The sequence below is a fragment of the Liolophura sinensis genome, chromosome 6 (genome assembly GCF_032854445.1).
Source record: "Liolophura sinensis isolate JHLJ2023 chromosome 6, CUHK_Ljap_v2, whole genome shotgun sequence".
In the NCBI taxonomy this organism is placed as follows: Eukaryota; Metazoa; Mollusca; class Polyplacophora; order Chitonida; family Chitonidae; genus Liolophura; species Liolophura sinensis.
In genome coordinates, this window is record NC_088300.1 from 22,712,671 (window position 1) to 22,774,854 (window position 62,184).

Consider the following 62,184-nt stretch of genomic DNA (forward strand, 5'->3'; position numbering starts at 1 on the left):
TTTGGCAAAATTATCGAACCCCTCAAATTTACCCTGAAACACTTCCGACATGCAAAAAGACCTGAAAAGATTATTTAAGACGTATATATGTAATAAAATGCACGTCTACACTCACAACGGTCGGCTGGAAGGGTTGTAGGAATTTATCTTTGTGGTCCTCAGCGATTTCCGAGATCAAGCCATCGTGCCAGCTGATGTCGTTTTCACGTAGAGTTTGTCGTTCAGATGATGAGATTTCGCTAACATCACCCTCTCTTGTTGTCTGTAAAAGGACAACCATATAATTATATTTGAAGCTTTTTTGAAACTTAATTTCATTATGTCCAAGATTATGTCCACATTAATCGAGACCAAGTTCCAAATAACCATGCATGGATGAATAATAGCATAGCCTACTATAGGCATTCGTCGGAAAGGAATCTACCCATACAAAAACAAAGCCAACTCGTTTTTCCTTTAATTCTATACCCGTGGATCTATAGGCCTATAATACTAATATCGGCTATCCGTCTTACGGATTTCATGACTCCAAGAAACCTTATATTGTAGGCTGTATACCTATAGTTAAGCAATACAAATTCTGTCAGATGAGTTGGGTAAACAAATAGACTCTTTATACGTCATCTACTATAAACACTTACTAGTTCATCTGGATTGCAGCCCATATCATCCCAGCTGCTTTCGTCAAAGTGAATCCAGTTGTCGTAATCTGATGAGCTGTGCCAGTCGTTGTTTGGGGCCTTCTGAGAATCATTCTTCTCTAGAGAAAATCCACATGGGCTTTCTGATGCCATCTTTGTCTCATGTCCCATATGAAATGCTATGAAACGTGACGTAACAATCGACTTCGGATGGTAGCAACCTACGTAAGTTATGGTAACGTCACAGAGGATGACAAATCCAAAATGACATCATATGAAGTTCGACTGTCGTCATCATGGAACAGCCAACATGGGCCCGGCGAATGACCAGGGGCCGGTTGCACAAAAGCCATTTCTGACTGAAGTCAAAAATTCCAAACGGGTGTATAGGTTTTGGTACTGAAAGTTGAAATTTGGACACATTTGTCGTAAGATAATATTGATGACGTGGACAAAATTTTGATTTCTATGGCTGAAAAATAAGCTTTAAGATCTTATTTCACAATTTTGACAAGTCAGAAATGGCTTCGTGGAATCGACCCCAGGCCCATGGGGTTGCGAAGCAGCCACTTTAAAATTTTTATTTCTTATGTAACAGGGTCAAAATATTGCTTGACAACGTAAATTCTTGTAAAACGAATTTCAGCTAAAATAACAGAAATTAATATACCAAGTTTAATGATTGAAATTTTGACTTAAGTCTAAGATGTCTTCATGAAAGCGGAGCCAGATACCGGTGGACGTTTGAGGAATCTTTGGAAATCTTTACATCCGAGTTGGGTATTCAGTATGCATAATGACTGGGGCTAAGCTTTTATTTCTCCGTGGTATGTCGGGGATGAAAAGAATAGGAGTCTAGCCCACTGTACTATCCCCTGTACAAGCGCGGCATTTGACTCACAACATATATGCCACGGCAACTAAAAAACAGGTGTCTCCGACTGACGGTTTTCGTCGTTCTACTTACATGTTAACCACACGCCTATGACGGCGATCAGGTTTATGGGTGGAGGAAACTGGACAGTTAGTTGTTGGCCGAGCCGCCACACACGGCCAGGTATACCTAACAAGGTATACATAATAAACAACCTGACGTAAAGCTGCATCCGAGACCCCTAGGGAGCTTGATTCCGAAGGGCAGTGTACACCGCTCAGTCAGCAACAGCCATTGTAGGTTCAAAAATGGCCCTCTACTGTAATTCTTCAACCTTTTGTCATATTTGCAAGGTGTTTATTCAAGCATATTCTGAAGGCATTATTCTGTGTAGACTGATAACATTATACTTTTTGTGAAGCCCTGAAATAGGTCAATGAAACCAAAGTCTAAAAAATCAAAATGTTATAAATGTGAATAAATTGCAATGAATGTTACTGAAACTGAAAGAGGATTTTGGGCAATCACTTTTTTTACGATGGACAACTTATTAAGTCCTCGTCTTTTTAAACAGACTGTGGTTCGGATTAAGAATTTTTACCTTTTATTCGACACATGCTTAATTGTCAATGGTAACAAGTTTCTTTTAAGTGGGTATTGTCAAAAGCGAAAAGTGAACAGGTTTTGATGAAACGCAAAACTGATCGTTACATTCAATACAAATCACAGGCAATTATCTATATGAATAAATCCGTGACTAAGGTAAATGACAAAAGTTTTGTCCGAACACAGGTAATTTTACAGGAGGAAACATAACATCCTGAGAACAGCTCTCTACGATTAATGGAACTTTCAGAGTCAGGAAAAATAGGCAACTTGATCATTGGTATGTCATTTTCCGTATATAAAACACCATCATTCTGGAACTTCTGATGACCTTCCGTCTTAGGTTACGGCGACATACTGATCTTCAACAGATTGGAAAATGAGACAAACCTACACTCATTCCAAATCTTTGGACAATATTACAAGTCAAGATTAATAGCAAATGAGATAAAGTAATAAAATGCTGTATTGCAAAAGATCGAAACTAACCAAAAGAAACTTGAGATAAATACCTTCGATATATAAATACCTCAGACCTTTATTTGTAGGATTCTATGATCAATGTATTCTCCATATCTACAAAGTCTTCCCTACAGATATACATTATATGGAACAGACGCAATATAGGTCAAAGAGTATGTACATTCCCTAACAGAACACATTCCCACAGCAGTCATCCACCAATTGTAACCAGGTTTAACAAAGTGGCACCAATAGATATGGCTTCAGATGGACATTACAGGAGAACTGTCCTAAACAAACGGGAAAAACGAAATGCATATGATGAAGATATATATTAATTTATATACAAACGATCACAAGATCTTCAGGTTTTTGCTTCCACACCTTCAGTATTTTTCTGAATACCAATGGACAATCACTGAAACACTACTAAGTATAAAAAAAATCCAAATAAATAAAACAAAGTAATAAATAACATTTCTTTTTACTTCTACAGACAAGGTACATATCAAGAACTGGACGGAGCAGAAAAAATAGCACGATTCAAAATGATTTAGCCCAGCTGTAGCAGATCGTAGACGCCGAGTCACCTAAATATGTCATTAATCAGTTGTAGTTTCTAGTTCTTAAATGAATTATTTATAGGGATGTATCGGTTCTATCTGCTTTTCTTGTTTTTCTTTTGTCTGTTCCTTAAAGCGAGACATTCATGAGTTATTCGGTGTTCCTGTAGTGCCACTGATAAGTTTTATATAATACACAAGTAATGTAACTCTGAAAAACAATGACAAAAAGGCATTTCATTTTGCCATCATCAAAAGGGAGATAATGCCCAAACTATATGTGAAAATGAGTCACAATGAATGGATGCCTTTATTAGACTCAACATGTACTGTTACTGTTACATGTACTGTTACACAGGACAATGACAATATAACTCTCAGCAATATGGGCAAAATCATCCATCCAATAGAACGCATATTTAATCAGTGACCACATTACAGTGACCATCATATCCCTTGCTCGTAATATTTCTTCCCTTTAGACATAGCCATTACCATGTGTAGGTACAACGTAAGAAAGTAGATCAGGTGCTGCTGAAGACATAAAGAGTGATCTGAAAACCTCTACTCTACATGTTGCTACAGGTATATCACAGCAACTCGCAGAGGTCAGCAGACATTTTCTCAATACACTGTCATGGACTGTATTTGTGTGCTGAAGAAGAGCACAATTGCTCAATATATCAGTCAAGTCTTTGTCGTCGCGCAGGCTTTTGTTCTCTTTTTATATAAAATGTTTCAATAAAAACAGGGTTTGCAAAATTCTCCATCAACCATCTGTCTCTCATGCTGACAAATTAGACAGGATGTATTACAAGACACTCAGCCAAACCACGGACACGAATGAAAGAAGCTGAACAATGTGAAGAGGAGAAAAACAATTTCCTGTAATTCACTGCTTAATCAATACACTGGTGGTACTCTAGTTCAATAAGCGGTGGTATATCCCTGCTGAGTTTCTCTGTTCCGTCTCTCACAAAGAGCTTGGTAACGCATCAGTTCCTGAAAGAGTACATAATACGATCCACATTGCTATCATTTATGTTGCTTTGTTCAATCTATGGACAGACATCCCCTTTGCTAGTTGTAGTGTAAACCAGAGAAAAAAAATAACAGAAAAGTCTACATATTTTGCATTTTGATTTGTTGCCCAGAAATACAAACTACTAAATAAAATACCAAACTGCTCTCCTTCTTCATATTTTTATATAAACAATAGCATCAACCATATTTCACATTCACTTAATCCTTAAAAGACATAGCCACTGGTGACAATAAACTGCAAAGTTTTTTTACAAGACCATAAAATGTGAAATGGTTTGAAAGGCTTTGGGGACTTCCTGCAGCTTATGTTTGACTTCAGTCATAAGCTGAAAGCTCATTTTTGGAACCTAGCAGTTAGAAGCATGAAGACCAAACAAGAGATATGTTACCACAAAACCATTAAAACTGCAACTTACAATGTCAATAACTAAGCACTGCAATGAAATCTTATATAAGGGTTTTGTGGAACTGGGCCTGAAAATGGCTTCGTGGAATTGGGCCTGAAAATGGTTTTGTAGAATTGGACCCTAAAATGGGTTTGTGGAATTGGGCCTGAAAATGGCTTTGTGGAATTGGGCCTGAAAATGGCTTTGTGGAATTGGGCTTGAACATGGCTTTATGGAATTGGGCTTGAACATGGCTTTGTGGAATTGGGCTTGAAAATGGCTTTGTGGAATTGGGCCCTACAATGGTTTTGTGGAATTGGGCCTGAAAATGGCTTTGTGGAACTTGGCCTGAAACGGCTTTGTGGAATTGGCCATGAAAATGTCTTTGTGGAATTGGGCCTGAAAATGGCTTTGTGGAATTGGGCTTGAACGTGGCTTTGTGGAATTGGGCCCTAAAATGGCGTTGTGGAATTGGGCCTGAAAATGGCTTTGTGGAACTGGGCCTGAAAACAGCTTTTTGGAATTGGCCATGAAAATGGGTTTGTGGAATTGGGCCTGAAAATGGCTTCGTGGAATTGGGCCTGAAAATGGCTTTGTGGAATTGGCCATGAAAATGGGTTTGTGTAATTGGGCCCTAAAATGGCGTTGATCAATTGCGCCTGAAAATGGGTTTGTGGAATTGGCCACGAAAATGGGTTTGTGGAATTGGGCCCGGAAATTGCTTTGTGGACCTCATGAACATTAAAAAAAAGAAATGGTGGGAGGTATTGAACCCTGAACAAACGGTAAATACACACCTCATCCTTCTGAGCCCTGAGTGTATCAATGGCAGCTTCAGCATAGTGGGGGTCCTTGGCAGGGTCTTCTACAATTGCTGGATTGTTGATATTCTACAAACAAATGCCTTTATACATGTACATGTATTTCTTCCATTAAAACTTACAAGGTCTACAATTTTTCACTATCTGGCTGATCATAGAGGCCACCTCATCTTTTGGCCATAATAAGTATTACACAGCTTGGCAATAAAATAATTATATGACATATTCTTTCCACTTGAGATAAAAGTGTCCATATTTCCTGTTTCACAAGGGTGGTGAATATTCAATACACTAGGTTTAACATACTTCAAAAACAAACTATAAAGGGCACTAAGCTTAACAAAGTAACTCACATGTTGGTCAGTTTCAGGTTTAAATATCATGTTTAAATATTTGGTCATGATTAATGCTTATTTCTGGCAGCTGATGACCCCTAGTGACACCTAAGACCAATGCAAATACATGTATCCTGCCATGTTCCCCACCCCTAACTGCCTCCATGGATAACTTTCCACCTTCAGGGTCCAACATTTGGCTGCCTATTATGGAGAATCAAGTAGATATATACACACTGAGCTTTAAACTGACCTCCTGAGGGAAGTAACTGGTATAGGCATGTTTCCAGAGTTCCACTGGGGACCTGAAATACACCAGCAACAAACAAACATTGTCATTAAATACCTCGTTATGAACACTGTTTCCAACAGATTTATTTATTTATTCTGATTGATTGGATTGATGATTGATGAGTTCTGCCTGAAATTACCCAGCTCTTGACCAAAGAGCTTGCAAGTTAAAATAAATATACTTATTTCTTCATTAGGTGATTTTGCATGCGAACCTTTGGGAGCTGTATTTGAACACAAGATCCCATTGGTGAAGAGCTAATGGTCTACCCTAAAATCTTGAGTAATGAAGAATCAAATACTTCATTTACTACAATTGCCTATGACCTGTAAAGTTTCTCCCAAACACAAGAGATAGGGTTTTCAACTAAATTAGATGATTAATTGGCGTCAATAAATATATGGTTTGACAAGAAAACCCAAATTTCAACTTCAGCTTATGATAATCCAAAACAAAAATAACCTCTTGTTTTGTAAAAACACAGATGACACAGCGAAGAAATGATAGGAGATTAAAATGGAATGTCAATAGCATATGTGTGTATTACCTGGCACTGATTTTTCCAATATCTCCATCAGCTAGAGGTGGTGTACCTAATGTCAAACACATACAAAAACATGAAGGCTATACCAAATAGTCCAAAAACATTTTCAAAAGTATTGCAGAATTTAAATAAACTTGAGAATTTATTTTTTTATTTGATTGGAGTTTTATGATGTACTCAAGAATATACAACTTATATGACAGCTGCCAGCAAGATGATGGGAGGACACTGGGCATGACTATATAAAGGTTACTGGCAGACCATCCCGCAAAGGAGAGGAGAGGAAGTCAGTATGAGTTCACATGGATTGCATGGGTGAGACGCTCCTGGGTTGGTGAGGTTGAGAAAGAAGACAAAATAAAATTTCATGATTTAACTGATGTGTATAACACTCAAGAATTTTTCACTTTTATGAGGGCAGCCATGTTTTTGGATGAAGGAAACTGGACTGCCCTCTCAAAATCACCAAGCCTCGAAACATCACAGCTGACGTATAGAGTGAGCTGAAAAATTTTCATCACCAGTAACTTTTGTAGTGAACAGCTGGTGACAGTATGTATGTGTGCTTGGAGTTAATGTGGTGCTTAACAATTCAGATGGTAAGTGAGTCTAAATTCTAGGAGACATACCAATAAGCTGTAGCGAGTCCTGACCAGCAGGCACCAGAAGTGGCTTGTTATGATCTGTCTGAAGGGTTTTGCTGAAATAAAAACACAACTCATCCTAGAACCACACATCAAATCTTAAGGTTTATACCACTGATATTTTCTACATTTAAAACGTTTCTTTTGTGTCATTTGTAAGTAGCAGGTTTCAAATTCAGCACCTAAGTCTATCACACATCTCCATGTGAACAGCACTAATCTCATGGATTAGATAATCAGTTGAGAAGTAGGAGCAAATAGCAGTCCAAAAAAAAGTCACATGTTATTCTATGCAAAACTAAGCCAGAATTAAAAGTAGTGAGTCAAGGTGGGAGAGTTACCTGGCACTGGTCCCAAACAGGTGATGGCTGATGAGGGCACGTGATCGGGTGACCAGCTGTTCCTGTTTTACACTGAAACACTGACAGATAAGGGCACACTCTCAATACAGCTTATGTTGGGCAGACTAGACACCAGGCAGTACTTCTGTTAACTTGTTTTGGACAGCAATACGTTTGCACACAAAAAATTACACCCATTAAACATTGCCATACCCTCACTTACATGTACGCCAATGCATTAAAAATAGTGGACATAATTTGCACTAGTTTACACCATCTGTAGTGTCTCATTCGGGGTGACAAGTACCATGATCAAAGTCATCTTTGGTGGATGATTTTCATTACTGTGTTTACCTGTCCATGTTAAAAAGCCCAGATTTGACCCGCTATGATGCAAGGCGAGGGCGTCACAAAACAAAGGAATCTCACTCACCATACTGTTGTAACGTTCAAAGTCAACGTCCTGTATTGCCAATACAAGTGTTGGATTTGCAGCTTTAGCTGAGTTAAAAGACATGTTTCCCCCTGCAAAGTTGCCTTAATTATATATAACTGGAATAGTTGTATACAATATGCATCAATGCTAGTTTCTAGTGCTCTACAGATCTCATTAAAGGTGATGTCACCTTCAAAATTTCAGTAATGTGTCACTGTTGCGGATATCAGTATCACCTACCTGTAAGCTTGCCCCGTGGGTGTGAGCCATGAAGCGTAGAGCTTTACAGATCACTTTTCTCTTCTCTGATTCAAATTCCTAAAAAGGTAAAATGGCATGTCAGCATCTGCACAATGAACTACATATAACCACACAGATAACAGATTTTTCATTTAAATGTCACTACATGTACTATAACTGTTACTACATTTATGTTCATGTCTAAATGTGGTTTCAAATTAACCGCTTTCAAGCCTTTATGCGTGACAAATTTTCTTGCATGTAAAAGAGATGTATGTATCTCAAAACATATACATTTGCTAGAATGGCAAATTTATTATTAACTGACTAAGGTGTGAAACACCAATCAAATAAATAAATAAATTAACTATTATTAAATATTCCAGTTCTAGAAAAGTAAAGGGTGTTCAGGATTAGTGCACTGAAATGATTTATTTATTTAACTGATAAGTGTTTTAAGCTGAACTCTAGAAAAATACAGGCAAAACCTGGGGGAAACCCACGACCATCGGCAGGTTGCTCACAGACCTTCCCATGTACAGTATGAGGGGATGAGCACTGAAGTGACCACAAGTGCTTTTCATGATATATCAAACCAAAAGTAATGTGTTGAAATACACGGTTTTATACGAATGAAGTCTCTTGACAGACGAACACATCTGCGACACATTACTTTTCAGTGGTTTACTTAAAAGGGGTGCCTTTTCCTGCACCATTGTGACTCAGGTACAAGCTGAATTGAACACTGCTCTTCAATTTTTTACAAAAACTCTTACTGTATAGATAATAACTGAGATTCACAAAAGTGAAAGTTGTTATCTTCAACTTACCTGAAACATATCATACTTGCCTCCTACAATGACCAGTGGGATCAAGAATGGATCCATCAAGCTCTTGTCCTGCAACAGAATTAATCTGATGTTAAGTACATTATTCCTTGAAACTTCATCCACTCCAGACTATAAAGAGAGACTTTAGTAAAATATACAAAAACAAACACTTCACAAATATTAATGTTGAAACTGGTAAAACTTTGTAGGCCTACATGTGCTTCAGTGACTTATTTATTCAAGGGAAGAAAAAGCACTGCAACACTAATTATTCAGATCAAACTGAAAACTTTTCTTACAGGATTATCTGCCCCTAGTTTGTGCCAGCACTTTTGTTTTAAAACATCCTTGATATCTGGTTTTGTTGATTTCATCTCTTGGATCACAGCATCAATTCTAGCCTTGGCGGCTTTCAATAAACTCTCCAGTGTGAACCAAAGCTCATTAGGTTTAGACAAATCCAACATTATCACCAGCGTTGTGTGTCTGCAAATAAAGACAACATCATCATATACAATACACGAATCAGATTACTCACTTTCAATCATCAGGTCAAACACGATCAGATTTAGTGAAATCAGTGAATCAGTCATGGAGACTTTCTTTTCTGGGAGTTAAATATGGCAAACTGGTACTCTAACATACATGTGATCTTCAAAGCATTAAATGAGCTCAATTATAAATTATTATGATATCTGAAGATACAAATCCACTGCATTTCACCTCATAAAATTTCATCACAACAATTCAACAAGCACAACATTATGCTAATAATGAAACAGGGACATCATTCTGACATCATGGTAATTCTGAAAACATCATACACATACTGGCATTTATATATGTATTTTCACAGACACCGTTCACGGCGACCATAATGACAAAATAATTACAACCGGTAATGCGACGATTCTATGATACTCATTATTGACATAACAGAATACTTTAACCAAACCTTAATGATCCAAGAAAACATATCAGCTCTGAGTTTATAAGATTATCTGTCTTTGTGGACTGAACTGTTTCTCTACCCTTATGTGGACTGAGCTTTTTCTTTGAATTTAACATCAAATCAATTAAAATCGCATAAAGTACTATTTTAATAAGTCTGTGATTGGTAGTATTGTGTTATACGCATACTTGTAGAACATAATAAACGCTTGCTCTGAAATATTGACTAATTAATGCATGAGGTGTTAAATATTTTGTGTCATTATTGCTGGTATGCAAAAGTGTCCAGTATTTCAGACAAGAAAAGAACAAGTCTACATATGAACTGTTTTATGCGGAATAAGTGCCACATACAAGTACAACTTACAAGAGATTATCAGCATTCAGTGGGATATCCATTAGTTTAGTCAGCCACGTCCCACCTCCTAACTCCCAGATGTGACCTACATCTTTGGCCTGAAATTCAATGACATATAAAGACTGAAAATATTGAAACTACATTGCCTTTCTCATTTCACCTTCACTTACAAGGACGAAAATATTCTGTTTTATTTCTTGAACAAAAAAAAAAAAAAAAAAAGAAAGAATAATGACAATGGCATGTATTACATGTAATATATTGAATCAAAACATTAAGCTTTGTGTGTACATATTAAAAGTATAAAAGCAAGAAAATGTATCAATAAATGAAACTGACCAAACTGATGATATTATTTAATCAGCAGTTAGGGACAGGCTCATAGATCAGACATCTTCATTTACTTGTTTTCATCATTAAATGCTGTATTCTATAATTTATCACTCACATAAACTTTGGTTCATGTGTGCATATCAATGTTTAACATTTAAAATCATTATTAAATCTTCAATGGTTGGTCAAGTCTATGAGTATATTGTGATTTTGATGAGCAGTATTATACATTAAGCTCAATTAAAAATGTCTATAAATAATGTACATCTACTATAATGGCATCAGCAGCCAAAGCTAATGTCGCATGTAATATTATTGATGGCAATTAGTGCTGACCATGTACATGGAAAAAAAATATAATTACATCTAGGACTGTCTATGACAACACTAATTTGCTTCTACAACTACAACCATGACTACATAGAAAACTCACCGCATTCAAACCCTGTAGTCAAGTTTGCATGGTAACAAATAAAATACAACATGTTACCAACCTTCATTAAAGAAATGTATACCGTAAAGCCAACCTCTACCGACTTCTGGTAACATGCTCCTATCATTGCACAATGATAACATAAAGCCAATCTCTACGGACTTTTGGTAGCAAGCTCCTATCATTGCATAATGATACCGTAATGCCAATCTCTACAGACTTTCGGTAACAAGCTCCTATCATTGCACAATGATACCGTAATGCCAATCTCTACAGGCTTCTGGTAATACCCTCTCATAGTTGCACAATGATACCGTAATACCAATCTCTATAGGCTCCTGGTAACACCCTCCCATCATTGTATAATGATACCGTAATGCCAATCTCTACACACTTCTGGTGACACCCTCCCATTGTTGCATAATGATACCATAATGCCAATCTCTACAGGCTTCTGGTGACACCCTCCCATTGTTGTATAATGATACCGTAATGCCAATCTCTACAGACTTCTGGTAACACCTTCCCATCGTTGCACAATGATACCGTAATGCCAATCTCTACAGACTTTCGGTAACACGCTCCTATCATTGCATAATGATACTGTAATGCCAATCTCTACAGACTTCTGGTAACACGCTCCCGTCACTGCACAATGATACCGTCATGCCAATCTCAACAGACTTCTGGTAACACGCTCCTATCATTGCACAATGATACTGTAATGCCAACCTCTACAGACTTCTGGTAACATGCTCCTATCATTGCATAATGATACCGTAACGCCAATCTCTGCAGACTTTCGGTAACACGCTCCTATCATTACATGATGATACCATAATGCCTATTTCTAGGGACTGATATAGATAAAGCATGGATTTTATTTATCTATATATCTTTACGTGCACAGTATTGATCATACATTTTACTCACATGTGAAGTCACTCTCACCAAAGTTTGCAAATCCATATTCGAATGCAGTTTTTTAATACTTCTTTTGAAAAAGGCCTTGTCAATGTTCCAACATTATAATGTAACATGACTTATTACTGGTAATACTTGAAAAGTTATCAGAAACTGATTTACAAAGCTTGTGAATTTTGGCCCAGAGCTACAATAAACAAACTCAAGTAACTAAATAAAGTTATCTTAATATAACATACCAAACGAACCATACCACAAATGATATCTTACAATATTATGGCCTTTTGATCTCCTGCCAAATGTATACTCCAGGGCCACTGTTGGCTTGGGTGCCTCATCTCTGAAAGATATAGGGTGCAGACAGGTCACAACAAATTAATACATTTTAACATACAATATTTTGAAGTGAATGACTTAAATGACATAGACTGCTAACAGCAAACTGAAGTAAGCATAGAAGATGACATAGCAGATTTAATATACCAGTATTTGGGAAGGATTTACATGTACTTTCAGTTGTAAATCATAGAGAGACAAAACTTAATAAATGACTTCAAAGAATTACACGTACATGTAGCTATCATCCCACGTTATAACATTTCAAATAACATGAAATTCTAAGACTATACACACCTGTCCAAGAACCGAAGAATCAAAGAAGTTTTACCCTACAAACCAGAAACATGTAGCTGTAAAAACTTACCACGTTTTACCAAAATCTAAATTTATATTTTCTAAATTCAGTAAAATGGCAATCTGTTATCTAAGAACATATCATCTATACAGCCTTCTGAGCAAACGATAAATTATATAAAAAAAAAAAAAAAAAAATTCTGGTTCAATTTCAGTTCAACAACACTATTTGACCAAAGATATATTACTATGTGTTCATCTGCAACCTGTCAGCCTCAAAGCAGGTGTTGTATTATGGCCAAATATATCAAAGGTCATAACTCCACTGTAAAATCCAACATATTAACTTCATTTATTTTTTTATGCTGCACCCAAGAATATTACTTCACATGTATGACAGAAATTACATTTACAGGAGGCATCTGGAGGAAACCATGACACCTCACCAAGTATCTGACAAATTTCCTGATGCAGAGCCTCAGCTGGGCGACTCAGAGATGGATACAAGCCTGGTACCTTATTAGTTTAGATACTGTATTCTTCACTCAGGGAGGCCTAGGCTTAAAACAAGGAGTCATTGAGAGATTCCCACAGCTAAAAAAGTTTAAAATATGAAATGAGCAGTGTTTACACACTTACAGCATTCTTACTTCCCACAATAACCACAGACGAATCTTCTGATCCTGGACCTTCTCTTTCTGAGAAAAATAAATGATAGCAAAGCATAAAAAACATGCATTTATCAGTTAACAATGTGTTGATACTTTTAATGATATGAATGTATGAAAGATTAAAAATAATTTGACAACTACTCATTATTAAAAATACCCTTATTTTAAATCTGGCAGACCTTCCTACGTATGGCTGGTTGAATAAACATCTTGCAAACATGGAAAAAAGGTTGAAGAATTACAATAGCTGCATATCACCTCCAAATAAGAAGGTTTCCCATGAAGGTGTCTCAGTGTCTTTGAAACAATGCAATGCATGTATTCTGACAAAATTAGGGTCTAATTGCATCTGTCTAAATTATTGAACTAAAATAAGAGTACCTTTTTCATTGCTGTCCTGTACTGCAATATCCCACAAACTTTTCTCTCTGCTGCAAAATAAACGAACACATAGGACTATATAAGTACATGCAAGTGCATTTATTTTTTTCCAACATATTTTAAGTGCCAGTAGACAGTACGGCTGTCGTCGTATACACCATTTACAACGCGATTTCAGAACGTAGTAAGTTACATCGGGAATAAAAATAAACTAAGATCCATATCTAGTATCTATCCGTCGAGCAGACAACGAGATCTGAGGAAAGTTGATAGCTCAATAAAAATTTTTCTTCCTATGAACTTCTGCTCTTGTTTACAACTCACCTCTTCGACATATCCTCTCTATTCAGCTACGTTGCTTATTTTATAATAATACGATAATCAATTCATAAGCATTACTCGGTAAAATTTGAGAGCAAATTTTTGTTGTCATGCTGCCATGATACAAATATGTCGTTTCACCGCGCTGGACGATTTAGTCGTAATTTGATTGGCTGTGTAGGTGCAGTGCGTCAATATCAGCCAATAAGAGCCCTTTACGGTCAGAGGTGCAGACTATCTAGCTCAATAACTTCGCTTCCGGGTGAAACTTGACAGGTCATTTTTCTAGGAGGATGGAAGCTTTTCAGCAATATTTGATGTCAGAAGGCTACGACAAGCTCAGTTTGGCCCACACATTAAGCGAAATAGATTCTAAAAATGACCCAGAGGAAGAGCCGTTTAAATCAAAGTATAAAGCTCGAGAAATTCTGATTGAAATCAAAGACAAACTGAAAGAATTGTTGGAAGAACAGAACAAATCCGAACTGTATCGCGTGTTTTCTGCGGTTCTAGATTTGAAATTGGGCATTAATTATGTGGAGACAGAAGAAACTCATTCGGGAGAAGAGTCATTAAACAAGTGTATCGACGAACTGGAGAAATACAAATGTGGGAAAATGGGATGTAATGTTTTCCAGACTGCTCTAAATCACCTCGGCATTTTGAGTTGTGACCAGGGGGATTACCCTAAAGCTCTTGACCGTCTGGAGCAGGCAGAGCGTTTATACCACGAATTTAAGCGAGATGTGGGCGGCACACCGTGGGCAGTAGAGGAGTTTCTAAAACCTCCATCAGATGATAAAGAGTCGTTAGAGCCTACCAGGCATTCAAACTTTGAAAACACTTATACTTTGAGCTTGTATTATATGGCACAAATTTTTGCAAAAACTGGGAAAACTGAAAAATCTGCACTGTATTGTCAAGTGACACTTCAAAGACAGCTTGAGTATCAACAATATGATCCAGTTGATTGGGCTTTAAATGCTGCGACTCTGTCACAGTACTACATCACTGCCGAGGATTTCCCTAAGGCGCGTCACTGTCTAGCAAGCGCTAGCAGAATTTTCGAAGAAGTGAAAAGCCATGGTGAGGACGGTCAAGAGACCCTTGCCCAAAGAAAAGCAGACATAGATCGTTGTTGGATAAAATACGGCCTGAATCTTATGGAAGTTTCACGAGATAAACTTTACAAAGAAGTTGAAAATATGGATTTGGAAGACAAGGAGACGAAAAAATTGAATGGAAGTCACAACGAAGACAACCAGCAAAGTGAAGATGGAAGAGTAGGAGAGTCAAGCTCTCAAAGTGAAGAGTGTTCTGATGACATGAAGCATAAAATGTCCGCAAGATTTAATCTGGAGTTAACGTCTCTTGAAGATCAAATAACGTGTCAATACTTGCAAGTATTTTCTGATGCACGTGAGGTGTTCCTCATGGTACAAAAGTGGATTAGCTCAGCTAAGGAGTTTTATAGCTTGGACAACCACTGTTCGGACTATATTGAACTTGTCCAGGACCACAGTAGAGCTTTCAAACTCCTTGCGTTTTATGAAATGGATATGGACAGGCAATGCAAAATGCATAAGCGAAGAATCGACATGCTGACAGCAACGCTAAATGAGCTAAACCCGCAGTTCTATCTGCTAGTTTGCAGACAACTTATGTACGAAATTGCCGAAACATACAGCACTATGCTAGACTTGAAATTAGCCATTGTGGAAACAACGGGAGGTACACCAAATCCTCACATGGTCAAAAAAATGAACTCTTTAGCTCAGCAGAGTATCAGTCAGTACCAAGCCTACGTGGAATCTTTGAAAGGCGGCAAACCTGAGCTCCCAGACAAATTTGATGATATGGATGTACGTCCTGCTCTGGTGGCCATGTTTTGTATGGGTCGTCTTTATTCTAAGATCCTTACCCCTCAGCTGCCGGAAAGGATTGCAAACATGCAGAAAAGTCTGGACTGTTACAAGTTTCTTGTAGATTACTGCAAGAAAAATCCTGATGCGGAGGCCATAGTGAAAAGTGAAGTGAGCATCTGTGCGGAAATGGTTGAACTAATTCCACTTAAAATGGCACAGGCCCAGCTTAGTGGTGGAAGCTAACTTAATGCTGAAAAGTTCCAGGAGTTGATTTCACGAAGTGGAAACTTAGGCTGAAGTCAAAATTTTTGAAGTGCATGTAGTTGACCTAATGCTGACACAATTTTAATATTTCTTGCCCAAATTCTGAATGCATTATATTGAACTTCAGAAGACAGAAAGACAAAAATCGCTTTGTGGAATCAGGGAATTTCCAGGAATGTGCAATATGTGAACTTTTGACGAAGTAATGCAGTGGAGCTGAAACACTATTGTCAGCTTAAGTTCTGTGCTTTTTAAGCATGTCTCATTGGAATTTTCTTCATGGAAACTTGTGCTGTCTGTATAATTGTTTGTTAGAGCTTTGCATTGAAGTGAACAGTTGGCTTATTACATTGTGCTTGAAGTATTTATTAAAAATAGATTTGCTCAAGTATGTAGGTCTCATTCATAGGTCTTGCATATGTGGTCTCCAAGCAGCCCAACAGCCTGGGCATGGTTCTCCAATCATGCATGAATGATGATATATCTATTTTGTGAAGGTGAGATCTGGAAAACTTTCTGTAAAAGAAAATTCTCATACTTATTTCAGTGGTCTTTGGCTGTGACAAGCAGCTGTATTAAGTGATTACCAGTCGGCCAAGTCATCTGAAGCATAGATATCACAGCCAGCATCGGTAAACCATCTTTTCAACTTTGAACTTTAAATTGAGCAAGTCAACCCAACCTTTGCCATGTTTCAAATCTGATCTTCCACCACGTCCCAGCAAGCTACACGCTGGCTGACTTGAGGCCACAAAATTATTGAAGCCAATCATTTTGGTGGCCTAAAATGGTTAGAGCCTCCTGAAACCTGATATCAAATCCAGGTCGGGTCATACCAAAGATATTAAAAATGGCATTTGTTGCTACCTGGCTTGGGACTAAGCACTGAAAAGTTAGAGCAATGGAACAGGACTGGTTGGCCCAGTGTCAGTATAGTGTGACAGGGTGGAGTGTCATCTCTTGTATCTTTGACATGACACCTCAGTGTCTGCTTGGACTCACCCACCCACAAGAAGACACAGTATATGTGTACATATCTAATGACTTGTCGCATAAGAACGATGCCAAGCAAACATACAAATATTAAAGCCAGAAGTATACCAAAGCCCCTGCATGATTGTACATGTTTTGCATAGCAATGAAAGCAGTTGCTGTAGATTTTACTGGTAGGCCTACACATCATCAAACTGATCAGCAAGAAGACAATATCAACATGTAAACAGTATATATTACTGTATTTTTATTATGATCGCAAACATGACACGGACAGTATCATTTCTTTATTAATGGATGTTCAGCAAAACATAATGATTATGAATTCTATTCAGTAATACTGCCAAGACTTACCTGCAGTGTTTTCATATATACATGTTACTCATGTACTAGTTAGTATACAGCTACAAACCTAGACTATGCCCTCTTATATACACCTCTCTAAGTATGATACTTTTTGTATTTGTTAAATATTTAATTAGATTAATAATAAATTCAGAATAAAGAAGACTTATAGATTCAAGCATATGATGAGCCTTATACATGAAAAATAAGCCATCACTTGCATCCTTACACTTAAAAAAAAATGAAAGCAGTATTATACTAATTTGGCTTTCCATTACTATACAGTGCCTTGATGAGTATGTTCCCATGTATCTGTCACAGGCTATCAGTGGTCAGCTATCAGTGGTCAGCTATCACAATGTGCACCACTTCTACATGTAGGTCTACTTGCCTGATTCAATTTCCATGTCTAATGGATAAGACCTATACTGTTCAAAGTCCTGTTTATAGCTAACTCCACTTAGTCATAAATGATGTTTAAAACCTTACTCACGAATGTTCATGGAAGTGGGAAAAGCAAACCTTCAATTCACAGTCGAACTAGAGCTCTTTGGCCAAACAATTTCTATAAAAGAGAGAGAAAGGGTTTAAGTAGCACAAAACGCTCTCATCAGGGTCTCACCTGTCACCCATGTTATCTTTGCAACATACCTGAGGTAGGATTATGTCAATTTTTGGACAGAAAAGTCGATTGTGTAAATTTTGACCAGATCATGGCATTTTCAAATACAAATTTTAAATCTAAAAACACAGAATGCTGAAAACCTTTGAAACTTACGTTCTCGTAAGTCTTACATGTGAATAGGCCTCTAAAACTAACAAAGTAATGGACAGTCTCTGAATATTATCAATTTTGATTTTTGAAATCAAACATGACATAGATGGCTTTTAAGCATATTTGTCACAAACATGAAAGATTATTTTATAAATAACCACTGCAGATATATGGATACATGCATCACCATGTATGCACATATTTTAAATATTAAACTGAGATAAACTTACATGTAAATTTACATGTGTAAAATCACAAGACATTTTATTACATGAAAAAATAAAACCAACATTTTCATCCAAAAAAACTCCCCCTTTCAACAAAATACGAAAATATTTGATCTGATATGCAATTTTTAAATGGGGAAGAAAATCATTCAATACTTTTGTCAAAAACAATCTGTGAAATAAATTACATATGTAAAGTACATCACAGTCCAAACTGGGCAAAAACCATGCCCGATTATGGACAGTTTACACATGAAAATATGATCAACTTTTAACATGGGATTCAATGTCCTGGTAATATAAACATTTGCATATGAATGTTGCCATTAACCCTAAACTTAATATATACATCTGCAGTTAAGGAATGACAAAGACATCTTTCTCCCTATGGATTATGGAAAATGACCTCAAAGTTTGCCCATGACCAAGTTGTAGATTGTGTCTGATTGCATTAAGAGTTCCACTGATCTTAGAATGGTGATTTGAGGTTTGTTTGGAAATCGGAAGTTAGGATAATTTCTCATTGGAAAAGTGTAAATTTCAGCACCAAAAGTAATATTTTTTGACATCAATATGTTTCTAAAAATGTGCCTTGCTCAGCGAATTTTAGGTCATTCACCAGAGTTTTCCTGCACACATATACATGTTTATAAGCTCACTCAGAACTGCAATGTGTACAGTGCTTTGTGGACTGATTTGTACCACCTGATGCCTGTTTTATTGACTGTACAATGTACAAACATAACTCACAGGTACTGTAGCGTTACTACAAATCGTACAGCACGCTTTGTGCAAATACAAACATAACTGACGGGAACAACAGGGCATGAACACTGAATATAACACTAACTATATAAAATGTACCGGTAGCTAGGCTATTAATTAATAGTCCCGGTAACACAAGGGTTTTATAATCCCAACCCATGGGCAAATTTGACATACGTGTAAAACCTGAAACAAAGACTTGTTAACCTTGGGTTAATTTGATAGCGGCCTGCATACAGCAACATTTATTTCTAGGCAGAAACTTCACTCATTCTTGACATTTCAGTATAACGATATATTTACAGGGAGGTACAGTAGATTTAGGCCTACAAATTATTGTCTTCACAGGATAAAAAACATTATTATTACTGTAAAATATGTGAATCAAACTAATCATTATTAATGTAATAATCAGTCCATTAAATCATACCTAAAAAATTAGATACTTCACTGTTTTTATGAACATCTGTTTACTGTTCTTCTGGTTGTGATAAGAAAAGCTTTACTAGTAGGCATATACACACTTTGCTACAGCTGTTTATGATGTTACAGTATGTACAACTACTTAAAAGAAATCTCTTGTAAAACATAAATTTAATTTGAATAAAAGTTTATTTTCGATGATAAAGAAAAAGAGGATCTTGCTAAATAAATATTTCAAAAACCTATAGCATTTGAGAATAGGCAAAAATCCTAAATAACTTTACAAATGCACCACTCTGTAACATCTGCTGTTGTAAACATAAAATGACATCACTCTGTTACAATTGTTAAATGTCCAATCACATGCAAGGGCCAATCATGCTCATTGTACCAGGCAGACAATAACGACGCCAAGGAGGCTGAATAAGCCAATCAATTAGAACGAGATCAAATCCAGTGGCACAGACACATAACAATGGCTTGTTTAATTTAATCTACTGACTAAGGGTATCAAGTTAACTCTTCACTTTTCTTTTATTATTATTTTCTTTGAAGAAAAAAACCCTGTCACCATTCTTCCTTCTTAGTGTGAGAGCAGTTTAATTTCTTCACACCAACACAGATGGTGCTGAAAATAAAATATCATGTATATTAAGTAACCATCTGGACTCGGAAGCAACCGTGCCACTCTAGAACATGATATGTAAGTTCAGTATATAGTGGGCATACTGATTATCTCAAATTATCAGAATAAACATTGCAAATTAAAATATGTGGAGAAAACTAGCTCTGAGAACGGTCGGCCATGTTTCCAGCTTAGCTTCCACATTAACTTCACTTGAATTTCTGAAAGCTAACCTGAAAACATGGCTGACCAATCTCAGAGCCAATAGAAAACCAACACAGACATGGTAGAATGATACATGTGAAATCTGCCAAGTACATTATGCAGAGACTGGACTATCACATATGCCTACTCATTATGATGTCTTCCATATGTATACAGCGCATAAAGGTCATAGCATTAACTGTCACCATTTACACATTAAAACAAAAAATAACGAACACCGACAATTTTATGTTCAGTGCTAACAGGTGGAATGCTTGTGATAATTGAATCAAATACGCCTAGAATTCTCCTACAACATAGATATCACAATTAACAAACAAATCACAAACACCCATTTTCTCGATCTGTAAGTTCTGATTTCAGCAAACATCTTTTAACGTTAATAAAAAAGGCAGGTACATGTAATTATCAACAGTACTCCGGTATCATCTTTTAACACAATCACAGATTTGGCCTGCCAGGTACAAAAAGGGTGACTTATATCAAGGTCAGTATAAATGTACCTTTCCACACAATTAAGTACCATGTTATTTTCATAACTTCACAAGAATCACAGCAATCCTTTAGCTATTCCACATGACCAATATTCCTGGACGCAGCAGGCCTTCGGTCAGAATATTAGGAGAAAATACTCTGATTTTAACCAAATGGGGTTTGCACAAAAATTTAATATATGTATTAGATTTGCATAGCAGAACTTCCACGACATGTAAATGGTAACACATAATCTATTTGTACACGTTTCTTTAGACACCATATACCACAAAGGTACTGTGGTGCTGATACTTGCATAACATCCAGTCGGCTGTTTCTGTCTATCCACAAGCCATCTTCCTTTCTAATCATGTCATACCCATACCCATGCTTATACATGTAGCATCCAAAAGTTCCTGTACAGTGTATGGTCATGTAGCTCTCCAAACCAAGGTCAGGTAGCTCTCCAACCAAGGCTCAACTGAGCAGGTATCAGAAAAGAGGATGCAACAAACTCCAAATTCCTCACTAGCTTCCTTCTTCTTCCTTACAGAGAATTCACATTTATGGCTGATTCTGTGGCCATCCAAGTTGACACCAATCCACTGAGCTTGTAATAAAACGTTAAAGTCCCAAATACTTGTAGATCAATGTTTTTGAGCAGACGGATGATCAAGATTCAATCTTGACATCTAAGAGTCCAATGTGTCTATTCCACTCAGATCTTCACATCACATGGTCAGGTTCTTCATATGTGTTGTCCATCTGCACCCATCTGTTGAGGGCGTGTAACTTGAGACAGCATAAACCAATGAACCATGTATTGAGCTTTCATTTCACTTTCAGTTTTACACATCTTTTTTTATATTATCTCCTCTGCTCCAGACAAACCACACTTCATATTTAGACAAAGAAAATAGATGCAAACATTGAAGAATATGAAGTCAATCTGGAAACTATATCACATTATGAAGGCGGTCTGAAATCATCAAAACTGTAAGGAATTTCAGAAGTATATCACAGAGCAGAACCACGAGCACTGTCTTTGCTGGCAATTCCCACATTTGATATCAAACTTTTTTTGTTTTTGGCCATCATCAGCAAATACCAAAGTCATGACATGGAATGGCACATTAAAGTCATGATAGGTACTGTTACACATATACTGTGTATTTCATCAATATGTAAAAAAAAAATAGTCTTTGGTGAGATACAATGTGGAAGATTGAGCCAGATTTTATCACCCACACCTCCAGACACTATCCTCTCACGGTGGGGTTATGTCTTAAAGTATTGTGGGTTGTCAAAACTTGGGGGTTCTGCCCCGCCTACAAACTCATCGGTGTCTCCTGTCAAGTACTCATCCTCGGCGTCAAATCTTGCCATGCGGAAATGTCTGGAAGAACAAATGGTAACCATTACTTCCTTACTTCTTGTTTATGGCTGTTTAATTTTAGTTTTCAAGGCATTTTCCAAAATAAGACTCTTACCGAATTCCAGTCCATCGGTTTAAATAGACACACATTAGGATCATGACATTACGGGGGCAACTGAATGCATTGAAAAGTTTGATCTCAGTAAGCATAAATCTTTATGGAGAGTTAAACATCTGACGACACTTTCCTCTGAACTCAAGTGTTATCTGATTGGCTTGTGCAAGTCTGTACAGAGAACAGAATACAAGAGCACCACATGAGAACGGCAACACTGGTAGCTCCACAAACATGGTAAAAGTCTTGATTAATGTCAAACAAGCTTTCTGTATGTATGTAAGTATGCTATGGGTTTTACGTTCTACTGGACAATATTTCATTCATATGAAAGCAAGCTTTCATAATAGATACTGGCATTACTATCAGCTTCTGTCTTTTCAGCTGCACCCATCTTTACACGTGTCCTATTGTCATGCGCAAGCCTTATTTAACTGGTTCAAATGGAGTGGTCTCTGATATCCCATGTGAGTTAGGATGCAGGTCTGAAGATGTTTAATCCCCATTAACATGTGTATTTACTAAGACTGTGGTAAGAACACAAAGCTTTGAGAGCTGACCCTTCTGAATCTTTCTATCAAATACATACTGGATGCCTCGGCGTTTCCTCTTCATATAGACAACAACAGCCAGAACGATGAAGAAGAAAACAACCACACAAGTCACCACCACAGCCACTGTTATTTTAGGGTCTGCAAGAAAACGGTAATTAAAGGACATTAGGTTTGTAAGGGAACAGCAAGTGAGAGACATTAGGGTCTGCAAGGGAACAGCAAGTGGAAGATATTTGGGTCTGCAAAGGAACAGCAAGTGAATGACATTAGGGTCTGCAAGGAACAGCAAGTGGAAGACAAGATACTAAGCAAAAACATTTGTAACTAGTATAAATGAGCAAAGGCTGTTTTGAGAAAAGCAAACTTGACAAAATGCCAAGGTCTACATAATACTGTTTACATCAAGAATTTGCCCAGACAGAGATTAATGATTGCCTTATGTAGTCTGAATTAACATTAGTACTGCCCCAATTCAGTATTAGGTCATTGTGCAGTCCTGAGTGCTAACCACCTCTGCCATGAAGGCCCCCAAAGTCAACATTAAACCTTATTAACACATCAACGCAATAAACTTGAACTTACTATTACCCCCTGATGGAGAAACAGGACTGCAAAAGCTGAAGCAGCTGCTATTCACTGTGTAACTGTGGTTGGCAAAGGTGACAGTCTTGGAAGACTTCACAAACGCCTTGTAATGTTGCCAGATGTTTTCTCTCTGCGAGTCGCTTGTTGCATAAATATTGGCTTCCATCAGCACACTCCCACAGCTGAACGTCACATCTGTGAACAAAAGTAAAAAAAAAAAAATCTCTCTCCTACATTTTGATAATGTTTTCGACTACTGTTTAAAAGGAGAATCATTGCTGATTTTGTCAATGTTTTCCTCATTACATTTAAAGGGATACCAAACAGTCGCTGAAGTTCTTAATGCTTTCATTTACTTTTTATGGGGTACAGAATCACCGCTTATTCTGTTTTCTGCATTTAAAAGGGTACAGAATTAGTGCTGATTTTGATGATGCTTTCATCTTGCTGACTGACTGACTGACGTAAGAGACAGACAAACCTTCCAGCCTAAACGTATGCCTTATTTAAGCTGAATTTTCCGTACATTACTTTGGCATGGCCAAGGCTGAAAGCCTCAATTCAGGAAATCCTAGATCTATGTCAGTTTTGATTCTGTATCGTTTCAAGCTTGGAAGGGTAATTCCACGGTAATAAGACAGAATCAATACATAATATTCATATTTAATGTACAATGAAGTTAATAAATATGATGCATCATCCACACAAATATAAAACCCCACGTTTGTCAAACCCGACAAATTACAACACATGTGCCTATTTACAAGAACAAACTGACTGAGTTGTAAACAAGTAATGTGAAGGTAATCAATAAGCAATCAGTAATAGGTATGATCTATGATGATCTTCCTCTAGAAAAAAACAACAGTACTGTACCACATTTCCAGCACTTACTCTTTAAGTTGGCCTCAGAAAAGCCACACTGGCATCGGCTGTTCACATTCACAATGATGTAGGAGGTCACCATCACAGAATAATTTGGAATCTTAAAAAACTCTTTACAGTCAGTCTCCAGCTTGAACGCGATTCTTCTCTGATACTTATCAGATGGGCAATTGTTTGCTTGTCCCGGTGATGTAAGAGCTATAATGAACTGCGTGGAATTTCGAGCATACTGGTCACTGCATCTGCTGATTGATTCATTAGATTTATACACTCTGAAACAGGAACAACATCAGGGCAGATTAATTTTCACATGCTAAAACGTTCTGATTCTCTGTTTTCCACTTATTTACATGTGCTGAAAATGACCTAAAATACTTATTTACATGTGCTGAAAATGACCTAAAATACTTATTTACATGTGCTGAAAATGACCTAAAATTGCATCCATGGCTACACTGCATGTTTTGAATGATTCTGCGATTTTTTGTGACGCAACAAACAGGTGCCTTAAGGTTTGTTTGAGGTAAGCTGATGTCCTCCTGGGAAGATGTTTCATCAAGGATATTAATATTTCGTTACATTTATTTGCTTGAAAATAAACCATATTTTCCAATGTTTTATGTCATGTCATTTATTTTTATATTCATTTATTTATCTGAATGGGGCTTAATGTTGCACCTTAGAATATTTTTTTTTTTATTTTTTTATTTGACACCGTACTTTTGGTGTTTTACACTGTACTTAAGCTTCTTATGCACGAAGTCAGGACAAAATTAGATGAAACAAAATCAAAATGAAGGTGAAAACAACAACACATGCAATTTCCTGGATACGCTTTCTGTGTGTCCTTGAACCAACCAATCAAATGTCCCTGGACCCACCAATCAAATGTCCCTGGACCCATCAATCAAATGTAGAACTGCGCAATTTGAAATACATGTACATGTACAATAAGTAATTTTTGAAGTTACCTATCATGAGGCTTTATTCAGGGAATATAATGGCAATGTAGAAGTTTGGGGTCACTGTCTCAACTAAAACTATCAGAAGATGATTCACCATAATTCCTCAACACTTTTCACACAGGAAAAGAGCAATTTTCAGTGCAATTTATGTAATAAAAATAAAACTGAAATTTCACCTTTTTTGTCTTATACTTTGCCAGTAATTAAATGATTTCCTGCTTTTATTTTCATACCTTCTGACAACAATGAAAAGGATTTCATCTTCTTGTAAAACAACAATCAAACTTGACTTGGAAAATAATCCAGGCAATAGGTCCCGATGAAAAGCTTCATGGAAATGGATTTATTTATTATCTGATTGGTGTTTTATGCCGTACTCAAGAATATTTCACTTATACTACGGCGGCCAGCATAATGGTGGAAGGAAACCAGGCAGAGCCCGGGGGAAACCCACGACCATCTGCAGGTTGCTGACAGACCTTCCCACTTATCATGAAAATGGAGCTGGTCTCTATATTGACAAGTTACTCAATTATGACCAGGGCTGATGACTTCAACACAGGAAATCTACTGTTAGTTTCTATATGTATATATCCTACCCTGCTGCCTCAATCACACCCACCCCACCCCTTCCATCAATAAGACTCTATCCTGTTCTTGGTTTCCCAACTTACACACGATCCTTGGTGATAAGCTTCTTGTCCACAGGGAGATTGTTCAGAATAGCTTGGACAAATGGCGTGGTCATGTTGGATAAGGTTGAGTACACAACAGCATCTACCACACGGCTGGGTGTCATCTCACTGGGCGCAGAGCACTGCCACTGACGTCCATCGTAAAGGGCTACAGCACCCAACTCTGCATACTGGAAGAAAGAAATGCACAGAAAATCTTTCACAGGTGTGTGTGTAATACATTTGGGTCATTCCGTGTCATTTCAGCCAGCTGTTGTGGTGACCCTCTTGGATTTTGCTGAAAACATTCTTACAAATGCCTTGACATGAGAAAGATTTCCCAAGTTACAGCCCCAAATTCCAAGTGGTTTTTGAGATATGACCATCTAAAAACACCCTGTAAAGTTCATTTTCAACAGTCGCAAATAGAATATGTGTACTGAAGGCATTTTTGGATGACCATAACTTCCAATTCAATGGGCCCAGAAGTCTGAAAAACTACCTACAGGGTATTTTCTACCCTGGCTCTCCAAATATAGAATCAAAAAATAAATATCTTCAATACTTTTTTTAGATATATGCCCCTAAATATTGTGTTTCGTTCAATGCATATGCTATATTCTGCAATATATATGACAATTTGCAGAAGAAAGTCTGACCAGTCTGAGGTATTATTATTTATGTAGTTGGTGTCTGAACTTTGCTCCAGGACAAAAAAGCAGACATTTTACCTCATTTTTGTCTTAACTGATCCCCATGTTGACAGTTGAACAACTCTTTGAAATTTTTTCCACATCTTTTCACATACAAGACATTTATCAGTCTTATGGGTGAAGTAAACCAGACTGCCCAGGTAAACCACCAGCCTTGGGCAAGCTGCTCACAAGCTTTCCCTCATGAGTGTACAGATACTGACACAGTGTACAGACACTGACACAGTGTACAGACACTGACACAGTGTACAGATACTGACACAGAGTACAGATACTGACACAGAGTACAGATACTGACACAGTGTACAGATACTGACACAGTGTAAAGATACTGACACAGAGTACAGTGTACAGATACTGACACAGTGTACAGATACTGACACAGTGTACAGATACAGATACTGACACAGTGTACAGATACTGACACAGTGTACAGACACTGACACAGTGTACAGATACTGACACAGTGTACAGTTACTGACACAGTGTACAGATACTGACACTGTGTACAGATACTGACACAGTGTACAGATACTGACACAGTGTACAGATACTGACACAGAGTACAGATACAGATACTGACACAGTGTACAGACACTGACACAGTGTACAGATACTGACACAGTGTACAGATACTGACACAGTGTACAGATACTGACACAGTGTAAAGATACTGACACAGTGTACAGATACTGACACAGTGTACAGATACTGACACAGTGTACAGATACTGACACAGTGTACAGATACTGACACAGTGTAAAGATACTGACACAGTGTACAGATACTGACACAGTGTAAAGATACTGACACAGAGTACAGATACAGATACTGACACAGTGTACAGATACTGACACAGTGTACAGATACTGACACAGTGTACAGATACTGACACAGTGTACAGATACTGACACAGTGTAAAGATACTGACACAGAGTACAGATACAGATACTGACACAGTGTACAGATACTGACACAGTGTACAGATACTGACACAGTGTACAGACACTGACACAGTGTACAGATACTGACACAGTGTACAGATACTGACACAGTGTACAGATACTGACACAGTGTACAGATACTGACGCAGTGTAAAGATACTGACACAGTGTACAGATACTGACACAGTGTACAGATACTGACACAGTGTAAAGATACTGACACAGAGTACAGATACAGATACTGACACAGTGTACAGATACTGACACAGTGTACAGATACAGATACTGACACAGTGTACAGATACTGACACAGTGTACAGACACTGACACAGTGTACAGATACTGACACAGTGTACAGTTACTGACACAGTGTACAGATACTGACACTGTGTACAGATACTGACACAGTGTACAGATACTGACACAGTGTACAGATACTGACACAGTGTACAGATACTGACACAGTGTAAAGATACTGACACAGAGTACAGATACAGATACTGACACAGTGTACAGATACTGACACAGTGTACAGATACTGACACAGTGTACAGACACTGACACAGTGTACAGATACTGACACAGTGTACAGATACTGACACAGTGTACAGATACTGACACAGTGTACAGATACTGACACAGTGTAAAGATACTGACACAGAGTACAGATACAGATACTGACACAGTGTACAGACACTGACACAGTGTACAGACACTGACACTGTGTACAGATACTGACAAAGTGTACAGACACTGACACAGTGTACAGATACTGACACAGTGTACAGATACTGACACAGTGTAAGACACTGACACAGTGTACAGACACTGACACAGTGTACAGATACTGACACAGTGTACAGATACTGACACAGTGTACAGACACTGACACAGTGTACAGATACTGACACAGTGTACAGATACTGATACTGTCTTAAATGCGTATATAGGCTTCACAAACCCCATGTGGCTTGTTTCTTTTTCTTTTCTTCTGATTGGTGTTTTATGCCGTACTCAAGACTATTTAGCTTATATGACGGCGGCCAACATTATGGTAGGAGGAAACCGGGCAGAGCCCGGGGGAAACCCACGACCATCCGCAGGTTGCTGGTAGACCTCCCCACGTAACGCCGGAGAGGAAGCCAGCATGAGCTGGACTTGAACTCACAGCGACCACATTGGTGAGAGGTTCCTGGGTAATTAGGCTGCGCTAGTGCGCTAAGCAGGTAAGCCACCGAGGGCCACACCATGTGGCTTGAGTTAGCTCTATGGTGTGTTTACAGGTCAGCCCATAGTGTGGATATGACAAGCTGGTTCTTCATTACAAGACTTTTCCAGGCCCAAATACAAAAATGCCTGATTTTCAAATAAGTTACTTTTACAAGGCCTTGCGTTTTATGGCCGTGTATGAACCCAGAGCTATAAGTACATATAGTTATAGCTATAACATATAACATTTTTCCAGGTCCAATTACAAAATGCCCGTTGCTAATGGTTGTGGGTTTAGCATGGTTTTTTCTCCCACCATGATGCCGGCCACTGTCATATAAGTGAGATGTTCTTGAGTGCAGCATAAAACACCAATGAATAAATACATAAATAACTAAATACCTCATTTCATGACTTTTCGTGAACTAGAAAATGAGTTTCAAATTCCAGGCTTTTCAATGTTTTCAAGGTTCAATGAACCTGGAAACTGCAAGTGGTAAGATGTTTCCACGTCCAACTACAAAAACTCCAGGCTTCTCTACGCCAAACAAGTAATATTTAATTTCCAGGCTTAACTTTCAAGTTTTCAAATCCCTGCACAAACCCTGAGTGTTCATACCGGTTGAGAGAAGACTACATTTGGTTTCTGGTCTTCCGATCCTCCCAGGAGGAAGTAACCATTCTCATCTGTCTTAAAATTCTCCAGAGACTGGTTGTAGTAAGACTTCCCATCAGTGGCATTGTAAAGCACCAAGACAAATCCCTGCAGATATGTTGATTTGAGACCTGCAAGTAAAATCCTCTTATTAAGTGTTGCAGGCAAATAACAAAACAGCTAACAAAACAGCTAACAAAACTCATTTCTTTGTAGTGAGGTTTCTATAGCCCATGTGTGTTATATATGTTCCAAGAGAATACATATAGAGAGAAATAGCAATTTATCATTTATTTATTTATTTGAACCCGGGGGAAACCCATGACCATCCCCACGTTGCTGTCAGACCTTCCCATGTACGCAGAGGAAGCCAATATAAGCTGGACTTGAACTCACAGCGATCGCACTGGTGATAGGCTCCTGGGTCTTTGCACCTCGGTGGCGTGCTAACCCCCTCAGCCACGGAGGTGCCTTTATTTATTTACATGAATTTATAAATCTGCTTGATGTTAAATGCCATACTCATTTATTTTTCACCTATAGGATGGTAGCCACATTTATGGATGGAGGAAATTGAGGCACTTGGCGTAAACCATCCGCTGTTGACAAGTTACTAAATGTGTAATTTGCCATACGTGACGTACAGACTTGCATGCACAAATGGTCCAATAAACCTTGATGATTGCTTCAGTAGGCAATTTATGAATTAGGTGTCCACAAACAGCCTATGATGTCCAATTTCAAGTAACCCTAAGAAATGTAAATGACCTGTACAATGTATTACTCAGTATGGTATAAAGCTTAAATAGCTTTCCATACTTTTCCTAAATGTATGTGTCAAATATATGTCAGAGGCCGCTTACACAAAGGAATCGCTAGCTAAGTTGATTGTTAAAAGCATAAGTTGCCAAGGTAGTTACAGTCAACTTAGGCTACGATCGCTTTGTGCAAGAGGCCTCTGGTCAGCTAAACTTAACATTAGCTAAATACAGTGTCCAGGAAAGCCGGGCAACCTGCAGATGGTCGTGAATTCCCCCCCCCCCACCCCCACCCACCGCTTTGCCCGATTTCCTCCTGCCATAATGATGGCCACTGTCGTATAAGGGAAATAATCTTGAGTACGGCGTAAAACACCAATCAAATAAATAAATAAATAAATAAATAACGAAAGCCCGGTTATGAGTGATACCTTTCAATTCCACAAACCCAAGCTCCATCTTGCTTGGTGGATCAACATTGACCTCATTAATAAGTACTTTAGGAAGTGCAGGTAACGAGTTGAAGTAGTTCTTAGGACAGGTGTTGCTCTTTCCAGGTGTGGGCTGGGATAGCGAGAAGACTAAACCTTTCCTGGTGAAATTGCAGTAGAGGCACCGAGATACACTCCAAGCCTTCTGGTACAAGAGAACAGGTACACAAATATAAGTCTGGGCATGGGTCTTTTTTTCCTGCTACCTGGCAATACTGATATTTACCAAGGAGATGTTCTGGTACAGGAGAACAGGTACACAAATACAAGTCTGAGCATGGATGCTTTTTTCCCGATACCTAGTAATACTGATATTTACCATTCAAGTCTTCTCGTACAAGAGAACAAGCACACAAATACAAGCTCTGTCTCAATGTATGAACAGATCAAGAATTTTTTTTTTCTGTCAACACTTGTACACCTCTGGAGAACAAAACTTACAGTTTGAGCATTAGCTATTTCCCACTACATTGTACTACACTCTGATATACCCTGTGTGATCTGACATAGGTGAATAAATGCAGGTGCACAAAACTTACAGCTTGAACATTTGCTATTTCTCATCACATTGTACTACACCCTGATATACCCTGTGTGATCTGATATAGGTGAACAAATGCAGGTGCACAAATACAAGCACAAAACCTCCTACAGGCTACACCAGTATCCATGGATGACCAGCTATTGTCGTTAGATATGCATCTAAAATGTAGAAGTTAACTTAGTAGCCTATTTGTTTGGCAGAAAAGGTCTGCAAGATTCATTTTAAGGTGACACTTCAGCAGTATTCATTCTGTGATGGTGATCCACATCTTTTGGGAGCCGGAAATCCTTTTCACTTACCTCAGAAGGCTTTGATATATTCACAAAACTTCCAGCAGGTGTGAGAGAAGAGATCAATGCCTTCACTTGGCTCTCCAAACGTCCAAACACTACAGCATCGATCACATCACTTAATCTCGCATTTGACAGCCATTCTGTTTTATCCAATTTTTTTGGAGGGGTCTGGAAGTGAGAAATGTAAACAATAATAAACTTTGAACAGATAACACCATTATTACAACAACTTCAATATTTACCAAATTTTAAAAAATACTGACATTTTACTGACAGGGATCAGTATTAAAAGCTAACATAAAATTTAATGTTTATCGATATCATTTCTGCAAATGTTTCTTGAAAAAACAACATATCTCTCAAATATATATATATATGTACATGTATGTATGCAGACCTTTTTGTCATTTTTAGAAACTTCACTGCTGTTACAGTAGTATCATTGTTAACTGATGGCATTAGAATCTGTTTTATACCAAAAAAGTACTTGTAAAAGCGTGCCATGCAAATAACAACAATTCTGTTAGATTAAGTAACACCTGATTACAATGCAACATTTTTAATTTTTCCAGTCCTTGCTGTTCTATTTATATTTTTGTGATTGCATCTATATCGTAAAAGGACACCAGATTACCTTGTACAGGGCAATAGCCCCAGGCTTCAATGCCCAAAATGAACTGTTTGCTGTCAGATTCTTATTAGGTGTGAAGCTGCCTCCCTTAGGTCCCAGAAGAAAATAGCCACTGCTATTTGTCTTTTGATTCCAAAGATCAACCGGTGTGGGAGAGGACGGGGAGGTTCCGTTGAAGGACACAAGCACAAAGGGATTGAGAGATGTGTTTCCCGCTCCTAAATCGTACAGTTCCACAAACACCGATCCGTTCATACTGACTTCATTAATCACAACCTTTGGAACCTGACATTTGTTGGTCACATCTGTAACAAAATAAATCAAGGCCAAGTTCATGAAAAAAAAAACGATTAGTGAAGAAAGTAATACAGTCACAAGTTGTAGCTGACACACCACAACCACCTCCTAAACCAAGTTGTTCAAAAGCTTAAAAGTTACATTAAATAAACAACAATGTATCTCAAATGAAAGATAACAGCAAAGTGTGTCCAGAAAAACTCCACATTATATTTTTTACACTTTACACTGTGATTCTTCAATCTATTTGCATGTTCTCAGGGCATTATTCTGCGTAGACTGTTAAAATACTTATAGTGAAGCACGGAAGTTGACCAATCCAATCAAAGGCAAATTAAAAATACGCATAAATTGCACTGAAAGTTGCTCTTTCCTAAAGGTACCAAGAAAATTAGAAATTACCCAGAAATTCCACAATAAATCAATTATATTCTACATACCTTTCTTGTGACCATACTTTCCACATAGACCTTAGCTTAGACATAAGTCAAATTTGATATACCCTAATTCCTCAATCTTTGTGCACTGATTGGTTGGATTGACCAATTTCAGGGCTTCGAAAAAAAAAGTATAATTTTAACAGTCTGCACAAAATAATACTTTCAGAGTATGCTGGAAAAAACGTCTTGCAAACAAGCGAACAGGTTTACAAATTACAGTATATTAGGATGAGAAAGTGCTAACATCTGACGTAACTATTAGCACATATTTGAACAGTTGGCAAAAGAAGTCTGACGTAATCATAATGTACTACGTCTGACCTTCATGGATGTAGTAACACAAAACAGCTTTCAATAGAATTCACGGCGTAGGAGCCAACAAACTTCCACGCCTCAGATCAGGCATACAAGTCTGATACACATCCACAAAGCAATGTTTGACACAAGTCTTTTACATTCACATTATTGAAATCAAAGTTTTGAACACACCATTAATTAAACTGGCATATGATGACATATCACTAAACACTCTGAACTCTGAACGTATCACTTGGGAGTTCCAAAGTTTTCTTCCAATGAGGAATTAAACTGATTGTTCGATTCCAGATGGTCAGTGTTCAGCTTTACGGGGAGATGCAGAGGCTGTAACCAATCTTCCCAGTTAAATATGCCGGGTTAAAGGATACATAATATATTTGATATACATTTCTATCTTACGGCGTGACCTAAAGGTACAAAAAAAGCTTCTCCGCTATCTTTTTAGGGAGTAAAAATGGTTTTAAACTACAGTCTTCCTGAACATCCCAGCATGTTAATCAACGACGTCATTTCCAAATATTCCTGACCGCTGACAGAAAATATGCATAAAATAAAAGAAGGGTTATTCACAGATATAAATAATGCCTCAAAAATGAATTTTCTTTTGTCGCTCTGTTTAGCATATCTTTCTTCATAATTTTTTCAAACCATACTCTTCAGTTTTGTAGTACCTTTTCACACATCCTTTAAGTAAGTGAAATAGTATTCAGTAGGATATCAAACAGCAATGAAGTTAAAACAAATTCTACTATAAAAAAAAATTGATTTGCGGACTCCGCTACTGTTGCAGTATCATCTGAACCCTGCAAATCTCTGTGACTTGACTCTGTACTTTACCATTACCCACAGAGATACTGCTTACATTAACTCCAATCCAGCATATGCTTTACACCCTTAATCTCTAGCATTCCATTATCAAGACTTGGGTGTGGGATTCATCACGGTTAGAGGTGGGAGGAAACTGCTGGACTTTGAGTGCGAAAAAATGGGCCTGATCTGATTTCCCAGAGCACCGTCACATTAGCAGTGGCTAATGGTGAAGTACAGAGTCAGGGCATTTATTTGATGGGTGTTTTATGCCGTACTCAAGAGTCTTTACTTCTATGACAGCGGCCAGCTTTGTGTTGGGAAGAAACCAGGCAGAGCTTCTTGGAAACCCACAACCTTCTGCAGGTTGCTGAAAGACCTTCCCACGTAAGTCCGGAAAGGAACCTAGCATGAGCTGGACTTGAACTCACAGCGACCACATTGGTAGGAGGCTCCTAGGTCATTGCACCATGCTGGTGTGCCAAACCTTTCAGCCACGGAGGCCCCTGCCTGATCTGAGTTAACCCAAGAAAGTCTGTGCCGCTAATAGTGGAGTAGAGAGCCAAACCAAAGAGACATGCAGGGAACAGTTTTATCACTTCTTTTTTTTACATGTAAAGCTGACATACTTTTCGTTGCTGGCATCAGCCAGAAGGCTCTCATCATCTTCAAGACACTGGGCACACATCTAGATATTGCAGTCTCATTATTAGGTTTCATCTGTATGCCTGTCTGTTTGCTAGCAGCACCGTCCAGAGCCTTCATCAAAGCACTAGGTGAGTCTGATGCAGTGGCGCTGTACACCACGAAGTCCAGGGCCATGGCATTATGTTGGAGCTGTTCAAAATCAGGGATGTTCGCATCTGCATGAGCCAGCCTGTAGAGAACCACGGCACTGCTGACCTCAGGGTCACGATTCAGCTTCAGACTCTTCTGACCAGCACCATCAGGGGTAGCTTCAACTAAGTACAGAGGTGAGGTCCTGCAGAGACAAAAACACAATTTTACAGGTGAAGTTCAAGTCTCAAAGTTGTCTTTTATTTTGATATAGCAGCAAAGGTAGTAATATATTATTTATTAACAATGAAGAATGGTTGTATTTACCTAAGATGCATTGTATTCTTTGATTTAACTGCCAATAGTGGCAGATTTAGTGACTACTGGAACCTTGTGGTGTCCCAGTCTCTTGGAAGTTGTGTTAAACCGAGCTATGATGTAAATTAAAACACATGCAACCTACTCCACCGACGCCAGACTTGGTGGCAGAAGTCGTGTACTGGTCAATGGCACCACTTGTCAATGGCACCACATGTCAGTGGCCACTATCTCCTCCAGTGGTCATAGGGCAACAAATGGAGCACACCCTTCAAGAAACCTTAACTGAACCTCTCTGAGTAAAAGTCTCTAAAAATCTTGGTGGTTATGAGAAGAAGGACATGGGCAATTTGATGGGACAATTTTATTATTCTTACATTTTTCCCTCTAGTTTGTAGACTGTTGTAATGTTGATTGGGTTCCCTGTAAGGCTGACCAGTAACAAGCCATCAAGAGCCAGATTATCTGCTCCCTTTAGTTCCACATAATCTTCAGTCGCTGACTTCCCCAGGTACACTTCGTTGATTACAAGGCTAACACCTGCTGCAAACGGAGGATTGAAATACATTCAGACAGCACCCCGTTAAGTCACATACATATGCATCCAATATACAGTACCTCTAGTATACAAGACAATGTGACTACTGTGTTTTCTGAATATTTATTTATTGATTGAGCCATACTCAATATTTTTTTCACGTATACAATGGTAATCAGTTTTATGGGCGGAGGAAGCTAGAGAGCTCAGAATAATAAAACCACCAACCTTTGTCGAGTTAATGACAGTCTCTACCATGTGCTGATATGCACACCACATTAGTGGCAGAAAAGTAGTCTTCAGCAAACAACAAAATACACACAAATGTGTTTTCTGAATATTTTCTAAATATTTATTGATTGATTGCTGTTAAACACCATAATCAATAATTTTTAACTTATATGATGACCTGTTTTATGGGTGGAGGAAGAGCCTGTAGTTAACCACAAACCTTTGGCAAGTTACTGACAAACTTTATCATGTCCACATATGTACATCATACTAATGTTATAAAGTGGTCTTCATCAAACAATGAACTGATACGTAAGCATCATTGAGGAGCACACCCAGGATCTGAATTTAGTGAAGACTGGGTAAAGCCACCATGGTTCAACACCAGTTAGGTACACATACCTGGGGGCAATGATGTAGACGGTGTTGTGGGGGCTGATGATGTTGTGGGGGCTGGTGACGTTGTTTGGGCTGGTGACGTTGTTTGGGCTGGTGATGTTGTTTGGGCTGGTGATGTTTGGGTTGGTAATGTTGTTTGGGCTGTTGACTTTGTTTGGGCTGGTGACGTTTGGGCTGGTGATGTTGTTTGGGCTGGTGATGTTTGGGTTGGTAATGTTGTTTGGGCTGGTGATGTTGTTTGGGCTGGTGACGTTGTTTGGGCTGGTGATGTTGTTTGGGCTGATGTTTTGGATGGTAACGTTGTCTGGGATGGCGACCGAGTAGTGGCAGATCCTGGGCATGGATTCTCCTTCCCGGGGCTGGGCGTCATGGACACAAACATCTCCGGTTGTTGGGGACAGTAGCTCATAGACAGGTCACGTTCCAAGGACATCTGAGGCAAGTTCACCTGCCATCAATGACACATGAGGAGGAGTATATTTTCTATATTTTGAAAGTCACATCTTCAAAATGGTACATTTAAATCTCCAAACATATCACCAACTCTGTACAGTAGTCAGCTAATTTTGATCATGCTTGAACTTTCTCCAAAGCACAGAATTTCTTATCTTAACAGCAAATGACAGCACTTATTCTTCTGACTACTGTGTATGGCCTTCAGTTTAAATTGGGGACAAACAGCACTATGGAATACAGAATCCAACCCCACATTTAAAGTCCACATCATATCTCTATGCTGTGAAATATGTCAATTATCCAGTGTATACAAAGCAACCATATTTAAATTAAATAACCCACCAAATACGTAAAATTTTCTTCAACATTTTGAAACACTACTTTTGTGCCGGGTTGGGGGGGGGGGGGGGGGGGGGGAAGCAGTGAACTTCACACAAATATACTACTAGTATATCTTATACTGGACACCAGACATGACACTCCACCCAGTCACTATATACTGATACTGGGACAACCAGTCATGTTTCCTTGTGCTAGCGTCTCAGTTCTGAGCGCCAAGCGAGGCAACAACAAGTACCATTTTAAAATTCTTTGGTATGACCTGACCCATGATAGGTAGCAAGGTCACCGACTTCGGGGAGGACACTCTAACCATTAGGTTGCCGAAGCACTCCAATGTAGATATATACAACAAAATATTAACATGATGTCACTTAACACATATACAAACCTGGGTCTTGTTGACAGCCGTTAAAAATGACTGGCTAGCATTGCTCCCAAGGTTCCCATAGACCACAATGTCCAACAAATTTTTTGTCGTGAGGATGAATGGAGTGCTCGCAGTTCCATCAGGAATCCAGTAAAGAGCAATGGCTCCAGATCTCGTCTACAAAACATCAAACATCGTTCCACCGTACATTTCAACACATACACCATGTACGTGCAAAAACAACTGGTTAAGATTTTGTTTTGATTCTCTTTGTGCATGGACCTTCTAATTTCACCAGGGGCCTCCGTGGCTCAGTCGGTTAAAGCGCTAGCGCAGCGTAATGACCCAGGAGTCTCTCACCAATGCAGTCGCTGTGAGTTCAAGTCCAGCTCATGCTGGCGGCCGTACGTGAGAAGGTCTGTCAGCAACCTGCGGATGGTCGTGGGTTTCCCCCGGGTTTCCACCCACCATAATGCTGGCTGCCGTTGTGTAAGTGAAATATTCTTGAGTACGGCGTAAAACACCAATCAAAAAAAAAAAAAAAAAAATCTAATTTCACCACAAGTGATACGAGTCACTTTGTGCTCTTTGCGAAGCGACACAACAACGTTCAAAAAGCTTACAGAGTGAGACACAAGTACTTTTGTGGTCAACTTTCTTGGTATGTATGTATGTATGGGTGAGGTTTTACATCGCACTTTTCAGTCATACGGCGATGAGGAATCATTAGATGTGCGTATGTATATCCTATGCCTTCTTGTGGCAGAGCAAGTCCACTGAAGCATCACAGTGAAGATACCAGACCTGACATCCTACCCAGTCACGTTATACTAACACTTGTTTCTTTGCTCTAACCTCTCATTGCCAAATTAAGCAAGGAAGTAATGAGTACCGTTCTGAAAGTAGTTGGAACGACCCAACTGAAGTTTGATCCCAGGCTTCCTTATTTCGAGGTAGATACTCTAACCACTAGGCCACTGAAGCAGGCTAAACTTTCTTGGTAAAAACACTAGAACAAACCATGGAATGTGTCTACCGAAAGACTGCAATAGTAAAAAGATTTCACTTATGCAATCAAAATATTTTCGAACAATATCAGCTTTCCTTGCTTAGCACAACTACTTTCATATTAATCAAAAAATCTAGATGCTTGCGACACATAACAGGTTAATGACAGAAAGACTTCTGAATGGGGTACACAAATCCACACCAATGACCTTCTTAATGCATTCAGCTATACTTCCTTGCTTTAACTGTCTTCCAACATTCACAACAACAACAAAAAAAAAAGAGTCTATACACATAGACTTTTGAGTGATACTCAAAAATAGTTTAGATTTATATTACTCCACATACTGGTATTCAATAATGGTCATAGCAGTATGTATTTCATTTACTACTATTACTGTCTTTTTTTTCTCCAAGAGCCATGGTAAAGTTTTTCAATGTTTTCCCACATTGGCAACTTACCCCATTTAGCTTACTGAGAAGGTCAGTGATGTTGTCTGTGGATGCCTCCATCGCCTTGGTAACAGTGTACAAGCCAGTGCTGCTATTTGTTCTACCATGCAGCTGTGCGGTGCCTACTGTCTTGTTTGTCTCTCCATCAAAAGTAACCAGCCTGATTTGATCCAGAGGAAAATCTGGCGTTCCTGAACTGTAAATTTCTATGAATTTCTCTGTCATGTTGGAGAAGAGCTTAAACTCATTAATGAGGAGGCCCTTTGGAGCGACACAGCCAATGGGTGTTGACTCAGGTTCCATAGCGATGGCAGCAAATGCAGCTAGATCCATGGCTTCCTTGGAGTAGCAGCGCCTTATATCCGTATCTTGATTGAAACAAAGATAAAAACAAAATGAGTTACAATACAAAACTTTTAAGTATCCATGGTCTGCCCCCATTCCCATCAAACTCTGCTTTGACAAGTAGACAGCATATCAGTCATGTATTGGGGTACTCAAGTATGTTCAAAAGGTAACATTCAAAATTTTAAATACTGAGTAGGTCAAAAGATATGAACCAACCTAGAGTAACTAACATACCCAGCGTACATGTGACATAATAAAAAAATTGACCCACAACAGCCATAAATATGCCCCTCCTCTAATCAAGATGGAGGGCATTGCAAGGTAATTTCCGAGATATTACAATGGACATTAAAATACAACTTAACATGAATGGGTCAAGCTGGGTTCTCAAACTTCATATTGAAGGTCTAGACATTGAATCTGCAAAAGAGTGTTCTGACAAATTATTGAGCAGTTTTTGCACATAAACCAACGACCAATCGGAAAGATATTGATAAATATGCAAAACTTATGTACAGATCCAAATGGTCTTTGACCATGTATGCTTGATCTAATGTATACTTGAAATAAACTTGGAGCACAAATTTGATCAAACTCAGACAACATTTAGAGAAGTTATGACCCTGAATGCAACCACCTACCAGAATAATGGGGATTGTTAAACATGCAAAAAATCCAGCACACTGGTTTGGGAACTTAATCAGAGGTTCCACAAAGTACAATTACACACAATATTTTAAAATCAGACAGTGTTTGGGGCAGTTTTTGCACACGAACAAGAATTACAAGAAATCAATAAAGATGCAAAACCTAAGCATGGGCCCAGCTGGTTTTCAAACTTAATCTGAGGTTTAATACACAAAATGAACCAGCAAAAAATTTTTAGAAAAAAAAAGACCATATTTAGAGTAGTTTCTTGCAAAGAAATCAACAACCAATGAAAATCAAAGAATTCATTAAATATGCAAAACTTACCCTAATTCTTGTAAAGTTTGGGACAGATATTAGTAGAGAAGAATGTAGAATATTACATCAGCCTTTGGAAAATTAAAGAGATGAGTATGCTGTTCATCAGATGGTCCAACCATTTTAGGAAAAAAAAACTCAATATATTCCTGCTAGAATTACATATATAATGGCTAAAATGAGCGCACCAGGTGTCCCAAATTTTAGTAGAAATAGCATATGTATGAACTGGGTTGATTCTCGACAATGATCTGAAATAACCTTTATACCCGCACCTAATCAGAATCCAGGTAAATCATTAAATATGCAAGTCTTATGGATGGATCCAGCTGTTTTTTGTTCATGAAGTCTTGGAAATACCAGGGCTACTACAGGTTGGTATTCACAGATAAAATGGTGACATGCCATTTGAACTTATTTCTCCCCAAGTTAGCATGTTAGTGAACTTACTTTTTGGTGTGAGTAGAATCGCAGCGGTCACCCCAGGAAATAAATCCTGCAACAATGCAGATGGAGGCGTTTGGGAGAATGTGAAGACAACTGCATCAACAGGCCGATTATTCTGGAAGACAAAAATCATGGATCTCAGCATTTGTTTGTAATGTGCACAGTGAGTATCTTTACATAAAAATTTTCCAACAGATTCAACACTCTTGAATCATGTGGTCCCTCATAACACTTGACAAAAATAAAAATGACCAAAATAGCAATGTTGTTTTATTATTTCATCATGGATACTCTTGTTGGCTAGTTAATATATCTGCATTAATAAAATTTATTTATTCATTGATTGGATTTATGTTTAAAGCAATCCTAAAGAATACAAAGGCAGTCAACTTTACGTAATGGGTGGAAGAGACCTGAGTGCTGAGGGCAAATCACTAACAAACTCCCCCTCGTGACAGAGAGACAAACACACTACATAAATGGTGGAACACATGGGGTATTCCACAAGTGTTAGACTGCTTAAACTGCCACACAAGCATTGCCAATCATTCACCAAGGTCCCTACCAACAGTGACAGTGAGAGAATGTCCAAGGCCAGGTTTGAACTTCCACCTTATGTGACCTATCATTTATTTATTTATTTATTTGATTGGTGTTTTACGCCGTACTCAAGAATATTTCACTTATACGATGGCGGCCAGCTGGCAGACCTTCCCACGTACGTAGAGGAAGCCAGCATGCACTGGACTTGAACTCACAGCGACTGCATTGGTGAGAGACATCTGGGTCATTATGTTGCACGAGCGCGCTAACCAACTGAGCCACGGAGGCCCCTGTGACCTATTAGATAAAAGCACCAACATCATGGACAGACAGAAAGATAGATGGACAGATCCCACAAATAACCATCACTTTTTGATAAAGCTTGCAAAATGAACACGATGCCGATCTCCGAATTACAGTGAAACTTACCGAGGGTGATGTTAACTTGTCATAGAGAGCAACAGCAAAGGTCAAATTATCAGTGACAGTCAGGTTTACAGCTGTACCTAGACTGATGACTGGGTAGCCAAGACTGTCTGTCAGTTCATCTGCCAAAGGAATCTGTTTAATTCTGAAAGGTATAATAAAAAATTCACTCGTACAAAATAAAAATATATATGTATGCTTGTGGTCAAAGCCCAAGAGAATATCTAACCAAATCTATACAGCACACTTGGATATACAATGTGATCCCAGAATATCTAACCAAATCTATACAGCACACTTGGATATACAATGTGATCCCAGAATATCTAACCAAATCTATACAGCACACTTGGATATACAATGTGATCCCAGAATATCTAACGAAATCTATACAGCACACTTGGATATACAATGTGATCCCAGAATATCTAACCAAATCTATACAGCACACTTGGATATACAATGTGATCCCAGAATATCTAACCAAATCTATACAGCACACTTGGATATACAATGTGATCCCAGAATATCTAACCAAATCTATACAGCACACTTGGATATACAATGTGATCCCAGAATATCTAACCAAATCTATACAGCACATTTGGATATACAATGTGATCCCAGAATATCTAACCAAATCTATACAGCACACTTGGATATACAATGGGATCCCAGAATATCTAACCAAATCTATACAGCACACTTGGATATACAATGTGATCCCAGAATATCTAACCAAATCTATACAGCACACTTGGATATACAATGTGATCCCAGAATATCTAACCAAATCTATACAGCACACTTGGATATACAATGTGATCCCAGATCTATATGTTGTAAATCTTCAACCTTTTAAATGACTAGCACTTTTTTTTCAGTAGAATGTGTGCATACAAATTATTATGAAAACTATGCTAAAAATAATTTGTTTATGTCAATAAGGATGCAAGCTTCATAAAACGGTGCAAATTATTTCTCTACACTCATAGTTCTCACAATGTTTCAAAATATTGGTCACAGAGGCGGCTGGAAAGGCTGGAGAATTATGATAGGTACATGAGTATATGTTCAACCAAAACATTTGTTTCTGGGGTAAATTATAACAGCTACTAAATATGTAACTGATCATACTTCTCAGGGCCTCACATAAAAGATAATGGAAGATTAAGAAATAAACCTTGCACACTCGAGCTCAAACTCAGCTATGACTATATATATTTCACTATAATTACATTAATTCATTTTTGTTCACATTAATTCTTATCACTTTTATCACTGATTTCCAACTTTCAGCCAAACTGTATCACACAGTGCCTTCTCAAACGTCTGACAGAATATCTGAATTTGTGGCTGGTTAACATTGTGAACTCAGCTTCTTTTGCTTATTTATTTATTTACTAATTTAACTGTTGATTCATATCATATTCAAGAATTCATGGACATTACTTTCCATCCACAATATAAATCTGATTAATGAAAGGTAAAATTCCCAGAGATTTCTGAAACTGTGTTTTACATCTTGACAACAGATCACTGCACTTCTGTCTCTTACATGTCCTGGCTTGTAGCATTAGACCTCCAGACTTCAACTGTCAAGTTCTCCATGCTTGCATTTTTTTTCTTATGAACGTCTTGAATACGTACAGAGACCAATCCAGTATTACCACCCGTAGAGTTGATATGAACATTACTAATGATAATCTGAAAGGTAATACAAAAAGTGGTAATTACGTTTTGACCATGATTTGAAATACTTTACTGGAATAACTGCTTGAAATTACAAAGCTTTACAACACACAGAATAAAATCACCATGCTTGGAAAACGGCCAACTTGGAAAAAACTATTCAAACAATATGCACGAACTGTAATTCTTTAACCTTTTCTCATGTTTGCAAGGTGCTTTTTAAAGCATATTTCGAAGGTATTATTTAGTTTAGACTGACAAAATTAAACTTTTTGCTAAGCCCTGAATATGGTCAACCCAACAAATGTAGTTTTGTCTCCAAACTCTGCATAAATTGCACTGTAAGTAGTTCTTTCATACGCGAAAGGGCGAGGAATTAGGGCAAGTGCACATTACATGAATGCAAGATGTATGTCCAGAGGTAAATACATACATGTACATAACTGTAGAACAAAAGTCACCAGGGCCAGATGTTTAAAAGTGTATTAGCTAATACTTGCATTATGTTATATTTTATATTTACATTTTTAGCCTCAGCAGCCAATGCAGTTCTCCAAAGTCAGCAGCAGTTTTACTTCATATTTCATATACTGTTTCACAATTTTCATTTGGATAAGTGCAAAATTTAAGACTTGGCTTAAAGTTAAAACTGGTATTAAAGTCTTAAACCAGTTTTGAACAACTGGCCCCTGGCTTTCAACATGGTCAGCAAAGCCCATCTTACAGTGAATACTTACAACTATTCACAAATATATTTAGTTATTCATTTCATTAAGGATGCAAGAATTTTTCACTTGTGTGATGTAGTCAGTTTTAAGGCTGGTGTTAACTGGAATTTCTGCTGTAACACCTTAAGAAAATTACTCACAAACTTTCCACGTATGACTTCATACTGATATACATAGTATAACTGTGGAAAGCAAATGGCCTTTAGCAAATGCGAACGGTCACACAAGCGTCAACTCACAGATCCATTATCCCATTATTAATGTAACGGTAATGTACAGCTGGTTGCAACCTCCACCCCTATCCCCTCAGTGGCTGAACTTGATGAAGTGTTTTCTCCCCCTTACCTTTCTCCCTGCTGGACTGGGAGTAGACAAAGTTCCTGGAGCCCTTGTTGTTGAAGATGGAGAGATGGTTGTGGGAGTCACATGTGTTGAAGTTGATTTGGCTGTCGTAACCTGTGACTGTGAGGCCTGTGTTTTACTTTGTGCTGTTGTTGGCAATGGTGTTGTTGTTGTTGACTTGATTGATGTCGTTGAACTGTTTGTTGTTGTTCTACTGTTTGTCGTCGTTGAACTGTTTGGTGTTGCTGAACCGTTTGATGTTGTCGATGATGTCGTCGCCATAGTTACTGACGTCGACACTGTAGACACTGATCCTGCTGTTGTGCCTGTGGACGTAGTATCTTTCCCAGACACCCAGGTGCTATGATCTCCAACCAGAAGAATGACAACAACCAGATACACTGACAATGAACTGGCCATCTTGCTATTACCCACGTCACATTTCCAACCCATCATCTGCAAACAAGAACAGTGAGGGTATCTCCTGACAATTTCATAAATGGTAGTTTTCATGGACATTTAAGGCCTGCATTAATATTCCCAGATAGAAAATGTAGTCCAGACAATGTGAGATCATTATAAGGGATTTTCTAACCTTTGCCTGGAATATTAAAAACCAAAAAAAGGTCCATGTATTGATTGACTTGGAGCATAGCCCACAAAAACACACGTCTTGCATAGTTATTTATTTATTTGATTGGTGTTTACGTCGTACTCAAGAATATTTTACTTATATGACGGCGACCAGCATTATGACCCACGACCATCCACAGGTTGCTGGCAGACCTTCCCACATAAGGCCGGGAGAGAAAGCCAGCATGAGCTGGACTTGAACTCACAGTAACTGCATTGGTGAGAGACTCCCGTTTCATTACGCTGCGCTAGCGCGCTAACCAACTGAGCCACGGAGGCCCATCTTGCATAGTTCAAGAGCCCTCTATAAAATACATGTATTCTATCAGCATAGTTTTATGAGCCCTCTATAAAATACATGTGTTGTATCAGCATAGTTTATGAGCCCTCTATAAAATACATGTATTGTATCAGCATAGTTCATTAGCCCTCTGTAAAATACAAGTATTGTATCAGCATAGTTCATGAGCCCTCTATAAAATACATGTATTGTATCAGCATAGTTCATGAGCCCCTCTATAAAATACATGTATTGTATCAGCATAGTTCATTAGCCCTCTGTAAAATACAAGTATTGTATCAGCATAGTTCAAGAGCCCTCTATAAAATACATGTATTGTATCAGCATAGTTCAAGAGCCCTCTATAAAATACATGTATTGTATCAGCATAGTTCATGAGCCCTCTATAAAATACATGTATTGTATCAGCATAGTTTATGAGCCTTCTATAAAATACACATGTTGTATCAGCATAGTTCATGAGCCCTCTATAAAATACATGTGTGGTATCAGCATAGTTCATGAGCCCTCTATAAAATACATGTATTGTATCAGCATAGTTCATGAGCCCTCTATAAAATACATGTATTGTATCAGCACAGTTTATGAGCCCTCTATAAAATACATGTGTTGTATCAGCATAGTTCATGAGCCCACTAAATACATGTATCAGCATAGAGTTCCAGAGCCCACAACAATATCTGTCTTATACCAGCCTAGTTCAAGACCCCTCTTTAAAAAAATGCCTGTATTGTATCAGTAAGTAGTTCTAGAGACGACTATAAAATATACAGGTTTTGTATCAGAGTGGCATTGCAGATCTCACTACATGTAGCTCCGGAAGTGTGTGGTAGGGTTTGACGTCATGCAGCTAACTGTCTCATCTTAGCACCTTCTGAAAAGGTTGCGGAAATACGTTCAATATACATCATGTATCAGCATGGAATTCCACTTTCCTTCGATACACTTAATGTATCAGTTCAGCACTGGAAAGCCAAATGCCCTAAATGACCTAATATTCAGCCCACCTTTTTTTAGAGGCAATTTAATGTCATAATATTTCCAAAAATCAACAGAACACCCAAAATCAGCAAAAATAAGCAAGTTAATAGTCAAATTTTATTTATTTATTTGATTGGTGTTTTATGCCATACTTAACAATATTTCATTTATATGACTTATATACTATTATTATACGAGCTGCAACAAGCCCGGGGGAACCCACGACCATCCTCAGGTTGCTGGCGGTCAAGTGACATTTTAGCGTTAAACACATGTTGACTGTCCACCAAAGTCCACTGAAGGGAGTGCAATGTATCAGAATGATTACCAGAACCCATGTTTACTTCCATGTGTTATATCGACATAGAATTCCCAGAAACTTTCACGACACCTTGACAATAGGTACATTTACTGTATTTGATAGAAACTTTCTCTCGTTACTAAGTTACTCATTTTGTCTGATTTTGGGAGTTTTATTGATCTTACATAGGTGTTTTGCAGTTTTGCATTTATTTACTTATTTGATTGTGTTTTATGCAGTACTCAAGAACATTTCCCTTACACAACGGGGGCCTGCATTATGGTGGAGGGCGATAACCTACAGGAAAAAATGTAAGTTTCACCACTGAACAGCACGTGATAGTTTGTGATCTTTACCTGCCACATGCAGTATTTATTATTATTTTGGAAATCCCTCCTACTTTCATTCTTTATACACTTTATTCGTTCGTTGCTGGTTTGAGTTGAATGTTATTTTGGGGAATGGAATGTCACAGATTCACAGAAGTCAAAATCTTTACAACCGAAAATTCAAAATTGAGGAGAGAGAGAGAGAGAGAGAGAGAGAGAGAGAGAGAGAGAGAGTTTAATTTCATGTTAGGTTCATTTCTGATCATGATTTTATTGTTGGTACAGACATATACTTGTACAAATATATTATCTTGATCAGAGATAGAACATTGCGTAAGAAGACAGATATAAACCAGGGTGATACATGTTCAGTTGTTGGGTGTTATATTAAAGGAAAGAAAGGAACTAACAAACATTATATCAAAAGTAAACATATGCAAAATACAGAGATGAGGCTTATCCTGCCCAGATTAGAGGCACAAAATGAAACAATTACAAACCCTGTATATATCATCAAAAATAACAAAATATGCTAATAGAAAGACCGGCTAATCCTGATGAGAGATACATGTATGATTATAATGAACCAGTTATAAACCATCCATGTTCAGTTGTCGATGTTATATTAAACAAAGAAGGTCTAAAATTGACGCGTATGAATCCCAAGAACGTCTGTTTTGATTGATGGCTGGTATATATGAATGTGTGTTTTGACCAATTTATATGTAATTTAGACTAATGTCTGTCTGACATGACTGTATCGTAAGTCATAAGATGAACCATAACTTCAAATTATAACACTAAGAGGGTAGGAGGTACCGTAACCCAAATCAGAAAACGTGCTAAAAACTTGAACTGGCTTACCTGCAATTTAATGAAAAACCAAATGCTCCCTCAGTTTTGGCTGTTCAAAAACATGATGGACACTTCAAAAATATATCTGAGTGACCAAGTAGAAATGGTTTGAAGTACACCTTCTTGACTTCCAATAGGCTGTATAAAAAATTAACAATTAGCTATGTGTTCTCAAATATCAAGATGTGTGTAAAGCCAAGGCCTCATCAGACATTTAGATTCTCTGTTCTCCGTCTCTTGCTAGGGTAATGGGTTATTGCTATACATATATCTTGTCTTTTCATGACTCATCATCCACACAGTCCTATCCTATCTTGCCGAAGCCTGCTTCCTCAACTAACAAGAATGTTGATTCCACTTTATATTCAGAAACATCTGAAGTAGGTCATTACATTGCTGCCTAAACTTAAATTTCCGTAAGGCAAAATTTGAACTTCTGATAGCCTGTATATTTAAATACAAACCTCTGTTCAACAACAGCACATTTTCACCAGTCTCTCAAGATACCTTCATTAATATGGCACTTGATGGTTCACAAAAGTCCACTCATCTCAAAATTATTTGTTTTACATAATACTAGAGCAGTTGGCGTATGAATGGAGAAAAAGCATTGAAATCACGTACTGTGCCTCGACTTGGAGCCGACAAACCTCTTACAGACCATTGTGAAACCTTGACTTGTAAAATACTAAAAGTATGGTGTATATATATGGATGGAGGAAACCAACTGAAATCACGTTACTGTACCTTGTCTTGTAGCCGACAAACCTCTTACACACTACTGTGAAACTTTGACTTGTAAAATACTAAAAGTATGGTGTATATATATGGATGGATGAAACCAAACGAAATCACGTACTGTACCTTGTCTTGTAGCCGACAAACCTCTTACAAACTATTGTGAAACCTTGACTTGTAAAATACTAAAAGTTTGGATGGAGAAAACCAAAGAGGCAATGAGGTTGTAATTGTACTATGTCCAGCAGCCGAGAAACCTCACACAAACTATTATCACACCTTTAGTCATAACATACTGCATTAGTCTCGTGTATAGATTTATTTATTTATTTCATTGGTGTTTCATGTCGTACTCAAAAATATTTCACTTATAAGAGGGTGGCCAGCATTATGGTGAGTGAAAACTAGGCAGAGCCCAGGGGAAACCCACGACCATCCGCAGGTTGCTGAAAGACCTTCCCATGTACGACCAGAGAGGAAGCTAGTATGAGCTGGACTTGAACCCACAGCAACTCCATTGGTGAGAGACTTCTGGGTCATCATGCTGCTCTAGTGCGCTAACCAACTGAGCCACGGATGTAGGAATGTAGATGTAGGAAACCAATGTGCATGGTGATGAAATTACTGTACCGTGTCATGCAGCTGAGAAGCCTTTAACAAACTATTATGAAACCTTCGCTTATAAAAATTAAAAATACTGCCTGGCGAAAACAGTTTACATGAATCCGTGAAAGAAAATCTACACGAGTAATGAATAAGCTTAAGGAAGTTTCATCTACTCAGCTCACAATAAAAATTTCTATTCGTGCATTAGTGGTTATCACACTTCTTTCAAAAATAGGCCACAAGGATGTCAGCTGGCTTTTGGACACTGCTGTGCAACACAAGGAAGTCTAATGTACATTTCTGCACGCACCTAAACAATTCATAGAGGCATTTATAAGTACAAACTCTGCCTTTCAAATAAATCAGGTTTGAATCAGAAGTTGTTTAGCTATTATTAGTAGCTGGGAGTAGTAACTAGGAACAGGAACAGGAAATTAGATTCTGTCCAGCTGAACTGTTCATGGTTTGAGTTAGATAAAATCCCTACATGTACTGGTAAATGTATTATAATAGCAGCTTATTTATGGCCTGGGTAAGCTAAAGTTCTGCTTAAACAACTTACCTGTTTAAAGGTTGTTTAAAATTCATGCATGTACATGTTTATCACTCTACATATTCTGAAGTTAACGAAATTTTCTGAGCCAACACGGTATATGCACAGCTACTTCTTAAGGCTTAGTCACTGATCACACTTGTAGACCTATGGAGGCCAACTCATGTATATTCTGTAGACTTTCAAGCCAACGGGATATATGTACAGCAATATGTAATGTGTTGCTATGAAATAATCTGATAAGCATCGCGAAGTACAGAACTGCTGCCTTAAAACAGGGCTAAGGGTTGTGGGTTCATTTATTTCCTGCACTGGCATAAGGATTTCTGAAAATTCCCTTTGACTCACATTCCACATAATATGACAATACCTGCTGCTAAAAAGTTCAAATTTAACTCACACCGATTCAAGAATGTTTATTATTACAGCTACAGTGATTTAATTTCAACTGTGCATGAGAATTAATACCACGGTCTGCTCATAAATGTATATGCCAATCAATTCTATGCACATGTGACAAACGTTCATTTTCTTATCCCCCTGAAGCCTGAGAGGTCCGTGTTCATATTAGCTTAAATGAACATGTAGATAGACTCAGTTTTTTCACCATTCTGTAATACAGCTCCATGGGTCTCTGGCCTCAAGTGATGAACAAGACTTCTAGACAGACCCAGTACTGACAAATAACCTATGCAAAACCAACGAGGCCACAAATCAGCCTGTCGTCAGGATATGACTGAAATACTACTACAGTTGTGTGAAGCAATAATCATGATTCCTTCATTGAAATCAGCCTCATCCTTTTGTCCTCTCATCACAATGACCGCTATCACCCAAATAAAACTTCAAGACTGGATGTTATCTCTGAATCTTACCAAGAAATACTAAACCACAAGTTACGATTTCAAAAGAAGTCAGTTTGTGTTACCTATAAAGCTTGCTCCCAAAACTGCAAGTCTGCATCTTGAATGTATTTAAACATTCAACATTAAGTCTACCCTAACATAATTTGAATGATGACGCCTACCTGTTGGGTAACTCAGAGTATTCCTACAGCCAGAATTTGCAGGGGGTTAATCATCTGGCGTAGACTGGCAGAATATACAATATCACATATATATATCTGAATGATGATTTAAGACAACTGACAAGGCTAACTATTACGTGCTCCGGTATTTTTATGAGAGATATGTTGGATGCTGTTATCTATTCTTATAACTCAGTGATCATTTGATGGCTCAGCCTATTTCATGTCTTAATAAAGAGCATACATATATCCATCCAGGCAGAACAATAATCTTAAAATTACAATTCATAAAAATATAAATATAAACCTATACGTCCAATATGTTGCATGGAGTATTTTGTATGTTATGAGGGTATGTTTTTATCCTCTTGTCGAACAACTGGCCTCTGTCTATTCACTCAAGTGTGTCATCTGTATGCTGGTTAAAACTATATGCAGCTCTGTAAGTAGTTAGTAGACCTACTTTATATGAAGCAATCAGCTAAGACTGAACCAGGTTTTATTTAGCAAACCATATAGTTATTTATCTCATTATGGTTGAACACCATACTCCAGAGATTTTAAACCAATCTCAGTTAAATTTTCCATCCGTTACACGGCAAATGCTGGGATAATATATGAAAGCTCAAACCTGTTGCACATGGAATGCATAAATAATGCCAGGCAACCATCACATACTGGCACTGTGATGTTAATATTGCTGAACTATAGATATTCATTTATTTAATTGATTGGTGTTTTATGCCCTGGTCAAGAATACTTCACTTATACGACGGCAGCCAGCATTATGGTGGGAGGAAACCGGGCAGAGCACGGGGGAAACCCACAACCATACGCCGGTTGCTGAACGACCTTCCCATATATGGCCGGAGAGGAAGCCAGCATAAGCTGGATTTACTCACAGTGACCGCATTGGTGAGAGGCTCCTAGGTCATTGCACCGTGCTGGCATGCTAAACCCTTGCCTACAGAGGCCCCACTAAACTATTCAGCCCATAAGACATACGAGTTCTTGGGAATTCCGTGCGAGGGCGCTTGCGTATATACTGGACTTGGGGTTAGAACCCTTTGTGCATGAGCGTTGGGCGAATGGATAATTTTCTAACCCCAACTTCCAGTATGTACGCAAGCACCCCCACGCGGAACTCCAGAGATCTCATATCTCTATATACATGTAGGCCATATAGATAAAAATTAGACATAATATATTATGGTTATGCATAAATTATGTTATGATAAACATAAAGCTATGACTCTATTCACACCTTTCTGAAGTAAGGCTAAGGAATAAAGGTGAAGGCCACAGAAAGTGTAGTGCACATATTTGGATAGGCCCTGTACTTTTGCAGGTGACACAAGACAAGCGCCAGAGGTGCAAGGCATCATAACTCTGATACTACTCCAAGAAAACTAAATTTAAGTGCGTATATGTCTGTTAGCAAAGGTAGAGCTATGTAGAGCTTGTCCGCAAGGTAGGCCTACATGTATATACGATGTTATAATACCGGTAACATATATGTTCAATTCATGAGGTAACCATGATCTAATTTAACATTATTCATTATGATTTCTTAATGTCACTTAGATATTTGTGTTATTCTAACAATTATATACATATGCAAACAGACGTACAACAGTGACAACACCTACTTTCATTTTCCATGTTAACAATTATTAGAACCCGTTTTCTTGCTTAAATGCCTGGTGTTGTTGTTGCAATCGACTACGTTGAAACTTTCCAGACTCGAAGACATGCATTCATTTTAACACCGAGCAATTCTTGAACGACACACCAACATTCAACCTTCGAATGAGAATTCTACTCACACATAAAAGTGTAGACGACGCAAGGAATCGGAACTTCCTCAAGTGTGATGTACTTTACAAGCTGACGCTAGCAACTCCCCCATACAGGGTGGACATCTTCCAGTCTCTGAGGTCAAGGTAAGACATCACGTGGTTTCTATTTCACAACACATCCACGTAGTGCATCATGTACCCTAAATATCCAAATACGACGTAATAACAAACAGTACCTGTTATAAATGTGTCAAATATATACTTGCTGATCCTTTTAAGCAAATATATGCTACCGGTAGGCCTACTTCAAACTTTGATGAAAGATATATCCCAAATCAAAGACTTCCAAGTTAATACTGACACGGTACATGCCTATATAACTGTGATAATTCAGGCTTACTGTTTAAATATATGGCTTCGATCAGAGGTGAACAGATTAACCCAGTTGCATTTATTATCTAACAATTATTATCTCACGAATGTCACATTCATTAACTTATTTTACTGAAAGGCAGCATGGATTAATATGGTGTACTAAGATGTGTGATTTATGTTCAGCTTTGTAGCCTACTAGGCCCTATAGTCTATTTCTCTCTTTTTTTGTGTGTTAAGTTGATAGACATTTACGTAAAGTATTGAACTCCGCCCAATATCCAGCATGCCACTGTTTTTTTTTTAAAATAATTATGACGTCACCCGAGGCAATGTGTTCTTGCAGTCCAAACTGAGCTTATGCAGTTTAACATCATGATTTAGAAAAAAAGTGGTTTCATTTTCTTTGCAAGAATATGAACTTCCAATATATCCATTTTAAGAGCTTGTGTTACGGGTTATTGACTATAGGTAATTTTAGTAGCGAGTGTGACTGACTTTACAAACAGCCGAATATAGGCGATTTACTACAAGAAAGACTATTGTATGCCTGCCACTATATATTAATTCATCAAGGTAGGCCAGGTTACCGAAGTGGCCGAAGAGCAAGTTAATCAAGTTCAATGTTTATTTCGACATAAGACGTGCAATATATAACAGATATTAATCCCAATTCACACATCCCCCATTACAGCGGATTTGCCGCTCTCTGCCCTCGTTTTCTAAACTTTATAAAACACCAGTAGAGTATTTTATCTGCATGGTTCAATAAATATACGAACGTCGTTTACATTAAAACAGAATAGGCCGATATTAACTGGGGTAAACGATTTAAATGTCGTCAGATATATTTGTCTAGGCTTACATTTTTTCTCAATTAGGACTTTAGACGCATATATATATATATATATATATATATTATATATATATATATATATATATATATATATAGGTCAATAAATGCCGGTACCGGTAATGTGTACATACAAGTTAGCTTAATATAAATAACCGGTAAAATTTTATTTGCTTTGATACGAGTGGACTGAATTTTTGTGTTCCGAAAGTTATAATTTAGCTTCTAGAAATGTTTGGTTAAGATTTGTGACCTTAATGTTTAAGTCTACTGAACCTTGATCCACAAAACAGAGACGAGGTTAAGTTGATTGTTGCTACCATCGTAGCATGCATTCGTGTGAAAGACTTGTGAGTTTGCCTTTAGACAGAATTGGTAGGACCTGTATGTCGTACACAGGCACACAATTACACAGGTCCATTAGTGTCACGGTGAAAAAAAAGGGGAAGTTTCGACTTCAGTATCTCGAAATTTCGATTTTCCTATGTCTAAATTTCGACTTTCTTATGTTATACTGCTGGTATCCCGATTAGAAGCAAACCATTCACGCATAGGCCTAGCTTGCGTATATACTGTATATAGTGTCTCCGTGTGTCATAAGAGTATGTGTTTGACTGAACACAAAAAAAGTCTAAATTTCGAGAAATAGTAGAAATTTCGGCTTTCTTATATTATTGTGCTGGTATTGCGATAAAGAACAAATTATGCACATATACACCATGCGTATTACTGCATACGATGTCTCCGTGTGTAATCAGAGTGTCATTGACAGGATGTCAAATTTGGATTAAAAAGTGGAAATTTCAAGAAAAGAAGGTCGAAATTTCCAGAAAAAAAGTGGAAATTTTGACATACGAACGTCGAAATTTCGACTTTTTTACTTCCAAATTTGTTTTCACCGTGACACTATGGGCTTCCGTACACAGTAGTTTCTCAACATCTATTTATGATCAAACGAAAGATGAAGTATGTAGGGTAGGTATAAGTACAGCACGTTATCTTTGTACTCATTTGATGGGAGGTGTTTGCTCTCGCCCGATTTATAACCTTGTAGAGACAAAATGAAAGTCCTGGCTAACTATAGATGTAAACAGACTTAAAGCGATTCAAGTTGAAATTTCGATATAGGCCTCTAGCAAAAGCTTTCATTTCGTGCAGCATTTTCCAAGCATCGAACCATTTCATCTTCTGATGGCTACATATACACAGGTCCTTCCAGATTCTCGGATAGATTCTCGCGTTGCTTGGCCAGCTGTTTAACTGTTGCTTTGTCTACGTTGAGATTTGACTCGGCGTTTAGTTGCTTGCTTGATTTATTGACCTGGGTGGAGACAGTTCTAATACCAGGAACCTTATTATGGCTTTCGACGCCATGCATGGACTGAAGATGATGACGAAAGATATTTAAACCTACCCCGCTTCCCCACCCCCCTCCCTCTCTTCCCAATCGATGAATTTTCACCTCCATCAAAACGTTTCAAACTGAGCAAAACGTTTTCTCCAAAGTAAAACTTTTTCATCCAGGTTAGAACTGTTTTCGCCCAGGTGAGAACTGTTTTCAACCAATAAAAAATCTTAGTTTATAACTGGTTTCACACAGGTGGAAAGCAGAGAAAAAAAGTTACAAACTTAAACATGGATTAAAACATTTCTCACGCGGATTCGACTAGGTGAAATCTTACGAACAAGAAGCCTCGATCGTTCTGCACCTTTAAAGCTATGGACTGAAGATGGTCAGGAAAGGCAGCCACATGTATTTTAAACAGGGACAATACGGCAATTTACTGTTACGTTGAACCACATGTTTTACGGGTATATACTGTACATGGCTTTTCAAATGCAGTATTTTACCATGCCTTTTCATTCATTTCTCATTTAGAATTGCCATTTATCGTTTAGATGTGAGGTATTTTAAAACTGTATTTGTATTTCACGTCAATAAAAATAATAATTAAAATGTAAAAAAAAGACAGCTCGAGCATGTGGATAAGTACTTCTGTACTTCACGACTGAAATATTCGAGTATACCGTAGGTGACTTTCATTATCCCTTTACAATGGCTGTGAAGTGACACTGAAAATATTCTCTTAATGATTTGATGAATGAATGAATGAATGATTCAGACTGAACTCTACAGCTGAATTCATGTGGTCATACTGTGGTGCCCTGTGTTAAAATATCCTAATAATAAGTAAAACGCCCAGCGTTAAAATGGTTTAACCGTTTTAGACCCTTGAAGAGGCTATAGTATAGACGTATTCATATGAATCCATGGCAGAGAATCACAGTATCCACATTAGTCTCTTCAAGCCACACCACGGACCACTGGCCATCCATTAAATAATTTTTCCGATACCGGGGACACCATTTTACTTGCATTGTCATTCAAAGGTTAAGAATATATTTTATAAGAAAAGATAACCCTACTGCATATTAATATATGCATGGATGGAAAGACCATACCAAGTTTACTTGAAAGTTGCGTTTAACATTTCTTCTTGAACCTTGAATCCAGTTTATACACATCAACAAGTGCAATCTGATACTGTTAAACGGAAGTAGAAAGATACTAGTAGCATTTTGTTGTAGGAAACCACATGTACACACTGCATCAGATACAGGGATATTTAAGGTTGTTAAATTACAGCTACAGTCTACAAAAGCACAAGTTTTGGGAAATATTGCCTGAAAAATTTGACTTGAATGTTAATACCTGTATTCATGTGCACTGACAGTACAACGATTCATAAGTAATTTTGACCGTAACATTTGATAATGATATATTTATGACATTAAGTTCGGGTGTCCTAATATCTGAAAATATTTTAGTTACTACTATTTCAGGTTACTTACAGGGTGGCCAATCTAAAAACCTGTATTTCACAATGACAGAACTAAAAGATAGTGTATGGCCCAATCGAAGTCTGCAAGAGACCATATCAGCGACAGAACCTTAGACAAATCAGTTCCTTTGTTTTGTTTTCTTAGATTTTGATACCGTCTTGTTACTCCAAAGCACCTGAAAATAAAAAGACGAAATAAAAGGAAACATGTATATTTACGCCTAAACAGACTGGCATTGATTCCATTTATGTAACACCTGCATATTATGTAAACAATGCTTTAAAGTATAAACTGTTACTCAAGTATTGTGGCACTACCAGTTATACACAATATGGTGTGAAATACTATATCTACATCCACTAATTTATTAAATTATGTACAACCGGCAGTTAATTTACTGCTAAGCATGCAGTTATACAGCTCCCACTATAACCTGAATCTATTCAAACTCTTCCTTTCCTTGTTTTTGCCACGATTAAAGAATTGTACATGAATACTTATATAACCCTCCTGGAAACCAAGTGATTGTCACCTGGAATTGCAAATTTACTATCTATAGATCAAGGGGTAGCTGCACAAAAAACAGCATTAAGATATCAAATAAATTTGAAATTAAACTCAGATATCTAAAGACAAAGGCAAGATAATATTTTTTTTTAGCATTCAATTATAAACTTCCATAACTTTGACATAACTTACTGTATCCGTAACTAAGATCAAAGAATAGGTACTCACCAGAAACCACAAGAAATGGGTGGCTCGAAGAAATGTAACCTGAACTTCTTCAGTTGTTGCACGTTCCGGAACACAGGCGTAACTGTTACATAACATTTGTTCTTGAAGATTCTTGATTTTATGTATGGTATTCTTGTCATTATTTTAAAGCCACAGTTTACAACTGTAGGACTACTCGTCCATAGTGAAGTAATCCAGCGAAGTTCTTCGGGTTAACCTACAAATCAAATTTGTTGCCCATTACCTGAAAGGAGAGCACAAGTTTGGTTGTTGTTGTTGTTGTCATGCAGTTAGCAGCGTAGATAAATGAAGGTACTCGTCCGCGATGAGAATTTACTGGTAAAGGAAACAAAACTCTCGATTTAATAGTAACATGTATGACAATCCAGTGGCCAAATTGACTTTTTACGTCCTGAAATATTTCTTGGCGTTGTTAAAGTAAACTTTCTGAAGAGATGTATGACTCACCTTCTTTTCACAAATTGGCGCCACGTAAACTCCAGTGACTCAACATTTGACGACAAGGGTAGAGAACCCAGCACGTCTTGTGTACACAAGCAACGTTAAACCCTCCCTGATCTATTTTCCACGCCAAAAACTTAATAGTTTTTGATACATCAAAATAAATATGTACCTTTAAGGTATTTGATTTAAATAGAACATACGGGACATTTACAAACCACGAGTTTATCTGTGGTTACATGCAGGCTATAGGGGGCCTACCCACAGCAGTGGGCCTATAGCCTATATCTTTGGAATGATTTTTAATTTATTGGGAAGATCAGTACATAGCTCTATGCCTACGTAATATTTCATGTTACGTACTCGTTTCTTTTGTTTACTCCATCATCAATTAATTTGATACTTGGGAGGGGACATTTTTGCTTCGATTTGTTATCTGCCTTGTTTAATTCGACTAACGACGTGAACGGTAAACGGTCGGAAGCCTATGTTACGGACTTGGTAGGGTAGATAACCTTATTTTGACGACGGCTCATCACCCTAAAATTTAAGATAAAATATCGTATAATTTACGGTATAAGCTAACAGTGTGAGTCAGCTGATCTAATGATGCACTGGCATACCGACCAATACTGAACCAACTGACTAGTAATAATAAACCGTAGGTCCAACGGATCTTTGGCTATCGGTTGCAAAAGATTAAGTTTGCCATTGTTAGATTTTTAGGACCTACATTCATGGTTTGAAGATGATAGAATGAATTTTCTTCTGACTCCGGTGAAAGCAAACCTGTAATGCTGAACCTTATGTCGGTAAATCGGGGCAGTGCAGAGGTTTGTGTTCGGCTATGTTTGTCTCTCGGAGAAAGAGATTCTCACATTTCCGAAAAAAATTGAATTGGCCCGAGTTTAGCGAATCTGTTACATTGCCCGCAACACTCACTTTTTCAAGTCTTGGTCTGGGCGAATGACTGGAAATGCGACCATTTTGTATCATGCATATAAAGAGTGCGAAGAAGAAAAACTAAAATTTTATTGTAAAAAACATAATTTGACTGATATTTTATGAAATAAGTATTGTGCTTCACAATAAATAGAAGAAAACCTGACGGAGTTCTCAATTTTTTTTGTCTTCTTTTACAATGATGTTCGGTGTCAGAAGTGGAAAGGTGATATATTTTTAGCAGTGACGTTTAATTGTTTCGGTTTAATTTCGGTACATTTCAGTTTTAATGGCCTACTGAAAACTGTGAATTCCTTTTTGTGGGTATTGTTTTTTTTTTTGTTTTTTTTTTTTTTGTTTTTTTTTTTTTTGTAAATTGCTGCTGTTATGAAATCTGACGGCAAAATTCTTGCGAATATTTGTTTTTCTAGGTCACTTAGTTTTGCAACATTATTGGATTTAGAGCAAAATCTTTAAACATCAATGCCAATGGAGGGATTCTTTTTAAATTGATATGCGTGTAGACCAATATTAGTTGCATAAAGTTTGAAAGAGACATTAAATTCCGTTGAAAAACTTTAGAATTTCGCCACTGGTCGAATATATGACGCCATAAAATGTTTTGAATTTTGATATATTACGATATATATATCGGGCCGGTGATTCCAAATCTGCTTTTGTAATTTGTCCTTATGTTTGTATCGCTTTGATATATGTCAGCAAACTAATGGTTTTAAAGTAATTTCTTCCTCAATTGTAATTTCAATAGCATGTAAATCGAAAACTATCAGAGCTTGACAGACTATAATTTGCAACAAATTATGGCACTTTCCGTGGCATCTGTACAACGAGTATTTAGGCTGTTTTGTGTAGTTTTCTAGCTGAAAGTGTGTAAATGTCCTCACTCTGTTTCAGAAATAGAAATGTAAGTCCATTCATTTCACGTAGACTTAGAGGGCCACTGGACAATTACATGCTCTTGAGCTGACTCTAGTCATGAAACGGGAACTGTGTATTTTAATATACCAACGTTGATGTGTTCTTAAAGGACTGTTACAAACACTACCATGTCGCAAAATGCTCTGTACTGAAGCAGAAATTGAAACCCATTCGTGCAGGCTGCATGAAAGCTACGGAATTGCAAGCAGTTGTATAGTGTTTGATTATTGTTTAACTCTATATATTCTAGAAGTCTTCACTTAGACCTGCACAATGACGGCCATCATATTTTGGGTGTACAAAACTTAATTGCACGGAATAAACCACTGGTCATTGGCAAGATATGCCGACGGACTTTTTTTTTTTTTTGATTGGTGTTTTACGCCGTACTCAAGAATATTTCACTTATACGACGGCGGCCAGCATTATGGTGGGTGGAAACCGGGCAGAGCCCGGGGGAAACCCACGACCATCCGCTGTTGCTGGTAGACCTTCCCACGTACGGCCGAAGAGGAAGGCAGCATGCCGACGGACTTTTCCATGCATGTGTAGCAAGCCAAATGGGGTAAATTACTGGAATGAATGCAGCGGCGTCATGTAAGACTACACCAGAAGTTCGCTCATAAAGCGTTGTAAGCTTTTGCGGTGTCCGTAGGCCTATAGGCCTGTACTCATTGCTTGGGGTAAGAAGGACCGCACGGTGGACCGCTTAGTCACCAACGTCTATGGAACAATACTCCATCAGATATTGACAGTAGATGCAGTGTTCCTTCACTATATCCGGTATAGTATAGGGAAAACGCTTTATCTGAGAATGGTGTTGATTATACGTTTCTTGTGATCTAGCGATTGAATGGCGAAACACTCGGTCACGTTGATAGACCAAATAACAACAAGGTGAAACTTTCACTGATGACAATGAATCGGTTTATTCACAGGGCGCTTTCATTGCAGGTGCTGAGTAAAGAGATAACTCAAATTTTCAAAGAAAATGTTTTTCGATGCTGGTCGACTTGGAGCGTATATCAATAGATACCCCAAAATACAGTTTTATTGGCCTATACCAACGCTCAGTGAGAATGAATCTTTCCAAATACCTTCACTTACTAGGACCATAATGCTGCCAATCTCTTTTGTGGCCTGTTAGACATAACGTTAAAACACCTTGGGTATAGATATTGTCATCCAGATAATGTCTTGGCGTTCGGGATTCGGTGTCGTCTGGTGTTCCTTCGATGTAAACAAACTTTTAATAAGTTCTTTCGTGTCTTCACCTTTTTTCAGATGGCGAAAATTGTGTTGATCCTACGCTATAGGCTTCGTAGTTCTTGGACACGAAGAATTTTCCTGAATGAAGATACTACGCGTTGTACATGTACATGTAGGTGTGAAGATGTACATGTTGCCATTCAGCATATATCACATATACAAATGTTGATTTCTTTTTCGTGTCTTTATGAAGCTGGAATGCTGGTCTCTGCCGTAACTGATAAGTGGATGTAGCATGTGATTAATTTGGTATGCTGTCTGAGGTTATTTAGTATCCGTGACATGGCTGCCGCCTCGCCAAACGCGGTCGGTATGAGATAAACTGTCGCTTATTTGCTTGTGATCGCGCTATGCTTGTACCTGTTATCCTTCCAGGGTTGCATTCGACTGTCACACAAACGAATGAGCCCAGTCCAAATGTAAAATCAAAGGAAAGACATCAAGATCATAGTCACAAGCAAGCCAGTTGTTCCCTCTGTGAAACTAAAAGGACCGGTAAACCCCACTCCGGTTACAGATGGCGCCCGAAATGGGACTGGGTTTCTGGGCAGTCTGAAGATCACTCTGAGGATTACAGATTGATTCGGAGAGTTCGATACCAGACCAGGGTGAACAGTTGTGCTTAGAGTTTCGGTTTAGTCGGCTAACCCAGTAAGCAAGGAAAATCTGGAAAATGACTGTCTACAAAGCTTTTGGACTACTGTGGTACCTTGTTATTACTCTCGGGCCAAGAGTTACATCGTATTCACAGGGATTTAACTGTTTTGGCGGGGGGGGGGGGGGGGACTAAAACAAGTTAGTTGATAGTAACTTATATGTGCTTGTAAAAATTGTTTAAAATGCTGATAGTTTGTGACACAAACATGTAAGTTTACTTGTTTGGATTTTGATAAATAATTTTGACTGGTGTACGTGAAATATTTGTCATTGAGTAAGTGACACATGTTTTGTTATTGTTGCTACAAG

General features: G+C 38.0%; 3 protein-coding genes across 4 annotated transcripts; 1 reads left to right on the forward strand and 2 right to left on the reverse strand.

The window, feature by feature from the left end:
* Positions 1-3,492: 3,492 nt before the first annotated feature.
* Positions 3,493-14,203, reverse strand: LOC135466822 (cytoplasmic dynein 2 light intermediate chain 1-like). 2 transcript variants are annotated; one of them, XM_064744529.1, is made up of 15 exons: positions 14,068-14,203; positions 13,744-13,793; positions 13,331-13,389; positions 12,692-12,726; positions 12,329-12,398; positions 10,378-10,466; positions 9,359-9,545; positions 9,060-9,128; positions 8,230-8,307; positions 7,554-7,633; positions 7,198-7,268; positions 6,572-6,617; positions 5,986-6,037; positions 5,374-5,466; positions 3,493-4,148 (listed from the first exon to the last, which is right to left on the reverse strand). In XM_064744529.1, exons 1-15 carry the CDS (start codon positions 14,076-14,078, stop codon positions 4,074-4,076), a joined length of 1,065 nt encoding a protein of 354 aa, XP_064600599.1. In that variant the 5' UTR covers positions 14,079-14,203; the 3' UTR covers positions 3,493-4,073. The 2 variants fall into 2 exon arrangements, with proteins under 2 accessions (XP_064600599.1, XP_064600600.1); XM_064744530.1 differs by lacking the exon at positions 12,692-12,726 and having other exon boundaries at positions 14,068-14,155.
* Positions 14,204-14,337: 134 nt separating this feature from the next.
* Positions 14,338-16,541, forward strand: LOC135468566 (KIF-binding protein-like). Its single transcript, XM_064746896.1, has one exon. It carries the CDS (start codon positions 14,358-14,360, stop codon positions 16,170-16,172), a length of 1,815 nt encoding a protein of 604 aa, XP_064602966.1. The 5' UTR covers positions 14,338-14,357; the 3' UTR covers positions 16,173-16,541.
* A 6,450-nt stretch (positions 16,542-22,991) lies between these two features.
* LOC135467005 (mucin-2-like) lies at positions 22,992-45,447 on the reverse strand. The gene is made up of 17 exons (XM_064744758.1): positions 44,683-45,447; positions 43,476-43,624; positions 41,921-42,062; positions 40,952-41,063; positions 39,197-39,555; positions 37,748-37,903; positions 36,565-37,009; positions 35,771-35,936; positions 34,928-35,280; positions 32,440-32,741; positions 31,812-31,973; positions 30,909-31,113; positions 29,684-29,850; positions 26,199-26,389; positions 24,569-24,831; positions 23,672-23,869; positions 22,992-23,227 (listed from the first exon to the last, which is right to left on the reverse strand). The coding sequence occupies exons 1-17, from the start codon at positions 45,196-45,198 to the stop codon at positions 23,031-23,033; spliced, it is 4,083 nt and encodes a 1,360-aa protein (XP_064600828.1). The 5' UTR covers positions 45,199-45,447; the 3' UTR covers positions 22,992-23,030.
* Positions 45,448-62,184: the final 16,737 nt, after the last annotated feature.

Bases quoted from the DNA above. Each gene is read 5' to 3' on its own strand.
- LOC135467005 (XM_064744758.1), bottom strand. From the start codon at position 45,198: ATGTCCATGAAAACTACCATTTATGAAATTGTCAGGAGATACCCTCAC. The intron at 37,904-39,196 runs GTAAGTTGCCAA...GATGTTTTGTAG, and splicing joins TTCTCAGTAAGCTAAATGGG to ACGAGATCTGGAGCCATTGC. The intron at 26,390-29,683 runs GTATGAACACTC...TCTTTCTTCCAG, and splicing joins ATGTAGTCTTCTCTCAACCG to TATGCAGAGTTGGGTGCTGT.
- LOC135468566 (XM_064746896.1), top strand. From the start codon at position 14,358: ATGGAAGCTTTTCAGCAATATTTGATGTCAGAAGGCTACGACAAGCTC.
- LOC135466822 (XM_064744529.1), bottom strand. The intron at 12,399-12,691 runs GTGTGTATAGTC...TATATCTTTCAG, and splicing joins ATTCTTCGGTTCTTGGACAG to AGATGAGGCACCCAAGCCAA. The intron at 9,546-10,377 runs GTAAGTTGTACT...CTTTATTTGCAG, and splicing joins CTGAATGCTGATAATCTCTT to ACACACAACGCTGGTGATAA.